General features: G+C 46.6%; 2 protein-coding genes across 24 annotated transcripts; both read left to right on the plus strand.

Moving 5' to 3' along the window:
• The first annotated feature begins 3,035 nt into the window (after positions 1 to 3,035).
• Positions 3,036 to 35,974, plus strand: PEG3 (paternally expressed 3). Of its 21 annotated transcripts, XM_034639479.1 has the most exons (15): positions 3,036 to 3,215; positions 7,485 to 7,571; positions 9,120 to 9,163; positions 9,599 to 9,633; positions 10,176 to 10,305; positions 14,133 to 14,273; positions 15,680 to 15,747; positions 18,143 to 18,219; positions 20,378 to 20,857; positions 21,475 to 21,561; positions 22,451 to 22,600; positions 22,685 to 22,794; positions 26,993 to 27,095; positions 28,130 to 28,222; positions 28,398 to 35,974. In XM_034639479.1, the coding sequence occupies exons 9-15, from the start codon at positions 20,464 to 20,466 to the stop codon at positions 32,462 to 32,464; spliced, it is 5,004 nt and encodes a 1,667-aa protein (XP_034495370.1). In that variant the 5' UTR covers positions 3,036 to 3,215; positions 7,485 to 7,571; positions 9,120 to 9,163; positions 9,599 to 9,633; positions 10,176 to 10,305; positions 14,133 to 14,273; positions 15,680 to 15,747; positions 18,143 to 18,219; positions 20,378 to 20,463; the 3' UTR covers positions 32,465 to 35,974. The 21 variants fall into 21 exon arrangements, with proteins under 21 accessions (XP_034495370.1, XP_034495367.1, XP_034495368.1 ...); XM_034639476.1 differs by having other exon boundaries at positions 7,485 to 9,163; XM_034639477.1 differs by having other exon boundaries at positions 9,599 to 10,305.
• Positions 35,975 to 49,801: 13,827 nt separating this feature from the next.
• LOC105239985 (zinc finger protein 883) lies at positions 49,802 to 65,836 on the plus strand. 3 transcript variants are annotated; one of them, XM_034639500.1, is made up of 6 exons: positions 49,802 to 49,923; positions 53,834 to 53,924; positions 56,239 to 56,330; positions 59,495 to 59,621; positions 60,927 to 61,058; positions 63,230 to 65,836. In XM_034639500.1, exons 2-6 carry the CDS (start codon positions 53,891 to 53,893, stop codon positions 64,609 to 64,611), a joined length of 1,767 nt encoding a protein of 588 aa, XP_034495391.1. In that variant the 5' UTR covers positions 49,802 to 49,923; positions 53,834 to 53,890; the 3' UTR covers positions 64,612 to 65,836. The 3 variants fall into 3 exon arrangements, with proteins under 3 accessions (XP_034495391.1, XP_011229996.1, XP_034495392.1); XM_011231694.3 differs by having other exon boundaries at positions 63,305 to 65,836; XM_034639501.1 differs by lacking the exon at positions 49,802 to 49,923 and having other exon boundaries at positions 53,897 to 53,924; positions 57,322 to 59,621.
• Positions 65,837 to 70,321: the final 4,485 nt, after the last annotated feature.

The raw sequence follows: 70,321 nt of genomic DNA on the forward strand, positions 1-70,321 counted from the left end.
GACCAGGGGAATTCATGGTGATTAGGATTGTCACAAAGAGGGAGAACATTGGACAAATTTTGGATGGCTTGGTTGTACGGTCAACAGGACTTGTTGAATTAGATGGTGACATTAAGGAAAAGAAGACTCGAACAATTGTGAGGTTTTTGGCTACCACAACTGGTGCTATTTATAGAAATATATAGAATTATGGAATGAGGAAAAGGAAAATTAAATACTTGTTTTAAATGCTTTCAGTTCCTAATAGATATCCAGGTGGAGCAGTCCACTGTTCAGCAGACAGATACAGGAGATTGAGCTTATGTGGAAAGTTCTGCGGCAGAGGATTTAAATGTGGGAGCTGTTGGCATCTAGGTGATATTTAAACCATGCCACTAGCTGAAACTGCTGCCTAGGGAGCGGATGTTGTTGGAGAAGTCTAGTGACTGAGTTCTGAACTTTTATAGGTTGAACAGAGCAGAAGCCAGCTAAGATGATGGAGAAGAGGCCATTGAAAATCAAGGGGGTGCAGTGTCACCAAAAATAAGATAGTGTGTATTTTTGTTATTGTTTCTCTTAATGAGGATGTTGAATGTTACTGAAAGATCAAGTGAGATTAAGATCAAGTTTCCTGGCTGCATAGGGAATTGCTCAGCAATTTCTTCGGTGTAGAAGGGATGGAAGCTCGTATGGCATAGTAGAGGGAGAGAATGTGTAGTAAGGCCTTTGAGTTAGTGACAGAAGACCACACTCTATCAAGAGAGGTTTTGGGGGAGCATGGGAGGAGGGAGTGCTAAGGAAAGGGGTAGTAGCTGGAGGAGCTTAGAGGGCGTGTGGTATCTGAAAGGAAGGAATGATCCAGGATGCAGAGAGACACTTGTATTGCAGATAGAAGCCTTTGAGGAGAGAGAGGATGGGGTCCATAGAATGTGTTGAAATCACCTCCAAAACCTTAACCAGACATTAGCATCACCTCAGGAGCTCCAAAACAACTACAGTGTTTAAGAGCTCCCCAGGTGATCCTAATGGGTAGCCAGATGTGAAAACCTCTGACCTAAGGGTAGCACCACATTCACTTGCAGTGGTGCCTCTAGAATTTCTGTAGAGGCTGCTGGGGAATGTGTTTCAAAGGTGCATAGCAAACACAATGTTTTCATTCAGTTTTTATGTTTATTGTGGCGTGGCTGAGAAGAGACTGTTGAAGACTTGGGGAGTTTAAAACATCCCCCATCCCAAGCCCGTAGCTTCTTAATGTAACAAGCAACCACTGATTTCTATTTATACTTACTAAGTATAAATAGAAAATTTAATTTTGGGCATCATATTCTATGTACTTGTAGGTAACTTGCTTTTTATAATTAACTATCTTATGAATTTTTCCCTTTAAAATTAAAATCCTACATTTTTATTGGCCACATAAAATTGCAATGTGGATTTACCAGAATACAATTTAATTCTTCTGCAGAGTACACTTTTCTAATAAAAAATGATGCTTCATGAATATGCTTGGATATCATCTTTCATACATCACTGCTTATCTTCTTTGCTTTTGTCTTTTGAGAGTAGAATGGTTGGCTCAAAGGGTACATTAAGGAATTTCATATAATTCATTGATTTTATTGCTAGAAAAGAAATTTGTATTTATATCAAGGATATTCAAACAGTATGGGTTGGAGAATGGAAAAAAAAAAAAAAAAACCCTTCCTTCATCCTCCTCCCCTGCCCCCTCCATTCCTTTTCCCTCCAGGTAACCAGTTAGCGATTTCTTGTATTCTTTTATGCAAGTTTTATCTGTAGATGTGTTCATCCTTAACAAACAAACAAATGAAAACACTTACCAGCTCATTCCTACAAACTTGACCAACTTATGTGTTTACCTATCTCTTAGGGTCCTTGGTCCTTCCTAGTCCCAGACAGTTGCCCCTCACTGTTGTCCCGAGCTACCGATCCCCTCCCTGGTGTCATTGGCGGGTCGGTGGTCTGCCGCGCATCGCGGTGGGGGTCTGCGGAGTGTCTTGCGGAGCGCTGCGGGGCGCTGGTGGGGTCTTCGGGCGTCTGTTCGGGGTTCGGTGCAGGTGCTGTGGGATCTGCACGAGGGTCTGTACGGGGATCTGTGCAGGTCTGCCGGGTGCTGGTGGGGTCTGCAGGGTTCTGTGCCGGGTACTGGCGGGGTCTGCGGGGGTCTCTGCAGGGATCTGTGCGGGGCACTGGCGGGGTCTGCGGGGATCTGTGCAGGTCTGTGCCGGGCGCTGGCGGGGAATCTGTGTAGGGATCCATGCAGGGCACTGGTGGTGTCTGCAGCGGTCTGTGCTGGGGGGATCTGTGCGGGGATCTGTGCTGGGTGCTGGCGAGGTCTGTGCGGGGCGCTGGCGGGGATCTGTGCAGGTCTGTGCCGGGTGCTGGCGGGGAATCTGTGCAGGGATCCGTGCGGGGATCCGCGCACCGCGCTCGTCCGCGGCGTCCACCTCCCCCGGCTTTGAGGCAACGCGGGGTTTTCTGCGGTGGGTCTGTCAGCCAGTTGTGTCTTCCCGTGAAGTACGAGCGTCCTCCCTGGCTGCCCAGGTTTCTGGCGCGGATGGTCTTTCTCGTACTGGTTTCCGAGAGCTCCTCGTTTACTGAGGGAGCTGGCCCCGCGCCTTTCCTCTGTCCCAGGCAGAAAAGTGTCGTCTCCGGCTTTCTCGTTTGTCTTTACACTTCAACATACACGGTTTTGCCCGCTGGATTTTCACTCTTTGGACAAATGTATTTTTTTTTTCTTCGTTGGTTTTGTGTTTGGGCGTCAATAGTTGGCCCTTCTCCGTGTCACCCCCTTTCTTTGTGTGGGGGTCACACACACCCGCCCACCGCCCCCTCCCCCCTTTACCAGACCCCTCTCAGGGGCCTCTAGTGTCAGCGCAGTTGACGTCAACCTGCAGCCTTCGCGCCAAGCCGTCGGCAAGGCAACCACAGCCTGATTGGCAGGGCTCAGAGGCGTGGCGAGGGGGGCCCGGGGTGGGAAACTCGGCCGCTGATTGGCCTGCGCTGGAGCCCCGCCTCTGCGGAGAGCCTGACAAGGAGTCGCGCGCGGACACTCAGTGCAGACGCCGGGAGCTGCGGGAGGACGAGGTCGGATCTGAGGAACCGGCATGTCCACGCTGGGCTGGTGGCGCCGCCGGGCGCCAGGGGCCCTGTGGGCGTGCTAGACCGTGCTCACGGGCTGCGCCTTGGTCGGGCCCGAGGCGGTGTGGTGAGGGGAGGTGAGTCGGGCTGGCGACCGCCCTGCATACGCACATCAGGACGGTGTCAGGATGCAGCGTGAGGCAGCATGGCAGTCACACGCCGCAGTCCGGGACCCTGGTCAGCTGGGGATGGGGGCAGCTGGTGGACGTCGCCTGGCAGGGTCCTCCCTCAGCGGGTCTGGGGCGCGGGTTGCCGCGCTTGCCGCAGGCGCCATCTTGTGTGGCCCGCCGGGGTCCTGGGGACGGGCCGTCCCTTTGAGGAGGCCGCGGACCTGGGGGACTGCCGCGCCATTTTGCCTGGTGGAAGTGGGGGACGGGGACGGGTTGGCTGCGGACTCCTGTCAAGCCAGGCAGCCGGGGTGGGCGCTAGGAAGTGGCGGGCCGGTGGGTTTCAGGGCGCCTCCTCCGTCCTTAGCTGGGTCTGGGGACTGCAGACCACTGTGTCCATCCCACGGTGTCCCTGACAGGCTGGGTCTCTCGGGCTCTCCCTGCATCCCTGCCAGTCCTTGGGGGTGGGGCGTGTTTTGCCGCAGTGGCGGCGGGAGGAGCTACGGGCCGCCAGGGGCGGGGCCGAGAGCTTTCTGCCTGTGGGGTAGTTTCTCTGGGCTGTGGGAGGCTGGCGCCCCACCCCCGCCAGCCCTGGCACCGCCTTCGGTGTGGGCGGTAAAGTTGGCTGCACAGGCACTGTCCTGATTGGCTGGCTGCGGGTTGGGGCGGGGCCAGGGGCTGTTGAGACTGCGGCTTGCCTGGGCTACGGCAGCCTTGTCGAGTCCCGCCTACCTTGGCGCCATCTTTGGTGGGGTGGTTGAGGTTTGCCGCGCAGGCGTGATGGTGACTGACTGGCCGCCACGGGCGGCGGGGTCAGGGGCTGTGGTGGCTGTGGTGTCCGTGTTCTGTGCAGTGATGGATGGCTGCAGGGTCTGGACTACTTGGACCCTTCTTTGCTAGTCAAGGGTCTGGCTGCAGAGGCTTGTCTTGATGGTGCCACCCGGATTAGCTTGGTGTCTGGACTCTGACTTCTGAGAATGGGCCACGGCCAGTGACTGGGGGGCCGTTTTATTGGCTCGGTCCATGTGTGTGGTCTGGAAACTCAGCGTCTGCTGAAGCCAGGCATTGTACCTCAAGTTTGCCGCGGCGGCCACCGTCGTCGTGAAATCATTAGTCCTGCGTGACAGGGCTACAGGCTGTTGGCGTGCCCGCTCTTTCTCCTGTTGTCTGGGGACAGTTTGCACCCTGGGTGTGCCTGGCCTCATCATTTGGCTGGAGGAAGTGCTGGGGGCGCGGGAGCAGCGGAGGTGTGTGACGCAGACCCTGTCGGCAAGGCTCGGGGGGGACCGGGACTGACCAGGGAGGCCCCGCCCACTCTGGCTCTATTTTTGTTGGTCGATAGGTGGCAGCCGAGACTTACTGCGCAGGCGCCGTCTCGAAGGCCAGGGGCGTGTCAGGGGGAGGACCCAAGAGGAAGGGCTGCAGAGCTCGGCCCACTTTAGCACTGTTTGGCCGACAGGCGGCAGCCGAGACTCATTGTGCAGGCGCCATCTTGAGTGACAGTGGGGCTGGCCGCAGGGGGCGGGACCAAGAGGAGGGGCTGCAGAGTTCGGCCCACTCTAGCACTGTTGGCCGACAGGTGGCAGCCGAGACTTACTGCGCAGGCGCCATCTTTAGTGACGGTGGGGCTGGCCGCAGAGGGGTGGGGCGGATCTAAGGGGAGGGGCTGCAGAACTCAGTCTCTTCTAGTACTGTTTGTTGTCTGACAGGTGGCAGCCGAGACTTACTGCACAGGTGCCACCTTGAGTGACATTGGGCCTGGCCACGGGGTGGGGGCGGACCCAAGGGGAGGGCCTGCAGAGCTCAGCCCACTCTAGCACTGTTGGCCGACAGGTGGCAGCCGAGACTTACTGTGCAGGCGCCATCTTGAGTGACAGTGGGGCTGGCCGTGGGGGGCGGGCCCAATGGGAGGGGCTGTGGAGTCCCACCCACTTGAGCACTATGTTGATAAACAGCTGACAGTTAAAGCTTATTGCGCAGAAGTCACCATCAGTGATTTTATTGCCGGGAGCACACCCAAGGGAGGGTTTTCATGTTTTGAATGACTAACAGGAGACTGTAGACTCCTACCCATTGGGTGGCTAGGTATGTTGGCCTGGAGTGGCTCCCTGAGGCTTCTTGCACAGGCACCATCTTGAATGATGCCAGAGCTACGGGGGAGGGTGGCCCTGAGGGAGGGGCTGCCTTGTCCTGAATGACAGATGGGGTCTGCAGACCCATACCCACCCTAGCGGTATGTTTGTTGGTCAGGCCGTGGCTGCCGAGGCTTACCGCGCAGGCGCCATCTTGAGTGACTGGCAGAACTACAGGGGACAGTTGTGAAGGAAGGGCTGTCTTCTGATTGCTGGGACAGCAGACTCCTGCCTTTCCTTGTGCCATGCTGGCCAGTAGGTGGCTGCCGAGGCTTACTGCGCTGGCGCCATCATGAATGACCATGGGGTTGCAGGGTCGGCCTGAGGGTGGCGTTGACATGTCGAGTGACTAAGGGTACCTGTGGAGCCCTGCCCACCTTTGCTGGCCAAGAGGAGCCTGAGGTTTGCTGTGCGGGCGCCAGTTTGGCAGGCCCAGAATGTTTGCCGCCGTGGCCACGCAGCATGGCAGCAGGCACAGAGTTTCCTTGGAAGGATACCAAAGCCAACTCAGGGGAATGTGGGGACAGGGCTCACCTGTACAGGTCTCAGGGTCAGTCTGAAAAACGGGTTCAGATTTAGATATTTTAATAAAAGCTTGGTCAAGGCAGAATTTCAAATAAGAAAACGGAGGAGGCAGGCTGTGGACATGAAGTTTGGGGTTTGAAGGCTCTGAGAGCAGCAGACTTCATGCAAAGAAAAAGGTCTAAAAGCCTTTAAACTAGATAATTCAGAGCTGCAGACTGTTAGAACGTGGTATGGGAGATTATGGAGAGGAGGCTCTCAAGGCAAGTTGGGGCGTGGTTTTGGGCGGAGGGCGTGGGAGAGCTGGAGGGGCGGGGCTTCCTGCTTGGAGCCGGGAGGTGGGGCTGCGCGTGCGCAGAGTTCCTTGTGGCACCCTCACAGCGTCCTCTGGAGGACAGCGATGCTTCCAACACTGAATTAGCTTTCGCCATGTTTCTTTTAAGTATATCCTGGACTCCAGGGAGGTACTTCTAAACCTAGCTCCAACAAAGGAGCTTGTAAGTTCCTACTTTTTTTTTTTTTTTTTAGGTAGTAGGGAAGGTAACACGTTGTATCCTTCCTTCCCAACCAGGTGGTGAGAAAATTAAGTATGTACATCCACCGGTGAACAATGTTTTAATATAGAGTAGAGCTATAATTGTGAAGGTACTTCCCCCAGGTGCTTCTAATTGCGTACCCTGAGGCACAGTGGGACTTGAAATAGGAGGTGTTATCCACTGGGAGCATATTGTTAATCTCTAAAAAGTTATATAAGGTTAAGGAATGATGTTACTACCTAATGATAGTAGTACTAAGGTCCAAGTATAAGTTAATCTTTTCATATTACTTAAATTTTTAGTACAGTTAAATTTCTGGCCCTGCATCACTGGCTATTAAATGGTAAAACTGGAGTTTTAATTCACTTTTCTAAGGGGTACGTATTGTTGCTACTCCATGTGGTCTTCATGGAAAATGTCAGCAGATGTTCTGTTTTTCAAAATGACATTACGATGGTCTATAATAGTCTGCCATGAGGTCTGAGATTGAGTACGCCGAGCATCTGCTTTTCTGTAAAGCGGGAACTAGAAAATTAAGTTTTGTGGTGAGGAGTGACAGAGACAATAAAAGTAAGATGTTAAGCAGTATATGGGGCATGTAATTAGTAAATAATAATACTACTTCAGCTATTTTTTCCTCCCAATTTTTGCCTGTAAAATGCATCCTTTGCTTTTAGAGGGACGGCCAATGTCACATAGCTAATAAGTGGGAAGTTGGATTCTTGAATTGATTTCTTAATCCAGAGCCCCGTGTCTTTATATTTTGCTCTTCTTGTTAGCGTTCTGATATACTCAGAAATTGACTTGCACACCCATTGGCATAACCTCATTGGGAAAAGGCTGTGATTACAATCCAATATATAACATGTGCCTCAGGGAGCAATGCCCATGGGCCCTTCCATCCTGGGAGGGAGAGCTCTTCTTCCTGGTCTGGTTTGACCTCTGTCACCAGAGGAGGTGGAGATGCACCTGTTATGCAGTCATTTTCAGCCTGAGGAATGTATATACAAAGTAAATTTGATGTCTCATGTTTTCTTTTCCTTCCCCAGCTTCGCCTTCTCGAGCTTCTACCTTTCTCAGAAACAGCTGGCAAGAGGAAGAGGGACTAGATCCAAACACTAGGTGGCCAGGTCCAGGTGAGCTGAATTCCCTTCTCACAGTGCCACACTTATCCTTGCAGTGAACACATTCTTCCTCATCCTGACACTTTCCTACTGTATCTGTGTTCCATATAGCCATGCAAGTGCTATTAGTGCTCTGAAAACTCAGACTCTTCTGGTGAATTGTGTGTTCGCTGAAATTCTCCTTGGCCTCATGCTTTCCCTTTCAGTTTCCTTCTTCTTTTTCCAACACTCAGCTGCACCTTCAGGCCTACTCTTTCTCTCTTGTTGGGTGATTAAAGAAGCATGAGAGAGATTCATCGGTTCATCTATCAATCATGGCCCTGAGTGGGAAAGGAAGTATTTTCCTGGAGCTCATAGTCTATTGGGTAATGAAAAACGTTGAAAAAATAATTGTATCATCCATGTTTTTGAGAGAGAACATTCACTATGAACAACAGTTAACCTGAAAAAGTCCACATAGGGCCTTCCTGAGAAGGTCATTGAGGTTAAGGCTGAGTCCTCAAGAAAGGAGGATGGTAGTGTGTTTTGGAAAGAGTAATCTTAAGCAGAGGGGACAGGGGCATTCCTGAAGGATCCAGAGATAAGAGCCAAAAGTCTTTGATACCTGGAGCAAAGGAAAGAATTGAGTTGCATTTGAGCATGGTGGGGATTTTAAAGGTCAATTGGAACTGTGTTGTGAAAGGCCTTGCAGTCAGTGGTAAGTATATGGGCTTGATATGAAGCATAGTGGGAAACCTTTGAGGTGTTTTAACCATGAAAGTAAGATGGGAATCAGATTTGTGTTTTAAACACACCATCTGGTTGTGGGGTTCAGAAGGGAAGGGTGGAAACTGGTTGCGGGGAGATGACCTCAGGTCTGGGTTGAGAGATGATGGCTTGGATTTGGGTCAGAGCAGAGGGGTATGTGAAGTGGATGGATTTGAGAGAGGTACTAAGAGACTCAGTAGGGCCTGTACTCTTCTTTCATGGCTTGCTGACTTTTTCAGATAAGGTGCAGTGGGTCACATTATGTGGGGAAGTGGGAAAAATAGCAAAAGTTGTTCATTCCATCAACACTATGTCCAGTCTGGGACAGGACCTTGTTAGACTTTGTGTCTCTGGAAGTGGGTAACATAATCATTGGCCTCAATATCTGCTGAATGAGAACTCTAGTTAAATGGAGAGTAAGAAAACATGCTTACCAAGATAGGTGGCTATGCTGATGGTGTATTATCATCCAGAGAAAGGCTCATGTGCTGTCCCAGGTGGGTCCCTGGGAATAAATTGGTTTATTCCTGGCCTCAGTGAATGCTCCAGGTATCCAGTGTCTGGTGCTGAAGCCTGTGGAGACTTAGAAACCTTATTTCAGCTAGGGACTTATGTTAGTAGGTACACATGACTGAAGCTCAGGAGACTTATAGAAACCCTACTGACGTATTAGTTTATATCGAAAGATAATGTGACTAATGTACAATGTTCCTATTTTCTCAATTTCGGTTTATCAGTTTATGGTGGGAGATAACTACAGCAGGGACCCAAATACTCAAAAGTATGTATGATCAGCAAATTCTCTCCCTGTAGGCAGACCTACATGGGAAACGAAACCATAATGAGAAGGTTGGTTGGTGAGTATGGAATCAAAATGAGAGGATGCAGACAAGGTTTAATAGCACTGGCCTGTAAGGTAGCCTGGTGCCACCATCTGGTTGCAGTGAAGCTCTTGGTAGGCTTACTACGACACCAGAAGCCCCCTGTCTACAGTCCCCTTCCTCCCCAATTTCCATTCAAATTAGGTCTGACCGGAATAGCCCTTTCCTGTACATGGTTAAATGAACCATGCTTTGTGGCTTGCCTTTCCATGCCCTTCCTTTTTTTTGGGGAAAAAATATCTGATTAGCTAATTATTGACATTAAAATATGGTTAGATAAGTCGTACTGGCTCAGAAGATATTCTCTTTAAAGTAGCTTTATTCATCTTGAACTATTTGGAATCTGATCATTAAACTAAACTCTTAGATACTATTTCCTCTCTTTTGAAATTTTTGGGGAAACCCCACAAGAATCGACAACAACAAGGAAATTGTGCTGCAGTGTGGTAAGTGCTGAGCTTGTGTGAGAGAGGTAAGCCCAGGGTGATGTGGAGATTACCTGAGAGGAGCCATGTAAAAGACGAGAGGGTGGAGATCGCGGCCAGTGTGGTAGGGAGAGTGGTCATTTACTCTTTGCTGACACTCCCATATAAAATTGGTCCCCTGACAGCCCCCTGTTGTCCGTATGCTCCTGTTCATGGTCAATTGGACAAGACCGGACACCTAAGCCTAGAGCAGTGGTTCTCAAAGAATAGCTCCTGGAGTGCTTATTCAAATGCCTCTTTCCTAGAGATTCACATACCTCCTAAGTCATCACACATGGAAAGGCAGGTACATATTCATACGTACCTCAGATGGCTTTTGGCACCCCCAAGTTTGAGAACCACCACCCTAGAAGAACTTGAGCCATGGTGTGCACTTGCAGATTCGGAGAGCTTGGGTTGCTTAGTCTGTTGGCACTGGGTACTTCACCGGGTGGTGAGGTAGGACTGGGACGGGGGCAGCATTTACCCATGTGCATGCTGAAGTAGAGAATGTCGGTCTGCAGAAAGAGGCAGGAGAATGGAGCAAACGAGAAGAGAGCGGAGACCACACACCATGCTGTCCCTGAGAAACGAAGAAAGTAACTTCCTCGCTTCCTGACTTTAAAGTTCTCAATTCCAGCCCCCTCGGATGAGGTAGGTAGAATGAGTGAGGGGGCTGAATCTAGGTGCACCGTGATGAGGGACCAAAGTAAGTAAGTAGAGTTGGGGTTGAAGAAGCTCTCATGGAGCTTCTATCTCAACTGATGGGTTATGGGGAGCCTGAGGTCAAACAGCGGGGTCACGGGATTTCTTTATCTCTCCTTACACGTCCACTCACGTTTCTAAGCCTCTGATATGTGTTCTTTAATTGAGTTTTTCCCAGTTCAAGTGAACACTTGACCTATTGATCCTTTGATTGAGGCCAAAGACACCATGCTTATAGCAGGGATGCCTGATGAATTCCATCTTTATTTCAGTTATGTTAATTGTGAGACCCATATTTTTGTTTTCTATTCATGAAATGGAGAAGTAAAGTGCTTTAAAACATTTAAAGAATAGCACTAAAACTGCAGTAAAAACCACAATGGCGACACTGTTCTAATAGCATCACTGCCCTGTGGTTTTAGGTGGTCAAGCTCATGTCTGAAATTTACTCCACGTAAAATGCTTATAACACATGTAACATTTCATGGTTAGATGTCCAGTGTGTGTAAGAACAGATATCTGGAGGTTAAAGACAGCGAGAAATCTGTCAGCCCTTCCACCCAGGGTGGAGAGTGAGACTAGTTTCCATCATTTGTCTCTTCTCTTTCCCTCCCTTGGCCCCTAGGACCAGAGTCAGGCCTGATCCCTTTGTGTCTCCACCTTTCCCTGTGTCTGCCAAATGTGGTCAGACCTTTTAAGATCCTGCCCTTGGCTACTACTTAACCCATTTACTACTCCACAGAGAGCAGAGGGAAATGCATAGGCTTCAGTAATTAGGGCCATGTGAGGGTCCACCTCCAAGTCAGAAAAGGTGATGGATGTGCCATGTGGCTAGAATTCAGTTTGCACTGTAGGACAGAGGGGAGGGCCTGCGTGTGGAGTGCTATCAAGTGGTGCATGGGCTTGAAGAGGGTGTACAGATAGTGGAGACTCCATGAGACCAATATGAGGTGGCCTGAGGGGGAGAATGAAGTGTCAGAGTAAGCAGGGGCCATGTCCTGAGGACCACCACAGCAGAGGGAGTGCCGATAAACAGTAATAAGCAGAAAGGAAAAGGCAAGACAAACAGCAATTGAATTTACTTCCAAATTTTATATTCAAATTTTTTTTTCAATTACAAACTTAGGATAACATTTGAACTAAAATACAAAATGAAATGGAAGTATCTTTTATTACATTTTTTAAAATTTTCCCCAGTTTATGAAGTCTTTATACAAGTTTTAATGTGGAAGTTTTTTTCTGATTTAGTTTATACATGCTTCCACATGTTTAAATATCTGTGTAGTTTATTTTAGTGTGTGTTTTTATTTTAACACACGTGAGATCATACCGAGTTCATTAACATTTCAAACTCAAGCTATAAGAGTGCAGTTTGTAGGATGTGAAACAATGGTTGGGGGGGGGGCATGTGATATACCATCTGGAGAGTTCATAGAATGTGTCCACCACGTTTTCAGTCTCCATTTACATGGGTGTGTTTCTTTGTGTGTGTACACGTACTGCTTTGTAGCTGTTTAATGGTGTCTAAAAGAATTTCCATATAAATACATTTCTGTCTATAGCATTGCTTTCTAAGGACTGCATTATATTCCTTTATGTGAACATTTTCATTGTTTTTTTTTTACGTACATATAAATGCCACGTGTGCTGTACAATTTTATACCTTAATTTAATGCTTCAAAAGTTTTTTTTTACATTAGTGGTTTCTCTCAAGTTTAAATAAACCAGTGTGTCTGTAGAATGTAATACTATGTGGCCTTTAGAATGATGTAGATCTGTGTGCACTAATATAGAAAGATAACCATCATGAATTACTAGGTTTTACAATGCACACAAGGGGCACCTGGCTGGCTCAGCGGGCAGGGCATGCAACTTTTGATCTTGAGGTTGTGAGTTCGAGCCCCACGTTGGGCGGAAAGTTTACTCAAAAAAATAAAAATAAAAAGCACACTCATGCAGAGCTCCTCATGTGATCTCATTTGGGTAAAGATGAGATGCTACTCCGTACCTGGATGTTAGAAGTTTTAGTATAGCAACAAATTTGATCAATGTGTATGGCTTGTAGTTTCTACATTAAATACTCTGTAATTGAACATGGTAATCAGAAAATGATAAAACTTTGAAAACATGACTTAATGGCTACGTAACATTCTACTAAAGATTTTGTCTGTTTTCATTCCTTCCTATTTGAAAATTTTGGAGGAATGCTGTGTTTTGGGTGCGCTGATTTATTTTGGTGTGAACAAAGTATGTTTGTTATTGGCCTTAGTGGCCTTAGCCTTCCAGTGATGTGTTGAAATACAGAATTTCTTGTCAGGAGGCCAGACGCCAACACTGGTTTTATTATTCTTTCCTAATGTCAAAGGCTATCTCCAACCTTCTTGGAAAGCATACTTGAATAACCGGCAGAAATTAAAGTGTTGGCCGTCTCCTCTTATCACTTTTGTTAAAATTACTTTACTACTTAGTCCCCAGAAAGTTCATAGTTTGTATTTAAAGAGTTAATGCTTTCCTGACTGAAAGACCTTTCTTTATTGTAAACTAAATCCCACATGTGTATTACTACTTCCATGCAAGTCAGTTTTTGGACTGCGTTAGCTCTGTTAGTGTTATTTGTTCTAACACTCGCATCATTGTGTTGGAAAGAATACTTCATGTTTTCATATGTTTGGGTCATTTTACAGACACCCCCCTGCTCCCACCACACACATACCTTATTCAAAATTCTCCTGTTATTTTTGTACACTTATTCACCTAGAGGAACTGGATTCTCATTTTGTCGAAGCTCCCCACCCAGTTAATGAATTTTAATTTATGTTCAGAGAAGGATTGACAACAATTTCCACATTCCCATCTGAAAACATATGTTTTCATTTATTTAGGACTCGTTTTATGTTCCCTTGTACATTTAAAAATTTTTGTTTGGAGTTGCAAATACTTAGTAGAATTTATGGGAATTTATTTTGTTATTAGTGGGATTCTTTTCTTGTATTTATTGACAAGGTTTTTCAGCTCAAAGTAATGCTTTTTCCACATGATGCCTTTTATTTTTTCTTTCTTCAGTTGTGTTTGCTAGGTTTTTTTCCAGAATAGTGTTGAATGGTAGTTGTGGTGGAGGACCTCCCTTCCTTGTCCCCACCTTTAGTTGGAATAGTTTCAGTGTTTAATGTGCTTCCTTGCATTTATTTGAGATAAATCTTTATTCTTAAATGGTCTCCTGGTTTTACTTTTGCTAAGAACATATGAGGAGAGGCTACTGAAGTTTGCAAATGCTTTTAAACGTAAGACAGTGCTCACGGGGTCCCCTCCCTTCCCCCTTTAATTGATCATATAGAACAGTCCACTGGAATTGGGTTATCTTCCTTGTATTCCTGGAGTAGGCTTTCATTGTCATGGATTATTTAGACTTTTCTAGATTGGATTTATTAAACATTTTTGCATTTAAGTGCAAACAAATATTTATTGAACACCTTCTCTGTGTCAGTCCTGTCAGGATAAAATACAATGATGGAAAAGGCAACAGAGGCCTTGCCCTCAGGGACTTTGGGTCTAAGCGCGGGCACTCTCGTTTCTACTGGGTTCATGCATCTTCAAGCACATCTCTCATAAAATGGGTAAATTGTTATTGTTGGCCTTTCTGGGCTGTCCTTGGAGGGTTCCCCCCTCAGCCTCAACATTTCATGTTATCATATCAGGCAAACCTTTAGCCAACTCCTTTTTGATGCTTTCATCTCAGCCACCTCCAAACCTGTATCTTCTGTTTTCTTCAATGGTAGGCGTGGCTGTTGCCATGGAGGCAGAAGCTGGACTGGGGAAGTGGGGGCGAAGTGGGTAGAGCAGTTATGCTTTTGATTGGCCAGAGGCGCTGTCTGTCACAGGACGAGTTCACGTGGGATCTGGGTCTTCCTGAGGGTAAGGTGAGTATGGGGCCCTGGCAGGTTCTAACTCAGCATATCTGGCCCCACTCTTAGTTGCCCTTTGGACTGCAAATGGAGGACAGAGTGAGTCACGGGTAAGGGTTGGGTCACTTGGCCAGCAGGGCACCTAACCTCATCTCGCAGGGCTCACCGGCTATCACGTACCCCTGTAGGAGGACGTTGACCAGTCTTTTCCTGAGTTTGACGCTTGATGACTCTGGTAGGACTGCAGTTATACAATAACACATTGACAGCATAATACTCTGACATGTGCTTGTCCCTTCGCATGGCTCCATGTGTAAAATGGTGTTACAAGCCGTCATTTACTGCAGCAGCTTTTTAGCTCTGCAGGTGTTAGCTTTTATAAACTGGAAGTCAGATACACATATAAGGACTTAATTGTAGTGGGCAGCCAACTTTTTAGCTCTTATTTTTTTCTTACTAGTATTTTATTTACTTGACTGTCCTTAAATGGAGACTTGGCGGTTCAAAAGGAGTGGGCATTTTTAATGTTTTTAAATCGTATGCTGAAGCGGCATCCAGAAACATGGCTGATGTCTGCACCAGCCGGCTTCTCACCAAAATCAGTTTTTCATTTTGATTTTTATTTTTGAAATATTTGCCCATTTGATAAGCCAAAAAAATATTCACTGCAGTATTTCACATCTCTTTGATTTCTGATGTGACTGTTGGATCTTACCACTGATTTTATGAACTGTGTATTTTTATTTTCATGTTGAGACACTTACCTTTCTCTTCTTTCTAAGAGCTTTTCACATTCAAATATTAACTGTCATCTATGTTGCAAAATATTTTTCCACCTCCTTTTCTAGTTTGTTTTTATTTTGGTTGCTTTTTATAGTGTTGCAGAAAATTTGTTACCTGTTTTTATTTTCACATCTGCTGAGTAGTGGTCTTTCAGTGGTCTCTGCCGTTGGAATTCTGCTTGAGCATTCTCCTCCCTGTACCTGTTCTTTGCTGTTGTAAACAGTGCCTCTGCGAACACACTTGAGAACTGTATCTTTGTGCACATGGACAGATAGGTCTGTCAGTTAGGTTTCAGAGGTGGAATCACTAGGATAGGGAATGGCATTGCGTTTATGTACTAATAATTGCTGGAGACCTGAGGAATATATTCAACTTACAGCTGCAATTTTCATGTGTCATTCTTGAGTATCAGAAGTTCCAAAGTTGATTCTTTGGGGTTTTTCTAAATTGACTGCCATCTGCTTTAGGGTATGACATTGGACTCCAGCAGGGTGGGATGGGTAGGGAAGGGAGAAGACCCCCTCAGGGTTAAGGTGTCAGTGTTGCGTGCACCCACTCAGTGGGCAGCACAGTCGCTAAGGCCTCTAGTGCTTTTGTTTATTGTTTTGTTTTAACTTTGAATTTATTTTTTTGACTAGGTAATACATGCTCATGGTAAAAAAATAAAATAAAAACAAAAAACAAAAGGAGAATATACAGTGAAAAAGTAAGTTTCCCTTCTCTCCCTGGGCCCCAGTTCCCTTCCCCAGAGGCAATCACTGTTAATCATTATTAATAGTTTCATATATATCCTTACAGAAATTGTCTAAGTAAATGCATCTCTTTTTGTAGTTTCTTAGAATGCTATACACATTGTTGTGTTCCATTTTGCACTTAACTACCTTAGAGATCATCTCATATCCATTTATTTATAATTTGCCTCATTATTTTAAAAGGTTTCGTAATCATTATATGAATATGTACCATATTTTGTGCATTGTCAGCAGTGCTTCAATGAATATATTTTGCACATATGTCATTACATCTCTGGGATAAATTCATGGAAATAGAATTTATAGGACAGGGTATGTACATTTAAAATTTTGATAAGTTATCTAAATTGCCCTTTATAGAATCTATATTGCCACAAGCACTATGTGAGTATGCCAGTTTCTTCATACTGACATATATATTGTCTGTCTGTATGATTACTCTGTTCTCAAGGCCATTTTTTTACTCTGAGATCTCAAATGAATTTCCTGTGCCATTGTGGGAAGGAGTTGTTAGGGTCTGATTCTTTTTTTAAGGTTTTCCTGTTAATTAAAAAAAAAAAAATTAATGCTCTTGCTGACCAAGGGCTGTTTTGTTGCCCTGGTTAGAAAAATCTACACATACATTTAATGAAGATCACATTGGTTTACTCTAGTCCTGAATTTCTTGAGAAAAGAAATGAGTGGATTTTTGGTGTAGAATTTGGCATCTACCTTGTGATAGGATTCTTAAGGGTAAATGGTCATATTAATGAATAGGAAGTCCTCCATCTCTTTTCTGTGTTCTGGAAAGGTTTTTATCACATGGTAAATTCATTGCTCATGGAAATTTTATGGGAGGTTGCTCCTTAAATCAGTTCATCTTTTTAAATTTCTTCCCTAGATTCTCCTCTGCTTTCTAATCAGGTTTGCCTATTTATATGTTCTTAGAAAAATTGTTGATTCCCTATCAAACTTTTTAACCCTACAGTTCTTGTAGTTTTCACTTACTGGTGCTTCATACTTCAAATATATGCTTACTGGGAAGAAAAGTTAACATAATAAAGAAGTACATTTATGAAGTCAAAGTTACCTTTATATCTCCAGATTTTATTGTCAGGTTAGAAGAGCCCTTCCCTATTCCATAATTATAAAAAGTAATCTTTTATTTATTTAATCTTGATTTTAGTTTTACAGTTTTTATATATAGTATGACCTTCTTCCCTAAGCAAATGATGGCTAGTTTTCCAATATACCATTCACCAAAGAAATTCGTACATTCCTTACTAGTTTGTAAATGCCACTTTTCATGACACTACTGGATACTCGACTATATATGGTCAACTCAGACTAAAATTCCTAAATGAATCCATTTTCTTTTTGTCATAAGTTACAAGTGCATCTTTTTTGTTGTTTTATTTCTTTGGCTTTGATGGTATACACAAAACCATCATTTGTTATTTTTATGTAGTCTTTCTGCCTTTAGGCATGTTATAAAAGAACTTTCTCACCCTGAGATTATGTTAAAGTATTTTTTAAATGTTGTGTATTATTTTTTGGCCTTTTGATATATGAATTTTTAAAATGTTGATCCAAATGGAATTCTTGCAGGTCAGCTTTAGAACCATCGCCAAGTTCCCCAATGTTAATATTCTTTGAAGTTCCATATAGTATAGATTAATTTGGGGGAGGTTTTAGAACTTTGACACACTAGATCCATACTCTCCCATAATTATATTGTGTTTCTCCAGTTATTGCCTTTTATTATAATATAATTTGTAATTTTATTCACATGGTTGCTGTTGTCTTTCATTAAATCTTTTCTATCTTTATAATGGGAGTTCTCTTCCCTTTTTTAAAATTTATAATTGATATATTTTTAGGGAGTCTGTTATAAGTGATTTCCTTATTAAATTATTGTATGGTTTGTTTGCATTGATTCACCGTATCTGAGTGGATACATGTAAGTGAATGATCGCTTTAGATCTTTCTTTCTTTATGCCTCAGATGTGTTTTTCTTGCCTTGTTGTAATTGGCTAGAACTCTATAGAATCATGTTCAACAGTGATAGTGTTAAAGACTTTTGTGACTGTTTGTATAACTGAGTTTGGTCTGTGGTTTGTTAGTGCTAGCTTTATCTTGGGTTTTTTAATTACTCTGATTTCATAAAGACAATTTGAAAGCTCTCTATTTCTCTTTGGTCGGTTTATATGACATGGGAATTGGCCTTTTCTTGAATATGATATATAAAGGCCTCACCTCTAATGCTATCTGAGTTCACAGCCATCTGGAGAATTATTTCTCTGACCCTCTTTTTACATTTCTACCGTGTTTATTTGTCCATGTATTTTTTTTTCTTTAAAATGTCTGCAGGTCCATGGCATTTTGACTCTGTTCCTGTGGATAGCTGCTTGTTCTGAAGTTCCAGAAAGGATCCTATTCCCAAACAGGTATCCTGTTGCCTCCGAGAAGTTGGACTAGTGTTTTCTAGGGGACTGGAGTTTTCTCTGGAATCTGGATGCCAAAGAGCAGACTTGGGCTTTCTGCCCTTTCATCTTTGCCATTCAGGCATGCTGCTTTTTGAGAACTCTGCTCTTGTCAGAGGCAGTCCCTCTTAGCCAAGTCCTGGATAAAATCGACTGTTCTCTCATCCAGAGTATCACACCAGTTCCCCAGAGCCTGGACACTTGCCCTTTTCCTTCCCCTCCTTTGGAAGTCTTCTGTCCAGGGGGTATTAATTACCTAGTGCCTTCCTCTCTGTTGCTACCTGTCCTCAAGGAGGGCAGGGCAGTGAGGGAGGCAGTGCTTCATTCACAAGGGTCTTCATGATGGATGTGTGTTTGTGAGGGTTGGTGTTCCCAGGGACAGTGGTGGAGAGGGTATGGGAGGGCAGTTTGTGCGTGAGCAGAGTGCAAGCCCATCACTGCCGGGGAACCCAGCGTGGCAGAGTTTGCTACATGTATTCCCAGATCATTTATTATTTTCCCAAATCACCTCATTTTCTCTTTAGATATTAAAAAAAAAACCCTTAATTTTAAACATACTGGTTTCCGTTTAAAACAAAAGCAGAGAATTTTTGCTGCATATGGTTTTGTTCTTCTCTGGAAGTAAAGCCAGAAGTACAAAACTGTTAGACGAGTTAATTGACCCACCCAAACCTAGATTTTGTTCCCATAGTGCCTACTTCCTTGTATCATTTGTGGCTGTCCACAGGGAGAAAGTGTACCCGTAATTGCCCACATTAGAAAAAAGGTGAACATCAGCGTTTACACTCAGTCTAAAGGGTAAAAGAGGGGGTAGGTAATAAAAGAAAAATAAAGATAACTAGGGAAATAAATGGTACAGAGGATTATCAAAGCTGGTTCTTTTGAGACAAACTTTGGCAGGATTGATCAAGGCAAAAGAATGTAATAGCATGAAGAAGCCTGATGGCCACTTTATCATATTCTTACTGTTGATGTGAATAATGTATGTTTATCATTTATATAGGGTTTCTGTGTCTTCACCAATACTACATTTAATTTCCCCCCAGTGTACTGCCCACCAGGGCTTCCCACCGAGTTGTTGGGTGTACCGAGAAGGGGCCGGTGGAGGGGGGTGAGGGGGGTGACACACCAGAATGCTCTTTTGGAAGCAGTGGCATAGAGGTTAACCCAGGATGTTCTCTCCCCAGAAACTTCGCTGTGCTTCTGCAGGCACACAGTAACACATGCCCGTGTCTAAAATCAATTCTAAAATGGGTTTGTGTACGTTATTTTCAATACGTTATTTCACTGTTGATACTTGACTTTGTGTCAGGCAGGCACTGGACGATACAGGGATAGAAAAATTCATCTCTAAACCATTTAATAGAGTTTACAGTTTGCTGTGGGGAGAGGAGCACATTAATTCCAGTATTTAAAAATAAATATGATGAGTACTTGCAACGCCTAAGAGATAAGTACAGCTCAGGAAACCAACCTGAGGAAGTGTGTTAGTAGAGCCTGAGGCTGGGTTTTGGGACAGGCCTTCATCAGAAGGTGTGCAGTGCAGAGGGAAGGGTTCCCGAGCATAACCTGCAAACTCGCCACTCTGGCCAGTAGAACCTTCGGCAGTGATGGAGATGTTCAGAAATCATCAGAAATGGCAGGCTTGGCCCTGATTCCCTATATCTTCTTTTCCATTTCTGCTGAGAAAAAAAATTGACCTCCATTTTCAGTAATGGCTAGCACCTTGAGCATTTCCCATGTGTGGACATTGGGTAGTTAGGCCTTTAAGAATATTAACTTATTTAATTTCACAGTGTTAAAAGGGCTGAGGGCTTTTGTTCCCCTTGTATAGATAGGGGGACAGACTCCAGGGCATTGGAGAGTTGCCCACAGTCACAAAACCAGTTAGTAGCAGAGCTAACTGTCGAACAGGTCTGAGTGGTCCCCAGAAGTCATGCTTGTAGCTCCTGTGTGAGGCCGACTTTGTGTGCTGTGCGTGTGCCTGTGGATTGTGGGTTTGTGCATCTCTGCCCCCTTGGCCTGTTCGCAAATCGTTGTTGACGCCCCATGTAGGGCAGCCCCACACTGCTGCCTGATGCTCAACTTCTGGGACATGTGTATATCTCCTTACGATCTACAGGTCCCTGGGTACTGACTGTCACAGGCTGCTGCGTCTTTCCTGTTGACTCATGTTTGGTTCCTCCAGTGAAAACTTTACTTAGAAAGATGCTGCCTCCAAAGTACTTGTCTGCCACCAAACCCAAGAAGTCTTGGGCCCCAGATCTGTATGAGCTAGACAGTGACTTGACTAAGGAGCCGGATGCCACCGTAAGAGAAGGTGCCACTGACCCTGAATTCTTTCATCAGAGGTTTCGGAATTTCCTCTACGTGGAGTTTGTTGGGCCTCGGAAGACGCTGTTCAAACTCCGAAACCTCTGCCTCGATTGGTTGCAGCCGGAGACTCGCACCAAGGAGGAGATCATCGAGCTCCTGGTCCTCGAGCAGTACCTGACCATCCTTCCAGAAAAGATAAAGCCTTGGGTGCGGGCAAAAAAGCCAGAGAACTGTGAGAAGCTAGTTACTCTGCTGGAAAATTACAAGGGCATGTATGAGCCAGGAGGTGAGACTTTGTAGAGCATGGTGAAGGCCGTCGGGGAGCTGTGAGTTCCTGGGGTTCGCAGCCTCAGCACTGTTGGTGTTCAAGGCTGGACTGTTCTCCTTGTGGGGGCGGGGCGGCTTGTTGTAGGACATACAGTGACACCTCTGGCCCCTCTCTACCCACAGGATACCAGTTGCATTCCCTCCCCAGCTGTGACAACCACAACATGATGTTGACAAATGTCCCCTGGGGAGTAAAATGCCCTGGTTAAGAACCACCACCCTAAGGTGATATGAAAAGGAAAAGTTACACTTCATTGAGGGCCTCCATGAGCAACTGGTGAGCCTCTGTGGGCCTCACAACTCTAGTCCAGGCTCCCTTTTGTGAAACAGAGGGTGTATTACCCCAGAAAGTTGTCTGTGGCTGCTGTTTAGAGGTGAGGAGGGAGAGCAGTCTCAGCCACTTGCCGGCCCAGGAGCAGAAGGAAGCTAAGAAATAAGAGAATCTGATCACTCCAGCTTCCTGTTGAGGTGGGGGTAGTGCAGTAGGGGCAAGGGCAGACTCCGCTTGGAGGAGCTATTTCGAAAACACAGGCAAGAGGTGATAGCGCATTAAGTCAGTGTCTGGTGTCCTCTCAGACGACAACAGTGACCTCCGCAGCGAAGACAGCATGAGCCGGAAGGGAGCAGAGTCCCCACCACCACGCTCCGCCTCTTCTTTCTGCAGTGAGTAACCCTGTCCGGTTATGCCCCGCGCCCCCCGTTGGGGCATGCTTCCAGACTTCAGTCTAGCTTCCCCTTTCACCAAGTCTGCCACATGATATAAAAGTGCACAGTGGGCATGAAGCCTTTGGTGAAGACAGTAGCACCTTCCCCAGGGCAACTGCTACTCAGAGATCTGAGGGGAAAGAAAATTAATTGATGACATAATGAGACATTTTTAACACCACAGCAGACACCAGTATATGGCATGAAATACAATTTTTTAAAAAAGATTATATTCATTTATCTGAGAGAGTGAGTGAGCAGAGGGAGGGGGAGAAACACTCGCCTGCTGAGCAGGGAACCTGACAAAGGACTTGATCCCAGGATCCTGGGATCATGACCCAAGCCAAAGGCAGTTGCTGAACCAACTGAGCCGCCCAGGCACCCCTACAATTTTCGTTTTAAATAATGAGATAGTATTTAAAGCTCTTGGAAATTTGCCGCAGGCTGTTTGAAGGTATGCCCACAGCCCCCCAAGAGGGGCAAAGTCATTACTATTTTGTCTCTAAAAGCTATTTTATTTGTTAAAGGTTCTTCAGTGAACTTTTTGACTTTATAGGAACTGGGAAACCAACAGAAGTGTTTGAAGGGGGACTAACCTCTAAACCAACCTTTGGAACTTGCTTTGTGGTATGCCCCATTTAAGCAAAGCCTCCAGAAATGGCGTTCCAGATCTAGGGTAATAGGAAGAGCCCAGATCATGTTTAGGAGTCTGGAGATGTCAGTGTGGGATCCATTTCCTCAAGGGAGGACAAGGATAGTGTTCCTTTCCCAAGTGGTATGTGTACACATGAAGGGAGAACACGTGTCAGAGCATTTTGTTAACTCCTTGAATGTCTGGCTTTCTCAGGTGACCGGGACCGGGAATGGGACCAGGACTGGGACCGGGACCGGAATCGGGACTGGGAGCTAGATTGGGACCGGGAACGGGAGCAGAGAGGCAGAAGCAGAGACCTGGAGTCTCGAGACCGCTGGCCATACACCAGGAATCCCAGAAACAGTAAGTCACACGCTCTGATGTCCCTGATGAGCATGCAGGGTTAGACTGGGCCTCATTCCTTCATGATGCCTTTTCTTTTCCCAGGACTTCCTCAACGGGATCTTTCCCTTCCTCTGATGGAGAAAACAACTTTTGCGATGGAAAGGGAGCGCAAACGTAGGGACTCCGTGATGGACTATGAGTCAAGATCCCAGGTATGCTTAAGTTTCCTCTCTTTCTGGAAAGGCCATCTTCTTTTCATGGCAGAGATGCCTTTCTTTCCCAAGAGGGTGTGTTCATCTGCTCCCTAGAATCCCAGCTGGGTGTAGGGAGGGGGCAGTTACTCTCTACAAGGAGCCCAGGCCCGTCCTCCCCCAGAGGTGGCAAGTGGCTGGGATGACTCCTGCCTATTTTCTCATTTATCCACATAGTCAGAGGGAACACTTCTCCACTCAGCATCTGAGTCGTGCTTTGTTCCCTACTGGGCCAGGGAAGCAGAACTATTCTGGAGATCTTTCTGGCCGGCCCACTGTGGGGAGCCAGAGAAGTTTCAAAGCCATACAGCAGACTGGCAAGTGAGAGCAGAGGCTCTGGAGCCAACGAGAGCTGGGTTTGAAGCCCAGCTCTGCCACCTGTTGGGTGTGCAGCCTTGGACCATTTACTTAAGCAAGCTGAACCTCAGTTTCCTCTTCTGCAGGATGGATGTGGCAATTGGCTCAGCAGGGCAGCTGGGAGGAGTGAGTGTGATTCATATGTATATATGAAGTGCTTAATGTGATGCCTGGCATGTGGTAGGCACAGCCTACCTGTCAGCAGTTACAGCAGTAATTTTAAGAGGCAGTGTGCTGGGGAAGTTAATGAAGGGAAAAAGGACTTGGGATTTGAGCTGACCTTTAAGGAGAAGGGTCACTTATAACATGGCATTGTAAAGGGGAGCCACAGCATGGAAAGGGCTTTGAGAGGAAGAAGGGTAGCTGAGTGCATGGAGCCTGTATCTCTTTTTACTATTAAGGACCTCTCCCAGGTCAGGGAGTACAGTAGTGACTGGGATAAAGTTTCCTGGGTGCCCTGAAAACTTTGAGCCTCACAACAGAGAAGGGCATTCAACAATCCCACAAATAAATGTCCACATAAATGCCATATATGACTGCTTATACAGAGTGCTGTTAAGGAAAAATTGGGAGTTCTAATAAGAAATTGTCATGGGGGTCTTGGTTTGGATTTGAAAGGACATATCTTGAAGGCAGTAACAGTTTGACATCTGAAGGACAGGAACAGTTGGCTAGGTGAAGTGTCGGGGTCAGGACATCCTAGGCGAAGGCCCTGAGGCAGGAACCAAACAAAGGCCAGGTTGGCCAGAACACAGAGGGCAAGAGACCCAAGACAGCCGAAGGCATGGGTAGGCCTGGTCGCTGGTTTCCTGTAGCCAACCAAAGAGCTCAGCTCTATCCCCAGTGCACTGAGATATATTAGTAATGGTGCCTGCAGTGAGATTTATGAGTTGGGATCAGCTGATGGAGGGCTTTGTATCCTACCCCGAGAGGTCTGTCATTTGTCCTCTGTTCTAAAGGCAAGCAAGGATCCACAGGTGTGTATGAGAAGGAAGGATGGGTAGTGTCCAGATATTGAAAGCAGAGCTCCTGCAGCAGCAGAAGGGATATGGAAGAAGGTGGGTGGGGTCAGAGGTGACTCAGTTCCTCCAGCCCGAATGTCTTTGTGCCAGGGAAACAATCTAAGTCTGTGACACACTTAGTTTGTCACTAATTTTGATGCCTTACTTGAAGAAACCAAAGTGACCAAAATTTTAGGAATCTAGACAAAAAGACTAAATCATAGACTCTTTCTTAAACTTGATTTTGGGGGGGAGAAAAAAGTCTCATTGATATGCATTTGCTGCCCATGAAGGTGGTCTGCGATGAATATCAGTGGCTCCCAAGCACTGCTGTGCCAGACGGTAACTAAGTTCTCATTGATATGTGGGGAAATGAGAAATACAAGTGTCCTTATTTTGGGGGTGTTACAATACTCTTATGAAATGAAGATAATAGGAGATTGGTAATTGGCTTTTGTCTTATTTTGCTTTTTAAATGCCCTTCCTAGAGGGGTGCCCGGATGACACAGTTGGTTAAGCGTCCAACTCTTGATTTCAGCTCAGGTCTTGACCTCAGGGTCTAAAGTTCAATCCCTGAGTTGGGCTCCATGCTGGGTGTGGAGCCTACTTAAAAAAAAATGCCTGTGCTTGACACTGAGAAGAGTTGGCTCCATGTCTGTGTCGTCTAAAAGTCTAGAAGCCACTGATTGCTACTAACTCAGTGTGGTAGGAATAGCAGCTGTAGCAGATGTAAATTATATCTTGAGGGTATACACAACAAAATCTTCATCATCTTTTAGCAGTGCGCATAATCTCTGAATCACTTATGTGTGTGGGTCCTGCCATGACAGTGAAGTGGTTCCACGCTGCTCTCTGGGTGGTGCCCACTCGAGTGTAGCTTCATTGCAGCTTGTGCAAATTTAGATGCCATTTTGGTTTTAGATACGAAGTGACCAACGGCTTTAGAGAAGCCCACTCACATAGATTAACTTCATTTTAAATCAGAGCATCATTTTTCTTTCATAGGAACAATGTAGTTCAAAATTTAACGTGCATTTATTTTACTCAGGCAGATGAAGAGAAGATATGAAAAACAGCCATTCCTTTTTGCCATTATCCTTGGGGGTCTGTCAACACCAGGGTTGGTGACCCTTCTGACTCCCTGTGCCCCCCCCAAGTTCTTAACCGCATCTGTTTCTCTCCTATTCCCCCAAGTTAGGAGCTGGTTTCTCTCCTCTCACCAGAAATGCATCCGTGTTCCCACCCATACTTTCCTTCATAGTATAATAAACCAGTGCTGGGACTTAGGAATCACTGTCACAAACCTGAGCATAGCTTAGCTTTTGCTCTTGAACTTGCTTTCGGATAGGAGATTGGCACCCAGCAAAAATGATGCAAGTTAGCTTTATGGGGTGGCAGTTATACTGAGTTTGCAGTGCCTCCTGAGCTATGTAGCTTATTTGTTGTTCTAGGAATTCTCAGCCTGGACCTAGAGTTTCATTTTTGAAGCTCTGCTTAGTTTTGGGTGTGGTTTTTGCTTTTTATCACTGGATGTTGGCAGTTGCGTCAATTTTTGCCTTTCCTCTTAAATCCCAGTATATGTGCCTATTTATCTTTCTCCATCAGAGATACACCTAATTGTGCACACACTTTTTTTGCTACATTTCACGTGGCTATAATGCCACTTCCCAGAAAGAAACTGTAATAAATTTAGTATCAAAATATCTTTACATAGTAATTTAGTGATTTACATTTTTTTATGTAATTTTTCTTGATGTTTAAACAGCACATCATGTTGCAGAAAATCCTCACCCACAGTATTGCAAGGCAGGTTGATGCCTAACTCTCCATTTTACAGATGAAGAACCTGAGGCTCAGAAAGGTTTCTGTTCCCAAGGTTGCATGGCTCATAAATGGTACAGTTCTCCTTTGACCCTTGAGTTTTCTCTGGCTCCAAAACCTGCGGGCTTCCCATGGTGCTGTGTCCATCCTTAAGTCTGTCTCCAGGCCTTGGTGAGGTGCTCCCTGGGACCATGCTTCCCTGAGACCAGTGACATTCTAGTGCAGCAGTAAGAAAAGGTCCTATGAGATCCTGCATAGGAGACTTTTCTGAGTAATGCAGGGAATTTTAAAATTATTTTTAAAGATGTAGCTGTGAAAGTGGAAGAGGCAGCTATAAAATGAAGGCATTCCGTACTTAAAGTTACATCTGGGTTATTTGGAACTTGTCCACACCTAGAAGAGCCCACCATGTATTCATATTGTACATTGAAGGTGAGCACAGGACAGAGTGGGACCGTGGAGGGAGGCTTAAGTCACAGATCCTGACCAGATGTCTGCTGAAACACGTTTTCCTTCTGTCCTTGTATATGCCATGCATAATTGATGTTTGGCCTGTTGAAGCTCTCCCCCCCAACCTTTTCTCTGTGTCAGAGTCTTAACACTTAAGGTCCCACCCAAGTCCTTCTATAAAACCCTGAGCTGTCCCCCTACCAAACCTATTTAGCACTGATTATGTGTACCCCACTTTATTGTTTATTGTTCTCTAATTGTTTCATGAGTCTTTTCTCTCCAACCAAATTATAAGCTGCATGAGGGCAAGGAATATGTGTCATACGTCTTTTGGATCTTCCTCAGAGTATAGCGCCAAGGTAGGTACAAAGTAGGTCCGTAGTAAAACTTGCCTTGGATCACTCAGAACCCCAAACACTGTGAGCACTTTCTACATATCTTTGTATGTGTAGCGCCCATGTTGCCAGAATTCTTCTCCCTTGGATGCCCGTGGAAGGACTCCATTGAGAGGTCTGTGTTTGGTATTTTAGGATGCAGTGTCATACCAGGATGTTGTGAACCTGACTGAGGACAGGAAGCCTCAGAACCCGATTCAGGACAACATGGAGAACTATAGGAAGCTGCTCTCTCTGGGTAAGCAGCTGCTTCTGTCAGTTACTCCAGACCTAGTCATTGAAGCTTTTTGTCACCTTATTCTTAAAGATGTGGGATATTAGAGTTGATGTTAATATATTTGAACTTTAAGGGTAGTAAGAAGCCTTTGAAATATTTCAAGGAGAGAAGTAAATGATGAGATTTATGTTTTTGAGAAATCATTCTGGCTTTGGGTGAAGAGTGTATTGTACAAGGTGGAAGAGAATGGGGAGGTACCTCTTGTCACAAGAGTTGGTACTTTTTTCTAGAGAGGTGGCAGTGAAGATTTTTTCTTTTTAAAGATTTTATTTATTTGACAGACAGCCAGCCAGCAAGAGAGGGAACACAAGCAGGGGGAGTGGGAGAGGAAGAAGCAGGCTTCCCAGCGGAGCAGGGAGCCCGATGCGGGGCTTGATCCCAGGACTCTGGGATCACGCCCTGAGCTGAAGGCAGACACTTGAGCCACTCAGCCACCCCTGCAGTGAAGATTTTTAAATACACACGTAGAATGGGATCCTGAGTTCCCTTTTGGACTGTCCTCGATGTCATCTAGCTCCAGTCATAGCAGGCAATTGGCTGTGCAGGTCTAATGCTGGGGAGAGAGAGCTGTGCAGGGGAGAGAGAGAGCCGTGCAAGGCAGTGGAGCCTTGGAGAGCTCTGGTGTTCAGAGAACAGCTGGAGAAAAGAGTCAAGGAAGAAGAGAACCATGGAAGCTAGTGAAAAAGAGGGTGTCGGGATTTAAAAGACAGTTATGGAAGGGTGAAGAATAAAAAGGATGCACTGGGTTTAAGGACACGGGTGGTCTCTGTGCAGATTTCTAGGGGGAGTTAGGAGAATTAGTTAAAATTCAGGCTAGAATGGGCTGAGAAGTGGACAGTAAGGATGTGGGACTGCACATAGAAGATGTTCGAGGAGTTGGGTATGGGCTATCTCCTGTTTAGTGATTCATAGGAAGGTAGACGCCATCTTATGGTGATGAGTCTTGTACCCAACTTGACTATATAAGCTATAAGTCATATTATTTTTGTGAACAGGGGTTCAGCTTGCTGAAGACGACGGCCACTCCCACATGACACAAGGGCATTCATCGAGGTCAAAGAGAAGTGCCTACCCGAGCACCAGTCGAGGTAAGCACTAGGCAGATCACAGCTAGTGGCCACTTTAGGTAGTGAGATGGGAGCTGTCTGTACGTATTGGTAAATCTCTTGCAGTTTATATTCATGCTGTCATCTCAGAAGTCCCACTGTTATTTCTCACACGTACAGGGACTAGGGAGTATTTATATTTGGGGTTTCTTTTCAGGTCTAAAAACCATGCCTGAAACCAAAAAGTCGACCCACCGGCGGGGAATTTGTGAAGATGAATCTTCCCATGGGGTGATAATGGAAAAATTCATCAAGGATGTTTCACGCAATTCCAAATCGGGAAGGGCCAGGGAATCTAATGATCGGTTGCAGAGGTTCCCTAGAAGGCCAGATAATGATTGGAAAGAAGTTTCATTCAACAAGAGGGAGTCGGTGATTCAGGAGAGGGGCTATGAAGGGAATGCCTTTGGGGGAAGCTATAATTTTAACTCGAGTCTTGTTTCCAAAAAGAGAGTTCTTGAAAGAAAAAGGCGCTATCAGTTTGACACTGATGGGAAGGGCTCCGTTCATGAGCAGAAAGGCTATGCAAGGAAGAGACCTTTTGAATGTAGTGAAATGAGAAAAGCCATGAGCATGAGCAGCCTTAGCACCCCCTCCTTCACCGAGTCGCACCCACTTGATTTTGGAGCAATGCCCTATGTGTGTGATGAGTGTGGGAGGTCTTTCAGTGTGATTTCAGAATTTGTTGAACATCAGATCATGCATACTAGAGAGAATCTATATGAGTATGGTGAATCATTTATTCATAGTGTGGCTGTCAGTGAGGTTCAGAAAAGTCAGGCTGGGGGGAAACGCTTTGAATGTAAGGAGTGTGGGGAAACCTTCAATAAGAGTGCCGCTCTTGCCGAACATCGGAAAATTCATGCTAGAGAGCATCTTGCAGAATGTAATGACGAGGAGTATGAGGAGCCCTTCATGCCTAGCCCAACCTTCAGTGAGCTTCAGAAAATATATGGAAAAGATAAATTCTATGAATGTAAGGTATGTAAGGAAACCTTCCTTCATAGTTCTGCCCTGATTGACCACCAGAAAACCCACGGTAGAGATGACAAAGATAATGAGCATGGGGAAACCTTTAAACCCAGCCTGCCCCTTAATGAGCTTCAGAAAATGTATGGTAAAGAGAAAATGTATGAATGTAAGGTGTGTGGGGAGACCTTCCATCATAGCTCATCCCTGAAAGAACATCAGAAGACCCATACTAGAGGAATCCTATTTGAAAATAAGGGTAGAGTGTGCGAGGAAACCTTTATTCCTGGTCAGTCCCTTAAAAGGCGTCAGAAATCTTACTCAAAAGAGAAGCTCTATGACTTTAAAGATGGTGGGGATGCCTTTAGGCAAAGCTCGGACCTCAGTGAGCATCAGAAAATTCATTCTCGAAAGAACCTCTTTGAAGGCAGGGGGTACGAGAAGTCTGTCATTCATAGCGTGCCCTTCACTGAATCTCAGAAGAGTCATACTATAACAAGACCACCTGAAAATGAGGAGGATGAGAAGGCATTCACCATCAGCTGTAACCCTGATGACAACCAGAAGATTCCTACTAAAGAAAATGCCTGTGAGAGGAAACCATATGAGAGGTCTGTTATTCATAGCTTAGCCTTTGCTAAAGCTCAGAAAAGTCATAGTGCAGTAGGGCCGAGTAAACCACAAGTGATTGCAGAGTCTACCATTCAGAGCTCAGGTGTTACTGAACATCAGAAAGTCCCTGCTGGAGAGAATTCTGAAGGAAAGAAATGTGAGAGGTCTGTTATCCATAGCTTAGCTGCTTTCAAACCTCCCAAAAATTGCAATGGAAATGAAGTCATCGAATGTGATGAAAAGGGAGAATCTTCCACTTACAGTTCAGACCTTCGTGATAAGCAACAGAAAACTCCTGCCAGAGAGAACCCTTATGAAGGGGCTAAGAGTAACAACTACAAGGACTCTGTTATACAAAGCGTATCTCGTATCGAACCTCAGAAAAGTCTTACTAGTCAGGGGTCCAGTGAGTCGTCTATTCCCAGCTCAAATGTCCGCGAACATCAGAAGGCTCGTGCTAAGAAAAAAAACATTGAGCGTAGGAACTATGAGACCTCTGTAATTCACTCCCTACATTTCGGTGAACCTCAAACATTTCGCCCTAGAGAGAAATTCTATGAATGTCCAGAGTGTGGAGAATCCTTTGTTCGTAGCTCCGACCTCACTGAGCATCAGAAGATTCATGATAGAAAGAAACCTTCTGGAAGTAAAAACTATGAACGATCTGTAATTCGCAGCTTAGCCTCTACCGACCCTCAGACAAGTTACGCTGAACAAGCACAGACAAGTTATGCGGAACACCCCGGGCAGATGAGATACTCTGAACAGCCAGCACAGACGAGTTACGCTAAACAACCAGCACAGACGAGTTACGCTAAACAGCCAGCACAGACAAGTTACATTGCACACCCAGTGCAGATAAGTTACTCTGAACACCCAATGCAGCTGAGTTACACTAAACCAGCACAGATGAGTTACACTAAACCAGCACAGATGAGTTACACCGAGGAGCAGGCACAGACGAGTTATGCTGAACAGCAAGTGCGCAACAAATGTAAGGAGTGTGGGGAATGCTTTGCCACCATTGAAGAGCTTGGTGCACATCAGAAAATCTATGCCCGAGAAGAATTGCATGGTCGGAAGCTCTTTGGAAACTCTGTTATTCAGGGCGTAGGCCTCGATGGGCCTCGGCAGGTGGAGCCTCGGCAAGAAGAGCCTCGGCAGGATGAGCCAGATGAGCGGGACGAGCAGGATGAGCCTGAGGACACCATCTATGGATGTAAGGACTGTGGGCTGGGCTTCGCAGATCGCGCAGACCTTAAGGACCATCAGAAAGTTCATGGCCGAGAGTATCTCATCGATAGTCGGGAGTACACACATTCTGTAATCCATACCCATTCTGTCAGCGAATATCAGAAAGATTATATTGGAGAGCAGCTCTATGAATGCCCTGCATGTGGGGAATCTTTTGTTCATAGCTCATTCCTTTTTGAGCATCAGAAAATCCATGAGCAAGATCAATTCTTTGGCCATAGAAGATATGATGAGCCTTTTATGCAACCCTTGGTCATTAACCCACGGAGGCCTCGTGCCCCACAGAAGAATCCTCCTGCAGGAACATCCCTTCAATGCCACGTGTGTGGACAAGACTTCATTCATGGTTCTGTCCTTAGTGAACATATGAGAATTCATACTGGAGAGGATTTACCGGAGCAGGGCCAGAGAAGTGAAGATGCAGTCAGTCCAGGCTTAGCCCTTGCTGAGTTTCAGAGAAGTCAAACCGAAGAGAAACACTATGAATGTAAAACATGTGGAGAATCCTTCCTCAATCAGTCAGACCTTAGGGAGCACATGAGAATTCATGAGAAGGATGAGCCCTATGATTATGGGGCCTCCTTCGTTCACACCTCATTTCTTACTGAGCCCCCCAAAAGAGATTCACCGTTCTATGAATGCAAGGACTGTGGGAAGTCCTTCATTCATAACACAGTTCTCACTAAACATCAGAAGCTTCATCTTGAAGAAGAAGAAGAAGAAGAAGGAGCCCAGGAGGTTGAAGCCAATGTCCTTGTTCCACGAGAAGTTCTGCGGATCCAGGGATCAAATGTAGAAGCTGCTGAGCCAGAGGTGGAGGCTGCTGAGCCAGAGGTGGAGGTTGCTGAGCCCAATGTGGAGGCTGCTGAGCCCAATGGAGAGGCTGAAGGGCCAGATGGGGAGGCTGCAGAGCCAAATGGGGAGGCCGAGCAGCCCAACGGAGAGGCTGAACAGCCCAATGGAGATGCTGATGAACCAGATGGTGCAGGGATTGAAGACCCAGAAGAAAGAGCTGAAGAGCCAGAGGGAAAGGCTGAAGAGCCAGAGGGAGATGCTGATGAGCCAGATGGGGCAGGGATTGAAGACCCAGAAGAAGAAGGTGAAGATCAAGAGATTCAAGTTGAAGAACCATACTATGACTGTAGGGAATGTGGAGAAACCTTCACTTCCAACTCAGCCTATGGTGAGCACCTGAAAACCCATGCTAGGGTGATAATATTTGAGCCTGGAAATGTCTATGGGGAAAGCTCACGCTACACTGAACATGCCAGCACCAGCACTAGTGACAACGATAGGGCCGATGACAAGTACTTCAAATGTGATGTCTGTGGGCAGCTTTTCACTGATCGCCTGTCCCTTGCTAGACACCAGAATACTCACACTGGCTGAGAACACAATTACAGAGGTTAGGAAACCTTCATTTAGAACTTGACCCCTACTAAATCAGAGACTTCAAACCAATCTATAATAATGTCAGAAGGAAACTTACCTTGGCATGTACACATCTGACTTTTAATATCAGACAACACAGACTAAAAAGAGACCAAGGTGGAAACTCCTTTGGTTTTAGCTCTCCCCCATCACACATCGGTGTATGCATGTGGGAAAGCTATAGCACATACCTTTCATCTGAGTAATCTATTGAGGGAAAATCCTAGAAGTTTTTGAGATGACAGAAATAGCCCCAGTCAAATGTAAATGACACTTCTATAGCCTATATATAATGTTCCCTGCAATGTATATAAAATAGCATATCATAGCAAAACAGTAATCACATATATTTGGATTTAATATACAATTACAGTTTACTGTGCAGAGGTACCTTACCTGGTACTGATTTTTTTTTTCTTTTTGGAGGAGGAAGAGAGCAACAAATTAGAATATATTTCTAAGTATCTTAAATTCTGAGAAAGACTTAATTGTGCATTATTTGAACCCCATCAGTATCGTTTTGAGTAATTGTGTATTGTTCCTTACCGTTAAGTATTCCTATAAAAGTGTAAGCATGAAAGGTAAAATGTCTTTTATTCTTTGCTGTTTGAAAAGAGAAGTACTTGGAACTTCCTTTTCAGCCTTTTTGTCTACACCAACACTTTGGAACCTAATGCTGTGTAAGCCTTTACAGTATGTGGATTGGCCTTTTGTGACCCAAAGTGATTGGTTGACACCTTGTACCTTGCAGTGATTCTCATGCAAAAATATTACAAGGTTTTTTTTTTTTTTTAACCAACTTGATGTGTGTTTGATAGTGAATTTATAAAAGCCGAAGCTTTTCCCTATAAAACTTATGCTTTTGCCTTTAAAGAGTGGGTTGTAACCATCACTAGATCACAGTAGTGCCTACTGATGATTGAGAAGCAGAGGGAGAGGCTTTCATGTTGTAAATAAGGATGCAGGGTTACAATTTCCATCACTTCCTTTGTGCGCTTCCTGCCTTAAGTGACAAGTAGCAGTGTGGCTTCATTAGTATTATATGGCCACAAGTCAGTTTGCACCCTGGGTGCCCAGGAGCTAGTATCCTTAGAGCTTTCTATCGCTTAATTCTTGTCTTCACCTGTCTGACCCTCCACCCCATGTCTAACTTGCATTTTCAAAATTTAAAAAAAAAAAAAAAGCTTTCATTACAGTCAACTTAAGCTTAACATGGACTCAGGTTCCCCAGCAGCCTTAATTTGTTTCCTTACCATCTGTTCCTCCCTCTTTCAGCCCTTCTAAGTATTTCCGAGCTATCCATTAGTGTCACGTATGTCTGATCACCTCAGTTTTCCACTTATTCACAAATTAACCTCATAGCTTGAGGTTTCCTGTGTCCTGTTCTGTGGACCACCTGTGCTTCTTTTGCTTCCCCTCCCCTTGCATAATGACTATTAAATTTTTTAGCTTTGAGTTGGCTGGAAAAAAAAATTTTTAAAAAATTTAAAGTGGCTCTGTAGATTAAGTGAGCAAAAAATAACAGCAGATAATTTGAGCAAGCAAAATTAATATACCTGCTGGGGGAACGTGTCTAAATCTCACTCTCCTAGATCCTCATGGTTGGGGCTCTGAGAGTGTATGTCAGAGCTGCAGGGAATGCCAAAGTCAAGGGAGGTTGTAGTGTTGAAAGCATGAAGCAGAAATGAGGAAGCCAAAGAAGGGAGTCCTGATACATCACCAGATCTAGGAGGGTAAGGAAGCAGACAGAAGGAAACATGGGAAGCAAGACTTAGAAGGCCAGGTTGGTGGGAATGAATTGAGCAGGATGTCCTGGGCAGTTAAGAAGGGGCCTTTTCGGTGTAGGTGAGGGCCAGCTGCATAGAAAGACCTGAGGTAGGAATGGACATCCAAGGAGCATTGAGGCCCTACATCACAGGAGGACCCTTTAGATGGGAACCAGCATTGATGTTATTGGGGTGAATTTGGGTTTATCGCTGTTGGCAGCATTAACTTGCCAAATGTCAGGGTGCCCATTCCAACCTTATGTTAGTGAAAAATTAGGAACAACATAAATGCCAAACAGTAGGAGAATGATTACGTGAAGGTACCCATGGACTGTCATGCAGCTGTTTAAAAATGATAATCACGAAGAGTTATGTAGCAACGTGGAAATATATTTATGGAATATTGAGTGGAAAAAGCAGGACACAGAATTATATTTATACTACAGTTATAAGTGATTAAAAATGTACGCTTATAGTCAAAAGCTGTTGTGTTGTTGTTGCTGTTGTAGGCTTATAGTTAAGCATTATTTTCTTAAATTCTTTGAATGTTCTTTATGGTAGTGTTAACTACAAAGTTTATAATCACCTTTCCATTGTGAACATAATTTGAACTCATTATCAGACACTTGGAAAATACAGAAAAGTGGAGGAAAAAAAATCCATATTCCAACCATCCAAAGACAGATATACTCTTCAACATCTCATTTATTCTTGTTTCTGTGCACAGGTTTATGATTATAACTGTGTCAAAATGTGTATTCAAAATAGCCGTTATGTTATCTTTGTGGAATTATGGTTAAATACTTTCATCTTAATGTCTTCAAATGTTCCTTATAATAGTGTTCTGATAACAAAGTTTATTATGTGTGTTTACATTACAAGCATAATACATACCCAGAGGAAAAATTGGAAAATACACTAAATTAGAAAAGAGAAAAAAGTCACCCATTTTCCCAATACACAACACCTACTGTTAACATCTTGATCTGTTTCCTCCATCTTGTTTTAGTGCACAAGCTTGTGATTGTAACAGTGTTAAATATGTATGCATAAAGTCTAAAATGAAAAAAAATATGGAAAATAATTAAAATAGTGTTGTCATTGTGGGATTATGGTTAAATATATTGTCTCAAATACCTTTGGTGTTTTGGTATTAAATCTTATGTATGTATTTCTCCACTACAAATATAATACATACTCATAGGAAACTTTGGAAAATTCAGTAAACTGGAAGAAAAGAAATTCACCCATATTCCCAACACCTAGCAACAATTGCTGTTAACATCTTGATCTGTGCACCAGTCTATGATAATTAGGGTGTTAATGATAAGTATACATAGAGTCAAAGATGGGAAGAAATATGGAAAACAGTTAAATAGTTGTGTGGTTGCTGTGGGATTATGGTTAAATATTTTGTCTTGGTTTCCTCGAATGGTCTTTATCATAGTGTTTTGGTAATCCACCTCTATCACATATATTTCCATATAAACACTGTATGTGTTCATCATAGAAACTTTGAAGTTGCAGAAATGTAGAAGAGAAACTCACCCATATTTTCACCATCCAAAGACTGTGGTTAACATTTTGATATACTTTCTTCATCTTGTTTCTGTGCACAGGTTTTTGGTTTGATAATATGGTTGTGGTTGTTCTATCTATCTGTAATAGTGTCAACAATAAAAATAAAGTTAAAAATAAGATATTTGTCAGTCTCTTCTTTTGTCCATTTTAAGTGTTTGGGGTTGGTAATACAGTTTTTCTTAAAACTATAAATCCAAAAGCTTAGTGCCTCCTTAGGCCTTTAAGTTTGGCTTACAAGTCTTACTACATTTTTAAGTATTTTTTCAACAATTACTTCTAAGAGATATTTTAAATACTACAGGATTCCACATTTTTAAATGCACTTCTATATGTTCCAATAGTGTTTTTAAATTTGATAATAAACACTAGTTGAGTCAGCATTTTTCATTTTTAATCTCAAACACAAGATTCTCTCAAGGAAAAAAAACTACAAACAAGAGTGATCCCTTAACATAAAAATGTTAATACTATGGTTTAGAATGTCTTTATTATTATTTTTTAAGTTTTTATTTATTTGACGGCACAAGCAGGGGGAGCAGCAGGCATAGGCAGAGGGAGAAAGAAGCAGGCCCACTCAGCTGCCCACTGAGCAGGAAACGCCACGTGGGTCTCAATACCAGGACTCTGAGATCATGACCTGAGCCAAAAGCAGATGCTTAACTGACTGAGCCACCCAGGTGCCCCTAGAATCTCTTTAAAGTGTCTACTCCTATCTCTTCCTTGAGGTTAATAGTTTTCAGGGGAGTCATTTCCTTTATTTTAATCTGACTTTACCACCTGAAACCTCTCATGAAATTTGATATGTTATGATCCCAGGTAAATTGAGAGGTAATTTTTAAACATCCCTGTAGTTCCATTATGATCAGAGATTTTTGGCCAGGTTGCTAACTGGATCACTGTTGGCTACAACTGTGGTTTGCATCATACCCAATTTGGAATTGCTGTGTCCTTGACTCTGTGACACAAAGGAGGTGTTTATATACTTGACCCCTTTGAATCTGCATGTCACATGATTGGATTCTACTCCTTAGGCTATAAAAATTTGGTTTTCATTTAATTCTGACTACTCTGGAATTCGACAGTGGCAGAGTCCCAGGTTCTTTCATATTATTAGAAATTATATTAAAATGAAAGCCCATCGAATTATGGTTATCTCTTGTGATGTCTGACTCCTTGGTAACAGCTTTGATGGCCCTTCTATGCTGACAGGTATCAGCGTAGTTCAGGGTAAGAGGGCCAGTTCTCGTAAGATTGATTTCCTGAAAAGTATATTACAAAAGGAAGTAGAGGAAGGGAATTAAATGAAGGTCATTTGGGGTTGCCTGACAAACACTTTCATTCTTTAGGAATGCCTCCACCATGTATCACCTGTAGAGGTAACCATGCCCCAGCCACCATGTTTATGCCAATAAATTTGACTTCCCCTTGGTCTCAGCTGATTGGCACTCTTGGGCTCCCGTTGTGCAGTCAGACTCAGACTAAGGACTACCTGAGAAGTCATAGGTTGGGGCTGGGTGTGCTGATGCACAAACAGGTCTGGAATAAGGTCATATAGTTGGGGGGAAGCTTGGCTCCTGGCCCCCTCACCCACCCTAGTACCTTGTGGATCCTGGCTGAATTGCCCACTTTTGGGTTTCCTAAGAACTCCTGTACCTTTAACCTTCCTTTCACATGAGCTGGCTTTGTTACTGAGGCAGTTTTTGCTGTTTTTACCAAGAAAAAATCCCTTCCCCTTTCTGGAGACTACTCCGTTTTGTGGGAATGCTATAGTGCCCTGCCCCTACCTCAACCAAAGGCTGATACCGGTGCCTGTTGGGCTCCCTGAGCAGAAGGACACACTCAGAGGTCATTCCAATGGTAGCACTGACTGTTATTAGTTCCTGTACAGATAGAGCTGTTTTGGTAACTGTCCTTGAGGACTGACTGTTCAGTTTTTCCTTTGATTCTCTGGGCTACCCATTATCCATCCAATCTATTCATTATTTGCTTTACTTGGCCAGCGTTAGTTACTTGCAACCCAAAAGAACCCTGATAGAGAAGTTAATACCAGAGAATGGGTTGGAGATGATAAACCTGAGGGAAATGTGAGATACTTTGAATTCGGTGTTGGGCCTTGGGTGGAAAACTACAAGACCAAGGCATGTGATAGTAAAATATCTAAATATCGGTTGTGGTTGGCCTTCTGGATTCAACTTCTTCCTGGGGTGAAGGGCTTATTAGCTGTCATCATAGACAAATTCAGAAATTATGAGTGTCAGGATCAGAGGTATAGAAGGTTTTCTATAAACACCTTGATCCTGCAGGTCACTGACTTAGCTAAATTGATAGTCTTGCTGTATTTGTAACATGAAAAGTTTGGGTGGCCCTAGGGAAACAGGATTGTGGCATTTGGAATGATGGTATGTAGGAGACTTGGAAAGATTGAGACAACTGAAGCTCCAACCCCTTTGAGACACTCCTTATGTTATCACCTCCCTCCCGCACAAGAGAAAGTTGATGGGGTGCCTGTGGGGGGGGGCAGCAGTTGAAATGCTCTATGATCTGCATGGTGATGAGAGGAACCTGAATGTTTAAAAGGGGACCACTTCTCATAGGAGACATGGCTGATGTAATGCAGTCCTACGGGGAGTGGACAAAGAAACTTGGGTGCGATACCCCCCAAATTATGTATATGACAAAATAAGCTAAAATGTAGGTTCAGAAGAGGTGGACGAGGGCCACCCTACTGGAGTCACAACCTCCTTGAGTCAGTTTATAGACGCTTAAGGCAGAGACCTTTGAGGAAGGACTCTACTATGTCTGACACTTCTGCCTTCCACCTAGCAAAGGGACCTTCAGCCTTTTACATAGATTATCCATTTGTTGACAAAGAAAACCTCCAAGGACTTGTGGATGTTGCACCTAAACAAACTAATTATTGGGGATCAGATCACTGTCAACTTGAAGAACAATTAAAAATATAACATGCTGTGGTCAAGCCAGCTACTGAGAACTGGGCTCTGCACATCTTAATTACACCGTCCAAATTCTTCACTTGGTTTAAGTCAGTCCTCCCCTGGGAAGGCATGAATGAGAAAGAAGCCAGGACTGGTTCTATATCCACCCCACACCGGCCAGAAATCTGGGGGCAGTCGTATCACACTGAGCCCCTTTTATCATTGAGAGAGCAATGTTTTACCCTCAGTGGAACAGAAACTTGTTCTGGGTTTGGACTTTTCTTTCTCTGCCCACCCACCTCTTCTCAGCGTCTGTGGGCTTGTGCATGCTTCATGCACCACTTTTGTACTATGGAGCAGTCACCAATCACAATAATGCTACATAACAACCAACCTTGAAACCTGAATAACACACAATAAATATTTGCTTCTCATACATCTAGGATCAGCTCAGGACTGGCTAGGAGGCTCTGCTTATCTTAGCTGGGCTTGTTCTCTTGCCTGGGGCTTGGCTGGCTGTCAGCTAATGTAGGCTAGTTAGAGTTGGGAGCAGGAGGCTCTCAGCTACATGTCTCTTATCCTCCTGAGACTAGTGAACTACCTCCTTATGGTGATAGCAGAAGTGTAAGTCAAAGTAATCATCTTTAAAAAGCTCAGTGAGTTAGGGGTGCTGGCTGGCTCCATTGGAGGAGTGTGCGACTCTTGATTTCTGGGTTGTGAGTTCGAGTCCTACATTGGGGGTAGAGATACATAAAAAAATAAAAATATAAAATCTTAGGGGCGCCCAGGTGGCTCAGTCAGTTAAGCTTCTGCCTTTGGCTCAGGTCATGATCCCATGGTCCTGGGATCAAGCCCCGTGTCGGTCTCTCTGCTCAGTGGGGAGCCTGCTTCTCCCTCTCCCTCTGTCTACCACTCTGCTTCTTGTGCTCTCTCTCTCTTCTCTCTGTCAAATAAATAAAATCATATATATATGAATATAACCTTCCAAAAAAAGTTCAGTGAGAAGAGAACATGGATAGACAGCCAATGAAATCAGGAAAATGATACAACAAACAGAATATCAACAAAGACATAGAAACAAACAAACAAAACCCAAACACTAGATCTGAAGAATACAATAACTGAACTGAAAAATACATGAGTGGGATTCAAAAGCAGTCTTGATCAAACAGAAAAAAAAGAAAAAGTAAACTTGAAGTTATTCAAAATGATTCAGTCAGAGAAACAAAAAGAATGAAAAAGAGTGAAGACAGCCTAAAGGACTTATAGGACTTCAAAAATGAACAAATATACACATAATGGGAATCCCGGGAGGGGAAGGGACGGGAAAGGGAAAGTGAAAGTGAAAGGGAGAGAAAGAGTGAGAAGCAGAAAACCATTTTAGGAAATAGCAGCTGAAATGTTCCCAATTCTGGGGAAGCAAATAAACATTCAGACTCATGAAGCTCAAAGAATTCCAAATAAGTTGAATTTTTTTTAAAAAAGATTTTATTTATTTATTTGACAGAGACAGAGACAGCCAGCGAGAGAGGGAACACAAGCAGGGGGAGTGGGAGAGGAAGAAGCAGGCTCATAGCGGAGGAGCCTGATGTGGGGCTTGATCCCATAACGCAGGGATCACACCCTGAGCTGAAGGCAGACGCTTAACCGCTGTGCTACCCAGGCGCCGCAAATAAATTGAATTTTAAAAGACCTAAACCAAGACACAAAAAAGTTCTCCAAAACCAAAGAAAAAGAGACTCGACACAAACTAGATAGCCCTAGGTTTCTCTGCAGAAGCCTTGCAGGCTAGAAGTAAATGAGATAGCAGAGTCAAAGTGCTGAAAGGAAAAAACTGCCAATCAAGAATACTATGCCTTGCAAAGCTGTCCTTCAGAAATGAAGGAAGATAAGGATTTCCTAATTAAGGCTTTCATCACAGCTAGACCTGCCTTACAAGAAATGCCAAAGACAGTTCTTCAAGCTGAAATGAAAAAAGACACTAATTAGCAGCATGAAAACATATGAATATAAAATTCACTGGTAAAGGTAAGTATATAGTTAAATACATAATAGTCTAATACTGTTACGGTGGTACATAAATCACTTTCAATTCTTGTAGAAAAGTTAAAAGACAAAAGCCTTAAGAAATAATTATAATGACAGTAACTTAGGGAGTCCATACAATAAGATGTAAATGATTATATCAATCACAAAATGCACGGGGAAGAGAAAGTATAGAGTTTTTCTGTGCAATCAAAGTCAAGTTCTCAGCTTAAAGTAGACTGTTAAAACTATAAGATGTTTTAGGTAAATCTCTTGATAAACATAATTTTTTTTAAAAAAATAGATACACAGGGGCACCTGGGTGGCTTAATTGGTTAAGCATCTGCCTTTGGCTCAGGTCATGATCCCAGGGTCCTAGGACTGAGCCGCATGTTGGGCTCCCTGCTCATTGGGGAGTCTGCTTCTCCCTCTCCTCCCTGCTCATGCTCTCTCTCACTGTCTCTGTTTTTCTCTGTCTCAAATAAATAATACCTTTAAAAACAAAACAGGGGCAACTGGGTGACTCAGTCAGTTAAGCACCGCCTTTGGCTCAGGTGATGATCCCAGGTTTTCTGGGATCAAGCCCTGCATTGGGCTCCCTGCTCAGTGGGGAGCCTGCTTCTCCCTCTCCCTCTGCCATTCCCCTGTGCTCTCTGGCTCTGTCTCTCTGTCAAATAAATAAATGAAATCTTAAAAAATATAAAAACAAAATAAAACCAAAACCAAACAAAAAGAAATCCCAATGCTTCTAAAAAAATAGATACACAAAATATAAAGAAAAAAGGAATCAAAGCATACCACTACATAAAATTATCAAATGACAAAGGAAGATAGCAAGAGACAAAGAAAGGAACAAAGGAACATTCTCCAGAATAGATCATATCCTGGGTCACAAATCAGGTCTCAACTGGTACCAAAAGATTAGGAAAATTCCCTGCATATTTTCAGACCACAGTTCCTTGAAACTAGAACTCAATCACAAGAGGAAAGTTGGAATGAACTCAGATGCATGGAGGCTAAAGAGCATCCTACTAAAGAATGAATGGGTCAGCCAGGAAATTAAAGAAGAATTTTAAAAATTCATGGAAACAAATGAAAATGAAAACACAACTGTTTAAAATCTTTGGGATGCAGCAAACGTGGTCCTGAGAGGGAAGTTTATAGCAACACAAGCCTTTCTCAAGAAACAAGAAAGGTCTCAAATACACAACCTAACCTTACACCTAAAGAAGTTGGAGAAAGAATGGCAAATAAAGCCTAAACCCAGCAGGAGAAGAGAAATAATAAAGATCAGAGCAGAAATCAATGAACTAGAATCCAAACAAATAGTAGAACAGATCAACGAAACAAGGAGCTGGTTCTTTGAAAGAATTAATAAGATTGATAAACCCCTAGCCAGACTTATCAAAAAGAAAAGAGAAAGGACCCAAGTAATAAAATCATGAATAAAAGAGGAGACATCACAACCAACACCAAAGAAATACAATCATAAGAACATACTATGAGCAACTACAGGCCAACAAATCAGGCAATCTAGGGGAAATGGATGCAGTCCTAGAGACGTATAAACTACCAAAACTGAAACAGGAAGAAATTGAAAACCTGAACAGACCCATCACCAGCAAGAAAATTGAAGCAGTCATCAAAAATCTCCCAACAAACAAGACTCGAGGGCCGGATGGCTTCCCAGGGGAATTCTACCAAATGCTTAAAGAAGAATTAATTCCTATTCTTCTGAAGCAGTTTCAAAAAATTGAAATGAAAGGAAAACTTCCAAACTGTTTCGATGAGGCCAGGATTACCTTGATCCCCAAACCAGACAAAGACCCCACCAAAAAGGAGAATTACAGACCAATATCCCTGATGAACATGGATGCCAACATTCTCACCAAAATACTAGCCAATAGGATCCAACAGGACATTAAAAGGATTATTCACCATGACCAAGTGGGATTTATTCCTGGGTTGTAAGGGTGGTTGAACATCCACAAAGTAATCAATGCGATAAATGAGTGAAACCATATGATAATTGTCTTTCTCTGCTTGACTTATGACTCTGGGAAACAAACTGAGGGCTTCATAGGGGAGGGACATGGGGGAATAAGCTAGGCTGGTGATGGATATTAAGAAGGGCACGTAATGGGGCGCCTGGGTGGCACAGCGGTTGGGCGTCTGCCTTCGGCTCAGGGCATGATCCCGGCATTGTGGGGTTGAGCCCCACATCGGGCTCCTCCGCTATGAGCCTGCTTCTTCCTCTCCCACTCCCCCGCTTGTGTTCCCTCTCTCGCTGGCTGTCTCTATCTCTGTCGAATAAATAAATAAAATCTTTAAAAAAAAAAAAAGAAGGGCACGTATTGCATGGTGCACTGGGTGTTATATGCAAATAATGAATCATGGAACATGACATCAAAAACTAAGGATGTACTGTATGGTGACTAACATAAAAAATTACTATAAAAACAAAACAAAAACAAAAAAATTGTTCAATCAAAATACTATAGAATAGGTAAAAAAAAAGCAAAACAAAAACATAATCCAAATATATGCTGCTTACAAAAGACATGCTTTAGCTTTAAGGACACAGATAAGCTGAAAGTGAAGGGTTGGAAAAAGAGATTTCATGTAAACAAAATGGTAACCAAAAAAGAATAGCTGTGGCTATTTGTATATCAGACAAAGTACACCTTAGGTCAAAAACTGTTACAAGAGTCCAAGATAGTCATTATATATTGGTAAAGTTATCAATTCACCAAAAGAATATAGCAATTATATATGCACCCAACATCAGAGTCCCCAAACACACAAAGCAAATATTAACAGAAATGAAAGAAGAGACAGTAATACAATAAAAGTAGGGGACTTTAGTGCCTCACTTTCAACAATGGATAGATCAGACAGAAAATAAACAGCAGATTGGATCAACACTATCCAAATGGACCTATAGATGTACAGAACATTCCATAAACAGCAGAATATACCTTTTTCTGAAATGCACACAAAACATTCCCTCAGATACGTATGTTAGACCACAAAACAAAGCTTAACTAATTTAGGAATATGGAAACCACATCAACTATATTTTTCAAACACAATAGAAAAGATCAATGAAACAAGGAACTGCTTTTAAAAATATAAACAAAATTGACAAAACTCTAGTTAGACTAAGGAGAAAAAAGGGCTCAAGTAAATAAAACTACAAATGAAAGAGGAGACATTACGACTGATAATCACAGAATTACAAAACAAAATCATGACACCACTATGAACTATTACATGCTAATAAGTAGAACACACAGCCTAGAAGAAACTGACACATTTTTAGAAATGTACAACCTACCAAGACTGTATCATGAAGAAATAGAAAATTTGAACAGGCCAATAATGAATAAGGAGATTAAATCAGTAATCAAAACTTCCTAACAATGAAAAACCCAGGACCAGACGGCTTCACTGTTGATTCTACCAAATATTGAAAGAAGGATTAACACTGATCCTTTTCAAACTATCCCCCAATTCTGGCCCCCTCACCAAAAAAACAAACAAACAAAAAAACCCAGAAGAAACCCTTCCAAACTCATTTTACAAGCTCAGCACTACCCCAATACCAAAGCCAAACAAGGACACCACAAGAAAAGAAAACTACAGGCCAGTATCCCAACAAACATAGATGCAAAAATCCTCAACAAAATACTGGCAAACTGAATTCAACAGCACATTAAAAGGATCATATGCTATGATCAAATGAGATTCATCCCTGGGGTATGGAGATAATTCAATGTCAAAATAATAAAGGCCACATGTGACAAGCCCATAGCTCACATCATACTTAATAATAAAAAAGCTGAGAGCTTATCCTCTAAGATCAGGAAAAAGGCAAGTATGACTACTCTCACCACTTCTATTCAACACAGTACCGGAAGTCCTGGCCACAGCAATCAGACAAGAAAAAGAAATAGAAGGAATCCAAATTGGAAAGGAAGAAGAAAAGTTTCTGAGTGTGTGTGTGTGTGTGTGTGTGTGTGTGTGTGTGTGTGTGTGTGTTTGCCATCACAGAAGATAATACATAGGTTCTGGTGATTAGGATGTGGACATCTTTTATCTTTGGGAAGCATTATTCTACCTAAAATTTCCTCTCTTATTTTGGAAAAGAGAGAAAGGACAGGGTGTTGCCTGCTTTGTTTTTTGTTTGTTTGTTTGTTTGTTTGTTTCGGGTTTTATTTTTTGTGGGGGGAGTGAGAAGGGGAGAAGCTTTCCTTCTACTAAGAAGGTCTACTAAGGTCTACTAAGGTCAGATGTTGCCTAGACCCGTGGTTAAGGGCACCCACCCTTGAGCCAAGCTGACTCTGGCTTCAAATCCCAGTTCCCCATTTCCTAGTTGCTTCTTTTAACAGCTCTGTGCTTTCATTTCTTATAAAACAGAAATAATATCTATCCAGGATAGAGTATGTAATTTGTGAGACCTATTGCAAAATCAAAATGTGGGAGCCCATGTTAAAAAATCATTAAGAATTTCAGAGATACACAGCAGAGCATCAAACTTACCTAGGGACACATTTCCAATCCCACCTCCGACACCCAGGAAGGGGGGAGTTCTGCGTCTTGGCCACGGTTGGGGGTGCTGGTGACACAGTGAGCCCTGGGTGTAAGCCCTCCTCTCTCCCCACTGTCTCAGCCAGGGGCAGGGAGTGCCAATGGTCTGCAACCAGCATTCAACCAACCTGTGAGAGAGGAAACAGGAGTCCTTCCCTGCCCCTACTCTGGGCAGAGTCCTGGCTGAGAGGAACAAAGTTCTCCAGGCAGCGACTGTGGACATGAAAGGGTACCCACCTCCACCCAGTCCCTCAGATCTGGGACAAGAGGTGGAGGGGCCCTCCCAAACCAAATCCCTAACAGGCCTCCTAGGGTCAGCTGTTTTCTGCCCTGGGCTCCAGCCACTGTCCTTCCCACTATTCTTTAAATACATTACACATGGGGCGCCTGGGTGGCACAGCAGTTAAGCGTCTGCCTTCGGCTCAGGGCGTGATCCCAGCATTATGGGCCCCACATCAGGCTCTTCCACTATGAGCCTGCTTCTTCCTCTCCCACTCCCCCTGCTTGTGTTCCCTCTCTCGCTGGCTGTCTCTATCCCTGTCAAATAAATAAATAAAAATTAAAAATAAATACATAAATACATTACACATGTACCCATCTCCGGGTCTTTGCACCAGCTGTTCCCTTTGCCTGGAGCATATCTCCTCCAGATATCAATATATCTTGTTTCTTGGGCTCCTTCAGAGCTTTGTTCAAATGTCATCTTTTTAGGGATATTTTCCTTGGCCACCCTGAAATTATAGCAGTTTGCAAACACATGTCCCACCCACCACATATCCCCTGTTTAATTTTTCTCTGTAATATTAGTTTCTACCATCTGATTCACTACTTACCTTAGTTTTTAATTGTCTCTCTTTTGCATTAGTAAGGAGATGTCACAAATTCAAGGATCTATTTCTACTTGGTTCCTTACTGTATTCTCAGCACCTGGATTAGTGCCTGGCTTACATAATAGATACTCAGTAAATGTTAGTTGAATGAACAGACAGGTACTTGGGCTCTGGATCCATTCTTCCTGGGGTCAGAACCCCACTTTGCTACCATGGGCATGTATTTTAAACCTTTTGACCGTAGTTTCCTCATTTGTAAAATGGAGTTATTTTCCTGGTTCAAAGAAGAAATACATATAGCCTGGTTACTCTTCCGTAAATGGCAGTTACTTTGCTATTCTTACCACCACTGCACACCACCCCCCAGACACCCACTGTGTTTTTCCTTTTTGTTTGTTTGTTTCCAGCTTTAAAAAGAAATGAATGACAAATAAAAGTTGTTTCTATTATTTGAAGATGTAAAACGTGATGTTTTGATATTCATATCCATGGCGATATGATTACCACAATCAAGATAAATAACATCCATCACCTCACATGGTTACCATTTTATTTTGCAGTGAGAACACTTGAGATCGACTCTCTTAGCGTATTTCAAGTATACAATACCATATTACTAACTGTAGTCACCATGCTATACATTAGAACTCCAGAACTTATTCATCCTGTGTAACTGAAAATATGTACCCTTTGACCAACATCTCCTCATCTCCCCTATCCCCCAGCCACTGGCAAGCCCCATTCTAATCCCTACCTCCCAGTTTGACTTAGAGTCCACAGATAAGTGAGATCATGCAATGTTGAACACCATTCTATTTTCCATAGTGGCTTAACAGTTTGTATTCCCACCAGCAGTGTAAAAGAGTTTCCTTTCTCCGCATCTTTGTTTCTTTTGTCTTTTTGATAATAACCATCCTAACAGATATGAGGTGATATCTCATTGTGGTTTTGATTTGCATTTTCCTGATATTTAATGTTGTTGAGCACCTTTCCATATACCTAGGGACCATTTGTATGCCTTCTTTTGAGAAATGTGTATTCAGATCTGCCCATTTTTAAATTGGTTATTTTTTCCCCATTGAGTTTCTTGTGTATTTTGGATATTAGCCCTTTGTCAGATGTATGGTTTACAAATATTTTCTCCCATTCCATAGGTTCTCTTCACTCTGCTGATTGTTGACTTTCTGTGCAGTTTTTTAGTTTGATGCAATCCCACTTATTTATTTTTGCTTTTGTTGCCCATGCTTTTGGTGTCACATCCAAAAAACCATTGCCAAGACCAATGTCAAGGAGATTTTCTCCTGTTTTCTTTCTTTTTATTTATTTATTTATTTATTTATTTATTTATTTATTTGAGAGTGAGAGAGCGTGCATGCATGCAGGTGGAGGAGCAGAGGGGGAGAGAGAGGGAGGGGAAAAAATCTCAAGCAGATTCCACACTGAGTATGGAGCCCCACTGAGAACCTGACAGGGGCCTCAATCTTAGAACTCAAGATTATGACCTGAGCCTAAACCAAGAGTCGGACTCTTAACCGACTGAGCCACCCACATGCCCCATCTCTTGTTTTCTTCTAATAATTTTATGGTGTCAGTTCTTATGTGTAAGCCTTTAATCCGTTTTGAATTGATTTTTGTACATGGTGTGCGATAGGGGTTCAATTTCATTATTTTTCATTAGGATATCCAGTTATCCCAGCACCATTTATTGAAGAGAGTATCCATATCCCATTGTGTATTCTTGGCACTTTTATTGAAGATCAGTTGACCAAAGATGCATGGATTTATTTCTGGCTCTCTATTCTGTTCCATTGGTCTATATGTCTGTTTTTATGGCAATATCATACTGTTTTTATTGCTGTAGATTTGTAATATATTTCTAAATCAGGAAGTGTCACGCTTTCAGCATTGTTTTTCTTGCTCAAGATTGTGTTAGTTATTTGGGTCTTTTTTGGTATCATAGGAATTTAAGGATTTTTTCCTATTTCTTTGAAAATGCCATTGGAATTTTTATATGGATTGCATTGAATCTGAGGGTTGCTTTGGCTGAATGGACATTTAACAATATTAATTCTTCCAACTTACGAACATGGGATATCTTTCCATTATATGTCTTCAGTTCCTTTCATTAGTGTTTTATAGTCTCAGCGCATAGATCTTTTGCCTCTTTTGTTAAACTTCTTTCTCAGTATTTTATTGTTTTTGATTGTATTGTTAAATGGAATTATTTCTTCATTTTTAATTGGATACTACTTTATTAGTATATGGAAATGTTTCTGATTTTTTGCATGCTGATTTTATGTTCTGCAACTTCATTAAATTTGTGTATTAGTTCTAACAGGTTTTTTGGGGGTGAAGTCCTTAGTATTTTCTATATAAGATCATATCATCTGCAAACAGAGACAATTTTACATCTTCCTTTCTGATTTGGATGCTTTTTGTTATTTTGTTCTTGCTTAATTGCTCTGGCTAGTGCTTCCAGTACTGCGTTGAATAGGAGTGGTAAGAGTGGACATCCACCTCTACAACCTGATCTTAGAGGAAAAGCTTTCAACCTCTCCTGGTTGAGTACGATGTTAGCTGTGGGCTTACTGCATACGGCCTTTATTATGTTGTGGTATGTTCCTTCTATACCCAGTTTGTTGACAGTTTTTATCATGAAAGGGTATTGAATTTTGTCAAATGCTTTTTCTGTATCTATTGAGATGATCGTGTGGTTTTTATCTTTAAGTCTATTAATGTTGTGTATCACATTTATTGATTTGCATATGTTAAACCGTCCTTGTGTCCCAGTATGTATCTGTCAAAGATAAATATTGAAAAAATATATCTTCCAAATACCATTAGACCTAAAATATTTTTTTTAATTTTAAAAAAGTATTTACTTGCTAGAGAGCCTGAGCGCGCGTGCGTGCACAAATGGGGGGAGGGGCAGAGGGAGAGAATCTTCAGGCGGACTCCTTGCTGAGCTGGGAGTCCCAGGTGGGCTCCATCTCAGGACTCTGAGATCACGACCTGAGCGGAAAACAAGGGTCTGATGCTTAACCGATTAAACCACCCAGGCACCGAAAATAATTTCTTAATATCACCAAATACTCAGTGCTCGAATTTCTCTAATAGAATCAACAAACTGGTTTGAAAAGTTTATGTTCCTCTCATATAAAAGCTGCAAAAACTTGAGCTCTTGTTAAAAGTAGGGGTTTTTGTTTGTTTGATTTCCTTTTCATTGAGTGCACGTTAATCTTGGCCTCCACGCGCTGCGGAGGGATGCTGGAAATTTTGAGGTGGGGTCGCTAGGGGCCTTTTCGCACCTCAGCCGCCAGGTAAAGGGGAGGGCTGGAGAGCGTGAAGTCCACTCGTCCTCGAAAGTTCCTTCCCTCTGCGGGAACCCAGACCTTTTCCCCTGCCGGGTGGGAGGAACGGGACGTCCTGCCACCTCCCCGCCGCCACCGCCCCTGAAGCGCGGAGCGCCCGGCACCGCCCCCATCGGTCTTGGGACTGCATTTCCCAGCGGTCCTCGCGCGCCCCCCCGGCTTGGGCTCCTTAGCGGACACGGCACCGCGGGCGCGGCGAGGCGCGGGGGCTTCCGGGGCTGGTAGTTTGGCGGGCGGCGCTCGCGCGCACTTGGGACGGGGTTTGAATTCCGCTCAGCCTCATTCAGCTCCCGGAGACCGCGGGCTGTGCGCAGAGCGGTGAGTTTGCGGCGGGAGAGGATGGGGAAGCTGGGGTAAGGGAGGGTGTGTGTGTGGTGGTGGTGGGGGGGGTCCGTATCTGCCAGAGGAAGCCGGGTGGCTGGGCTGCGCGCTAAGGAGGCGAGGCGCGGTCCGGTCCCTGCCACCCTTCCCGTCCTGCGGGACCTGGGACGGCGGCGGGTCCCGGGGTGGCGGCTCCGAGTTAGTGATTGGCTCACCAGCACGTGAGTGTGCGAGGGGGGGAGCATGGCTGTGGGGCTGCCCGGGCGCGAGGGACCGACTCGGGGCGGGTGGCCACGTGTGGAGCCGCGTCTGTCCCGGCGCGGAACTCATGTGGGATCGCACACACCGCGGCTTCCGACTTCGCGAGGCTGGGCTTGGCTCTGCGCGCGTGTGCGTCTCTGACTGCGGGCTTGTGCGGGGTGGTCACCCTGCCGAAGTGCTGCTGGGTCGGTCGACTTGGTGGGTGTCCGACTGCAGCTGCTCCTCAGGGTGGGTCTGAATTGGGGTAGCTGGTGTCTTCTCTATGTGAGGGTGTGAGTTTGTGCCACAGTGAGTCTGCCAGTGCGTGTAGCCCAATGTGTGTGGTTTCGTGTCTGTGGATCTTGTGGGTCATGACTTTTTGTCCAATTGTGTGGCCAAGGTATTACTGTGTGAGACTGTGTCTAACTTTTGGGTGTGGCTGGGTTTGGTTGTGTGCCTCACTCTGTGTATCTGACTGTATGTGTGAGGTTGTGCCTGCCAGTTTGAGTTTGTGTGTGTCTTAGGATGTGTCTGATGTGTCTGCATCTGTGTGATTGTGTGAACTCGTGGGGCTGAAGACAGTTGAAGACTGTGTCTGTGTGGTTGTGTAAGTTTGGATGCAGCTATGGGAGTTCATGTGGTTCTGAGTGGGAGTTTGTGTCTGTAGGAGTTTGTGTGTGGTGGGGTGAGTGTGTGTGTGAGTGTGTGTCTTAGTGTTTAAATATGGGCGTGTGTGAGTGTGAGTTTGTCTATATCTGTGTGACTGTGTGAGCGTGTGTGTGTGATGGTGCGAGTTTGTACTCAAAAGTGAGTGTGTGTTTCTGTTTGATCACATAAGTCTGTTCATTCCCACGCTCATTTGCCAGGGCGGTCCCTGGGCATCTCCCAAGCCTGCCCCGGGCAGGCTCCAAGGAGACACTGTGGACAAGCTACCTAGTCCATTCCCGTTGGGCTGGCTGCCGTGGAGGAAGCCCCCAGGCATAGAGGGCAGTCCCATGGCTGCTGCTTCCCCGTGGCAGCCGTGCTCAGTGCCCAGACGCTGAGGGAGACCCTGCCATCCTGGGTCTGGGAGGAGGCGCCCAGCAGGGTATGCACTGGCACTGAGCGGTCCGGTCAGAAAGACACAGGGGACTGTGATGCCCAAACCCTCAACTGGTGTGGCCGGCGTGCCTCAGAGTCAAGCTGAGGACCAGGTACTGGCCCTGAGGGCCACTGGCATTCTCCAGTCTTTCTGATCCTCTGGGTCTCAAAGATTTCTCCTGTCACTGTTGGGGAGAAAAATTAAGTGGAAGAGGATGCTGGAGCCACTCCTAGGGGGACTCTCTCCAGGACCAGCTGGGGAGCACAGGTCCCTGTGGGAGGCAGGATGGTCAGACTTGAGGCATGCTAGTTGGATGGGGGAGGCAGAGACATCCAGATTAGCTCCAGGATGCTAGAGAGGTCAGATGGGGGTCAGGAGGATATGCTAGTGACTTGACCGGCTGCAGCATGGAAAAACTGGGGGGCAGTCCTGAGGGGAGTTTGGGGGGAAGTGGAGCAGCAGGGAGCTCCTTAGGAGGCATTTGGGGACATCCAGAAGGATACTTCTGAAGATTCACGGGGAAGGGCACCAGCAAACCAGCCTTGGAGCCTCCAGTGAGTCTGCGTGAGTGCGCCCTGCCCAGCATGAGGGCTGGGAGAGACCCCAGGGTGTGCAGCCAGGAGGGTGCAGCCGGGAGTGGGTGAGGGGGGTGGACCCTGGGTGAGAGCCCTTGGGCCCTAGGTGTCAGGGAGAGACGGCAGGGTGACTGCGTGTCCTGGAGGGGGACTTGGAGTTTCGGGATGGGTGTCCAGTGATGCGCGTGTCTCCATGCGCATGTGTGCCTGTGTGTGCCAGAGGGCCGCTGAGCTTGTGCATGTGTGACTGCACACGTGTGTGTGCATTTGCCAGTGGGCGTCCATTTTCCCAGTAGGCTTCTCAGGCCTAGGGAGTGGGTCAGAGTTTTGGAAAGTAGGCCAGGGAAGTAGGACTGAGTGTGTGTGTTTTGTAGTGTATATGTGCGCACATGTGCTAGTCCGTTAGGGGTTCAGCGGGCACCTGCGGGTCACGGTGCGTCTGACGCTCTTGCCTGTGCCCGGCCCGCATAGCCCAGCCACCCCTGAGCCACGGAGCCAGGCGCCTGTGTCCTGCTGGTCCAGAGCATGAAGGCCTGTGGCCCCCCAATCTCCCCCAGCAGCTGAGCTTTGCCTTTCCCTGGAAGGCCTGGCCCGGGCCCAGGGGCTGGACTGGTCCCGGAGGGCCATGCGGTGAGACGGAACCTGAGACCCAACTGGAAAACCACAGCAGCAGGGACAGTGAGGCAGGGAAGGTGGACATGGGAGAAGTGGGGGCTGAGGCATGAGGACCCCTCACCCTGAAGAACATTGTAAGCAGCACAGAAGCTAGCTGTACTCTGGCTGAGGTGCTGCCATCGTCCCTGGACAAGTATTTAATCACACAGAGTTCTCACATATAATCATCAAATGGCCTCATTTTTATGGCGGGCAAAGCTGAAGGTGCAAAGAGGCTAAAAACCCCAAAACTGTGTGTTGCCAGTTAAAATATAGGACACCCCCAAAAATATAGGACACCCACTTAAATTTGAGTTTCACATAAAATGAATGACATTTTAGTATAAATATGTTCCAACTATTGCATGGAACTTGCCGTATTAGACTTTAAAATAATTGACTCAGGGGGGCGCTTGGGTGGCTCAGTTCCTTGAGCCTGCGACTCTTGATCTCAGAGGTCGAAGCCCCATGTTGGGCATAGAGCTTACTTTTTAAAGAAAAGAAAAAAAGAATGTATTCAAATAAGTAAAATAAATAAGTAAATAAATAAAATGATTTTTTAATATAGATGTGCCCCATGCAGTGTTTGGGACATACTTGTACTAAAAATCATTCGTTTATCTCAAATTCAGGCTTCAGGTTGTTGTGTGCTAACCTGATCCTGGAGCTCTCACAGCCTGTGCCCGGCAGGCTGGAATCCCCTCTCCACCCTCCGGACAGACTGGCCCATGGCCCTGCCTCCCTGCTGGCCCTGACCTGGCCCGGGATCCCAGGGCTGGTCCTTCCCAGCAGCCCCACGGCAGCGCAGGCCTCCCGCTCAGGCTGTGGGAGGGGTCCTGCCGACCGGTGGCCTGTCCTCACCACAGTCCCGGGAAGGAGTAGTAGAGGCCCTCGCCTGGCAAGCCGAGATCCCACTCTGACGCACTTGGTCGGGCTGCCTTATAGCTTCAGAGCAGAGCCAAAAAGACAGCAACTCGAGTGGTGGCCAAGAGCCCATGTATTGAGTGCCTGCAGTATGCCAGGCACCGGAGGCCCATTAGGTGCCTGGGGAGCCAAACTTTGCCGTCAGGGCGCCAGCACTTTGTATGACAAGCCCCAGACCCCACAAGCCCTGGCCTGGCCCTTGCCGGGCGCCATGCCAAACACTCTCCATAAACCATCGTTTGGCCTGTTGGCCTTGAAGGCAACTCTAGGAGGGAGGTGTGGCTAACACCCCTCCTCCACAGCTGAGGACACAAAACGGTGGGGAGGTGACGTCACCTGCCCAAGACCACCCAGCTTCCACGGTGCTGGGACTGGAACCCGGGCCCGCCATCGCGGCGGCCCACACACGAGCTGCTCTGGTCTCTTCCCCTAGGAGAGGCCTGTGCTGGACGGGGTATTACGTCTCAGCACCGCAGAGGACAGGCGGACCATGGAGGCGAAGACCCAGCCACCTGACAAAGGAGGTGAGAGCAACACAGGGTGGAAAACTGTGGGCAGGTGGGAGGGCGGCAGGCCTCTAGGGCCTGGTGACGCTGGGAGGGTTTACCGTGGAGACCGGCCCCCATCCCCACACACCTCCCACTGGCTTCTCCGGGGGTGGGAGGGTGCAGAGGGGCACCCAGGATGGAGTCTTCCCCATGCTGACATCGCATCAGTGGATCCTCGTGCTCCCCTGCCCAGAGCCTGCAGGGGTGTCTTCAGGGAGCCAGAAGAAATCTGGGCTCCTCATTGTGACCCTGCAATCAGTTGCCCATTTAGGGGGCCATGGAGTCATCTAGGTGGGAGATGATGGAGGTCCAACCCAAGGAGATGGTGGAGGGGATGGGCAGGATTGGGCAGTTTGGGGTCCTGCGGGCAGCTTGGCTGGATGAGGGAGGGTTGCTGGGTTTGCTGGAATGCTTCCTGTTTTAACACTTTTTGTGGAGGAGCGTTTGGGTGGCTCCGTTGGTTAGCGTCTGCCTTCAGCTCAGGTCATGATCCTGGGGTCCTGGGATCGAGTCCCGCATGGGGATCCCTGGACGGCAGGAAGCCTGCTTCTCCCTCTGCCTGCCACTCTGCCCTGCTCATGATTTCTCTCTCTCTCTTTCCCTCTCTCAAATAAATAAATAAATAAATAAGCCTTTAAAAAGACTTTTTATGTGGAAATAATTTATATTCACTGGAAGTTGCCAGTTAAGTAGGGAGGTCCATGAACCTTCATCCCATTTCCCCAAATGATCACATCTTAAGCAGTGATAGTACAATATCGAACCAGGAAATCCATCCGGACCCAACGCAGGTGCATTTTTCAGGGTCCCGTTCTCACATTTGTAGCTGAGTGTAACCATCACCCCAGTCAACATGCAGAACTCTCCGTCACCACAGAGATCTCCCTGGAGCTGCCCCTTCACTGTCCAGCCCCTGCCCCATCTGGCTATGACACATCCTCTCCATCTCAGATTCTGTCATTTTGAAAACCTTGGTATCAACAGAACCGTGCCGCTGGTGACCTTCTGAGATTTGCTTTTTCCCACTTGGCACAGTGCCCCGGGAAGCCGTCCAGGCTGTTGTGGGCACCCACACTCCGTCCCTCTTTCTGGCTCAGCGGGGTTCCGTGACAGGGCTGTACCCCTGGAAGGACACCTGGGTTGTTTCCAGTTGCTGGCTATTGCGAGTAGAGGTTTTTGTGTGAATGTGTTTTCATTTCTCCGGCAGAAGTGCTCAGGAATGCGATCATTCACAGGCAGATCAGCCAGACAAACAAGATGTGTTGTGATGCTGTTCTAAAATCTAAGAAACCACTTTCCCTCATATCCCCAGGAAATTACCCACATACTCTGATCCAGGAAGAAACACGGCCCACACTACTGTTGCTCTGTGCCAAGTGGTCTCCTGGCTTCACTCCTGCCTCCCCTAAACTGTTCCCCATTCAGCAGGCCAAGGCATCTTGTAAAAATGAGGGTCAGGTCCTGTCAGACCTCTCAAGCTGGAGAATGATATGAATCTGAACAGGGGCCCCGGTGGCCCCAAGGGACTAGGCCCTGCTGGCCTGACTTCATCACACCCATCTATCTCCCTCCAATTCAACAGGCTCCAGCCACCCTGGCCTCCTAGCTTTGCCTTTAACATCCCACCTCAGGGCCTTTGCATGTGCTGTTTCCCTGCTCCAGAATGCTCTTCTTTCATATGCTCACTTGGCCATCTCCTTCTCAAAATGAAGGTTTAAAAAAAAAAAACTCATCAGTTCCTCAGAGAAGCCAGCCTTGACTGTCCTAGCAAAAGCAGCATCCTGGGATTTGCCTTCATTCTAACCTAGTTTATTTTTGTCACGATGTCTGTCACTCTCTGGTATTTTTTAGGATATTGATTTGGTCTTGGTCTCTCTGGCTCTTTCAAATGTGAGCATTGGTGATCCTGGGAATCACCGTCCACCAGACTCCAGGGCCCCATTTTCTTACTCCAGCCCCTTCACCCACTGACATTTCCAGCCTGTTCCCTGCTGACCTTTGGGATGCAGTTTAACGCATTTCTTAGGGCACCCCTGTGCAACCTTGAGCAAGTGTCTTAACTTCTCTGTGCCCGTGTCCTCCTCTGCAAAGTGGGATGATGATAGTAGCTATCTCATAGCGTTATTATAAAAACCCAAATAAGATGTACCTGTCTAGTATTTAGAAGACAGCCCGGCACACAGCAAGTCTTGATCTGTGTTAGCTCTTGTGGGTTTCATTATTGGCATTTTATTGAGTTTCCGTATCCAAAGAGGGCAGGATGACCTCATTACTCCTCCTTCCTTCCCAGTCCTGCCTTCTCAGAGCCCTACTTCTACTTCAGAGAAGCTCTCCAAAAAGAAGGGAAGAATACCAGTCAGATTCCTGCCGGCCTGGAGCACGGTAAGCCTTCTCCCTTTGACCAGAGGACGCCTCAGCTCTGAGAGGTCGGGCACATCTACCACCCTCTCCGCCCTGCAGAGACCCTCGGGTGGTAGGGCACCCCTTGCACCCCACAAAAGGATATGGCCCCATCCCGTGGGGGATGGTTTTCCTGAGGATGCTGCCTCTTTCCTGCCTTCTTCTCTTTCCTAATTTCTACTTCTGCTGGAATGTCGCCTCCTCCAGGAAGCCTCCATGCTCACTTTCTCCTCGTCACTTCCTAACTCCTTGCCTTGCTTAATTTTCTTCAGGATAGCTATCGCTGTGTGACACAACCACAAAAAGAGAAGGCTGGGACAAGGCAGTGATTCTCAGCCCCTCCCCCCAGGGGACACTGGCAGTGGCTGAAACCGTGTTTGGGTGTCAACACTGGAGGGGTGGGTGGAGGCCGGGGACGCTACTGCTCAACATCCTGGGATCCAGAGCAGAGAATGATCTGACCCCTAAATGATCTCACTCGCACAGAACCAAGAAACCCCAGAATAAGGAAGGGTTGCTTTTGCAAAGAAAGGGGCATCGAGTGGAGGTGCCACCCTCGTGGCCCTTCTGTGCCTCACAGCTGAGAATGCCAGCCTGGTGCAGCTGAGGGCAAAAACTCTGGAGTCTGACTGCGGGTTCAAATTCTCCCCCAGCCACTCACAGTTGTGGGACCTGGGACTATTTCCTGAACAACTCTGGGCCCACTGCAGTTTCCTCATCTGTAAAATGGGGCTACAAGGTTCACCATGGTGCAGGGGTTATTCTGAAGAGTGAATGAACTCGCATCTGTGCTGTTTTTAGAAAGCACCTGGCCTGTAAGTGTTTGTAACATGAATGATGGCAGATTCCTGTCCCCCGAGAAGGGTATGTTGGCATCTGTACTTGATGCCCCTATATCTCCCCACCTCTGTGTCTGATCACAGCGAGTGGGGCAAGTTACTGGTGCTTTCTTGTCCGGTTTCCTCGTCTGTAGAGTGCAGAAATCACAGACGCTACCTCGTCAGGATGAAATGGGACCATGACGTGTGTCAGTCCTGCAGAGGACGAAGTGCTAGAGGTCTCAGCCCTGCCAGAAACGGCTCAGATGCGCATTGCGCACCGCGGGGATGCTTCCAGCTGGAAAAGCAGCGTTTACATTTGTGTGAAAGCAGATAGTTTTAAGAAACCAGCTGAGGCAAGAGTTATAGCAGCTGTGGTTCCAGTCGTGACTGAAGTGCCCTGCGCTGCTACGGATTCTGTTCTTGGACTATCCTGTTGAGTGCTCACACCCCCGCCACACGCAGGAGGCAGCACTACTCTCTGTATGTCCCATTTTACAGATGTGGAGACTGAGGCACAGGAAGGCAAGTCCCAGCCGGCCTGCAGCGAGGCGGGCAGCCGAGTCTCCTGCCCTGCCCCCACACTGAGGCGCGCGGACCCCACTCTGGGAGCGAACACTGTCCCCTGTCTGCTCTGCGCTCTCAGCCCTTCCAGCTGCTCCCTTTGCTTCGGCTCCTCCTTGCACACTGTGGCTCCAGCTCTGCAGGGCCTCCCTTTCCAGCCTTTCCTAGCGTTTCGGGAAATGCGCACGGGGGCGCGTCCTCCGTGCCTTCAGGGCGCTCTTTGTGGGCACTGCCCCTGCGCCCTCTGCACCTGCGCCCCTCCGCACCTGTGCTCCTGTGCCCCTCTGCACCTGCGCCCCTCCGCACCTGTCACCCTCCGCACCCCCCACCCGGGGCCGGAGCCCCCTAACCACATAGGTCTGATTGCTGTAACATGACAGCCCAAAACGCAGCTGCTTCACTCAGATGACGTCACTTATTCCTCACGGCGACACTGTGTGTGGACAGCCCGGGAGTGTGCCTCGGCCCCGCGTGGCTGGTCCACATTCAGGGTCACCCCAAGGGGAACACTTGCTTAGTCTCTCAAAGGCCAAAGCGCAGAAGACGCACAAGTCTCTTCTGCTCGCACCTCATTGGCCGGAGTTTAGTCACATGACTGCACCCTGCTGCAAGGGATGCTGGGGAGTGTAGTGTTTGCCTATGCACTCGTGGGCACACCTGGAGCTTTCATTATTATGGCAAAGGAAAATGGATATTGTGTCCAGCACTGTTATGTTAATCTATCCCAGCGCCAGGCTGTGGTGAGTACATGAGTGAATAAAGCTACTCTCCAAGCCTGGCTTCTCTCCCATTGACTAGAATTCCCTCCCTTTTTAAACAGATATTGAGAATAACTGACATCTTGAGCCCTGAGCGTGGACTAGGCACGGAGCTAATTTCTTTACCTGTTTCCATCCACCTAACCCTCACGACTCCGGACACAGTGCTGTATTACCCCCATTCTGACGATAAGAGAATGGGGGCACAGAGCTCACATCACTTGCCTAAGGTCACACAGGTCGTAAGAAGCCAAACCAAGATTCGAACCCAGGTGGTCTGGCCCTGGAGCCTGTGCTCTTAACCATCATGGTATCAATGTACCTCAGTGGAAACAGAGATACCCCAGGTGGCCATACCACTGGTGAGTGAAAGGGCCACTTCCAGCATACATAGCGTCCCTTCATTCATTCCCTCACATAGCACACAAGCACTCAAGAGTGTGGCTGTGGCCGCAGTGATGCTGTGTAAACACCACCACCACCCACGGAAGCTCAGGAGCACACAGCGATAAGGGTTTGTCCGTGTGGCTCTGCTGGTGTGGCTGGGCTCCTTCGTGTGTCCAGTGGACTCTGGCTTGTCAGCTCGCCCGAGGCGGCTTTTCTGGGAGGACTGGGGTGACTCAGCACTGCCCTCCGATCTTTCATCCTTCAGAGGCTAGCCTGGGCATAGCCTCACTCATGGAGGCGGCAGAGGCACAAGAGAGAAGGCAGTGCTGGTGGCACAAGCATTTCTGAACCTTTTCTGCTTCTATCACACTTTGCCGACACCCCACTGGCCACAGCCAGTTCCATGCCAAGTGAAGATTCCGGACAGGAGCACACTGCATAGCCACGTAGCGAAGGGTGTGGATATGGGTCAGGGTGAAGGAGCCCAGGCCTTATTTGCAAGCTGACACAACACAGAACTTTGAACACATCTCAAACTTCTGTTGGCTTTCCACCTCCTGTCCTGGGCCAAGCGAAGGACCAGGCCCTGGGTGAATACGAATGGGGGTTTGGGTTACAGGAGCCTGTGATCTTCAGGGATGTGGCCATGTACTTCACACAGAAGGAATGGCAGCTGCTGGAGCCCACTCAGAAGGACCTGTACAGAGAGGTGATGCTGGAGAACTATGGGAACCTGGCGTCCTTGGGTAAGGACAATGTCCCCACAGTTCCGAAGGCTTGGATGAGCTCCGCCCCAGGACTGGTCTCACGCACTCATGTTGGGTGGTACTGGCTTCCTTGTAAGGCTGGCTCTGCTTTTGCCGTGCAGGACAGCTGCCAGCAGCCCCGGAGTCACCAGCGTCGTAATTCACTCTCAACCGAGATGGTAGAATTGTGGGTACTGGGCGTCCCCTCCCAAAGTCTGACTTTCGCTTTGCCTGGAGCTGCCTTCCGTCATGTGACCACAGCTAAGCCAATCACAGTGGCCAGTGCAACTGGAGGAGGCTGATTGGCTGTCGTGCTGTTTGGGGGCGGGCTCTGCTCTCTGGGAACCACAGGGCTACCCCCTCCGTAGAAATTTGTGCTGGTGTGATGGGCCGGGGGGTGGGGTGGGGAGCCTAGCGAGGCATTTGCCCTGTGCTTCCTCCGGAGGTCCTTGTATCATTGTGATATTGTCATTAGTAATGAGAAATATATATTTGGTCTCCCCCCTGTTTTTAGCACAGAACTCTTAAAACCTTTTGAATTTCTTAGTGAGAGGAATAAAGATGTCTTTTGCTATGTTAATGAGGTGACTTTGGGAAAAACACCTCAGGATGAGGGTTGGTTGCCAGTCTCACCCCCTGACCTGCAGAGAGGGGAGAGGGACTAGAGGTTGAATCAGTCACCAGTGGCCAATGATTTAATCAATTATGTCCACGTCATTAAGCCTCCACAAAAACCTCAAAGGACAGTATTTGCAGAGTTTCGAGGTTGGTGAGCACGTGGAGATCCTGGGGGAGGGGTGGTGTCAGAGGGTATGGACACCCCACACCCTTTCTTCACACCTGGCCCTATATCTCTCTTCCACCTACTGTTCCTGAGTTATATTCTTTTATAATAAACCGGTGATCTAGTGAGTAAAATGTTCCTCTGAGTTCTGTGAGCTGCTCTAGCAAATTCAAGACCCCCAAGAAGGAGGTCGTTGCAACCTCCAATCCATAGCCTGTCAGTCAGAGGCACAGGTGACAATGTGGATTTGTGATTGATGTCTGAATTGGGGGGGGGGTTGTTCTGGTGGGACTGAACCCTCCACCTGTGGGATGCAACCCTACCTCCAGGTAGATAGTGTCAGAATTGAGTTGAATTGTGGGACCCCAGCAGTGTTGGAGAGAACTGCTTGGTGTGTGTGGGGGGGAAACCCGCACTTTGGAATTGGGAGCACGTCATAAACACACTTCTTTCTGTGCAAACTCTTGGTCTGGAATGGGGGTCTGGGAGGCATTCAGCACTTCTTTCCCTCTCTGGAGCAGGGTATCGGCTCTTCAAACCCAAGCTGATCACCAGGTTAGAGCAAGGAGACGAACCCTGTGTCAAGGAGAGAGACATCCCTCGAGCCCCCCAGCAAGGTGATGCTGGAATCAGTGAGAGCCCCGACTCCACAGGTGAGTAGGAGGAGATGTCATGGTAGTCTCCAGGAGAAATTCTCCCCAAAGACCCAGCATGCTGAGGGGTGTAAGGAGAAGGGAGAAGCCTGCAGGGCATGTTTCCTTCCAGGAATGCTTCTCCATTCCTCTGGCCTCTTGGAATCTCTTTCCTGAACTCCTTCCTTCGCCACATCCTCTGTATCAGACTCGACATGCTAACTCAGGGCCTTTCCACTGGCTGTATGCTCTACCAGCAGTCCCCTCCCCAGTGTTTTTCCCTGCCTGCTTCAGCCAGCACCTGGTCACTGTCCTCCTTGGATGCATGTATCTATGTCTTCATGGTTAAAAAGACGTTTACAGCACTTCTTTGGTGCGGGCTGGTCTGGCACTCGACTTAAATCCTTAAGATTATCACCCCCGGGTAGCCCTCTGTTGACTTAGAAAAACGACAGCCTGTTTCTGGGGCACCAAAACTATCCCCCATCAGCATCTGAACCTCAAGACTATAGGAGAATAGAGAGAGAGTTTTTCCTTTAAGATAATACATGGATTTAAGGGGCGCCTGGGTGGCTCAGTCAGTTAAGCAACTGACTCTTGGTTTCGCTCAGGTCATGATCACTGGTCCTGGGATCAAGCCCCATGCTGAGCTCGGAGTCTGCTTAGAGTTTCTCTCTCCTTCCCCCTCCGCGCCTCCCCCCCATGTGCTCTCGAGCACTCTCTCTCTAAAATAAATAAATAAATCTTTAAATAATGATGATAATACATGGATTTAATAAGAATCCCAAATAGAGGGGTGCCTCGGTGGCTCAGTTGGTTAAGCGTCTGCCTTTGGCTGGGGTCATGATCCCAGAGTCCTGGGATTGAGGTCCGTATCAGCTCCCTGCTCAGAGGGGAATCTGCTTCTCCTCTCCCTCTGACACTCCCCCTGCTTGTGCTCTCTGTCTCTCTCTGTGTCAAATAAATAAATAAAATCTTTAAAAAAAAAAAAAGAATCCGAAATAGTAACCAGATGTTTTCATTGAAAAAATAAGAATAGTAAGCCTCTTTCTCATTCCAGCTTCTACTTCCCCAGTTTCAATTTTTTTTAAAGGTTTTATTTATTCATTTGACAGAGAGAGAGCACGAGCACAAGCAGGGGGAGCGGCAGGCGGAGGGAGAGGGAGAAGCAGACTCCTCGATGAGCAGGGGACGTTCATAGCAGCTCAATTCTTAATAGTCCCAAAGTGGGAACTCCCTAAATGCCTATCAACAACAAAACAGTTAAACACATTGTGGTAGAGTCACACTACGGAACCCTATAAGCAATGGGAATGAATGTGTTGGGACTGCACAAACAATCCAGATGAATCTCATAGACAGAACAGTGGAGTGGAAAAAGCCAAACGCAAAAGGGTGCATGCTGTAAGGTTGCATTTATATAATGTCCAAAAAGAGCCAAAGCCAATCTATGCTATTGGAAGTCAGGGTCTCGATTTTCCGAGAGGGAGAGGATCACTGGAGGGAATGGACTGAGGTCTGGTGTCGGGGAGGGTGCTTCTAGCGTTCTGCGTCTTGATCTTAATCTTTGTGCTGTATGCGTGAATGTGTTCAGGTTGTGAATTCTCAACAAAAAATGTCATTCCACTTATTTACAGAGAGAAATCGCATTGTTTTAGTGATAAGGGAACATTACGAACTGACCATGTCTCTGGGGTAATGCATGGCCCGGCTCGCCCAGGGTTCACGGACTATACATGATAGCTTATAAAACAGTTACATCACTGTATCGCTTTTCCCTTCAATCCATAGATCAAGTCTTGGTTTATATCTGGAACTTTTTTTGAATTGTATCTCTACGTAATTATTCTGATATAGGATTTGCTTTTTTCTATTTTCTGTGCCGACTCATTTTCTCATTGATTCTTTTTCCCTCTTTATTTCCATTTCATTTCAACTGGCTGTCTTTTTTCCCCCAGCCTTATTAGGATAGAGTTGCATGAGCTTGTTGTGATATAATGTGTAATCTTTAAGTGTGTAACGTGATAACTCGGTACGTGTATATGTTATGAAATGATTATGGCAATAAGGTTAGAGAACACCTTCATCCCCTCATATAATTACCATTTTTTTTTTTTGGTGGCACAATGTGAATTCTAATCACACCATGCACTTATGATTTGTGTGCTTTTTTGTATGTATTTTATACTCAGACAAAACACTTTCAACCAAAGATAAAGACAATGGCACTAAAAAAGAGAGAGATTTACATTCTGAATCCCTTTCAGACAAGAAGACAAGGCTTGTGCTGAAAATGACATTTCCAAAGCCAGGCATCTCTACGAGGCCATCCCTGGGGAATGCAAAGGAAACGGCCCAAAGGGGTGCTAGGACAGAAAGGACTTTGGAAACTGAGGACAGGCCACTGAGGAGCAGGCTAAAATCTGGCCCTAGGCTGGCCACGGACTCATGCAAAAAAATTCTCCCTAGAAAGAAAAGGCATGAGTCCACGGCCATGAGGAGATGCCCAAGTCGTCCACCACCACCAACGACATCACAGAGCACCCCTCGAGGAAAGAAGACCCTGAAAAGAGATATTCACGGGAAAACACAGGTGCCAGGCTTCCCAAGGCACAATCGTCCAAGGATCCAAAGGGGGAAGACACACTTTAAATGTAAAGAATGTGGGAAAACCTTCAACCAGACCCTCCACCTCATCGAGCACGAGCGGATCCACACGGGAGAGAAACCCCACAAATGTGATGAGTGTGGGAAGTCCTTCCGGCACAGCTCCTACTTCTTCACGCACTATAGGATTCACACCGGAGAGAGGCCCTACAAGTGTAAGGAGTGTGGGAAAGCCTTCAACAGCAGCTCCACGCTCAGCAGCCACCACAGGACCCACACGGGGGAGAAGCCCTTCAGATGTGAGGAGTGTGGGAAAACCTTCAAGCAGAGCACGAAACTCACGCGGCACCGGAGGGTGCACACGGGGGAGAAGCCCTACCAGTGCAGCGAGTGTGAGAAGTCCTTTGGCCGCAGCTCCTCCTTGACGGAGCACAAGAGGATCCACACGGGAGAGAAGCCGTACCACTGCAAAGTGTGTGGGAAAGCCTTCAGGTGCAACTCGCATCTTTTCGAGCACCATCGGATTCATCAGGAGGAGAAGTCCTACCAGTGTGAGCAGTGCGGGAAGCACTTCCGAAACAGCTCCCACCTGTCGGAACACAGGAGGGTTCACCAGCGGGGGCCCCCGGAGCAATGCCGGGAGTGTGGGAGAACCTTCCGGCGCAAGGCGGCCCTTCTCAAGCATCAGAAGAGCCACAGAGAGAACCATACTTATAAGTGTGAGGGATGCGGGAAGGTCTTCCGGTGCAAGTCAAGCATTCAGAGACATCAGAGGATGCATGCCGGACAGAAGCCTTACGTGTGCCCCGAGTGTGGGAAAGCTTTCACCGACGGGTCCACCCTGACCAATCACCGGAAAATCCACACCACGGGGAAGCTGCACCCGTGCCCCAAATGTACAAGGGCCTTCAGGCAGCTGTCGTCCCTGGTGCTCCACCAGAAAGTGCATGCTAGAAAGGGACAGTGAACTCTGTGTGTGAGGGAGCCTTCAGCCGGGACCCACACCATCGTAATCCCCAGAGAAGTCCCAAGGACGCAAACTGTGGGAGTGGAGGTGTGCTGTACTTCTCACCAGAGGTTCCCTAGCTGACCAGGGGTCCTCATTCAGGGCACAGCTCTACATGGCCCTCACCTGGGACGTCTGGGGAATGCTTGGGGATAGTTGTGGTCGTCCCAGCCCGTTGTTGCCACTGGCAGGGATGGATAGAGGCCAAGGATCGTCCGAGCCCTATGATGCACTGGTCACCTCCATCTACAAGGAATGTTCCCACCCCAAATATCAGTAGTGGCATTGTGAGTAGTTGAACTTCAGAAGGAATTCAGGAATAGTTTTCTGTGTCGTCCGCTGCAGTAACCACTAGCCGGTGTGTGGCTATTTACATTTAAATGAATCACACATAAATGGAACGTAAAATGTTTTCTCAGCTGCACCCAGCCAGGATTCAGTGGCCAAACTCACTGGCAGGTGCCGAATCGGACAGCACAGATAGAGAACGTATCCATTGTTGCAGAAGGTTCTGTTTGGGCCGTGTTTGGATCTTTTATCAAAATTATCATGCAGCGTAGCCCTGAGACCATGAGTGTGGGGTTCAACCGCCAGTGACAGAAGGTAGCACGGCCCAGTGTAGCGCTCCCTGGATGGCTTTTGATGCTGTGTTGGCCCCCAAGATGCTTCTGATGTCTCAGGGCTGGCCAGCATCCTGCCTGCAGGACACCCCCTTCTGTCTGGGGCAGAACACCCAGTTGGTCGCTGATAATGCTACTGACAAATGCTGACATCTGAGCACCTCACCTGCCACATGTGGTGAGCACTTTACATTACATTGCCTCCTGGAATCCTCTCCAGAGTCCTATAAAATAGGAACTGATATCATCCCATGTTATAGCTGAGAAAATGAGGCTCCGGAGAGCTTTTTTTTTTTTTTAGATTATTTCACATTTTGCACATGAATCAAGATAGTACTGCTATTTTTATATTACATGCTTTCAAATTCATGTCATTTAAATTTTCACAAAATGTATCTTTATAAAAAAGTGTATAGCTGTTTACATTCCTGTTCAGTCTGCCCTTTTGGGCAGAGAGCAGCTTGGCTTTACCTATGGCAAGAACAGGCACAGAGGAGACTCTAGATCAGGGGTGGGCAAACCAGGGCCAGCCCAGCCTGTAGCCTGTTTTTGTAAATAAAGTCTTATTGGCACACAACCACGTTTGTCTATGACTGCTTCCGTGCAAAGCCGAGTACTTACAACAGAGGCCAGATGGACCATAAAGCCTAAAATGTTTGCTCTGAGACCCTTGACAAAAAAGTTGACTGATCCCTGCTCTGAAGAGCTGACAAATTGAAATGAATGAGGGCCGAAGTGTGGGAGTGTTTAGCAAAGGAAGAGATAAACTCTCAAACTTTCGTGACTATGACTCAGAGTGTAAAAGATATTCTGTATTGCACTACAGTGCAAATGTGTGTATTTTCTGTGTGTGCATGAACGTATGTTTGTGCACATGTGAAGGACAAGTTTAATGCAATACCGCTTACCCTTACTGTGCCTACACACCGATTCTCTTTCACTTAAAAAGTGCTGGTCACAACCTTCTAAATCAATTTCACTAACCAACACGGGGCGCAACCCCCAGCCTGAAAAGCCTTGCCTTCGTGGTGGGCCGATGTAAGATATTACCTCATTTTGAGAGGTCTGGAGTCTAAGACCTCCAGGTGAGGCTGTGGTTCGCATCTTGGCTGGAGAATTTGTCAGAAGGCAGAAGATGGAGAGCGCCACTGTGTTCAGGGTGACTTTGTGCTTGCTCCCAGAGCAGCTTGGAGGATAGACAGACCCAGGTTCTCTGGATTGCTTTCACGGCCTCCAGAACATTTCCTTCCCAGCACTAGGAGGAATGGGGGTTCTGGAGATAGACTAAGGGTGAGGTTGGAGAGCCTGGATGAGGATCTCCAAGAACTCTGCTGGGGCTTTAAGAGGGAGCCATCTGGGGCGCCTGGGTGGCTTGTCGGTTAAGGGTCTACCTTCAGCTCAGGTCCTGATCCCGGATCCAAGCATCCTGGAATTGAGCACCACGTTGGTCTCCCTACTCAGCTGCTCAGCAGGGAGACTGCTTCTCCCACTTCCTCTGCCCCTCCCCTGCTTGTGCTCTCACTTTCTCTCTCTCTGTTTAGCTCTCTCTCAGATAAATAAATAAAATCTTTGGGGGGAAAAAAAGAGGGAGCCATCTTTGGCAATGTGGCTGCATCCTCCTGGAAATTATCTCAGGAGTAGGGCCGTGTAGCTTGTGGAGGAATACCTAGGACAGATGCTCATTCTTATGGTTGCTTTTGTCTGTGAGACATTTGTGGAGGTGGAAGGAGTAGAGGGGATTCCTCCAGTATAAGGGAAGAATGTGTCTGAATATATTCACTATATTCCTGGTTGCAAATAACAGGAACCCAACTCACACTAGCTTAAGTGAAACCAACATCGACAAAAGGAATGTATTGGCTCACACAACAGGGAAGCTTCCTTGCTCGAAGTTATCTTTAATTTTAGAGATTGGAATGGAGAACCTGATGCAGACAGGACCCCATGGCGCATCTGTCATCTCTGGTGCTCTCTGCAAATCTTTGCCTTGTCCTTCTTTCAGCAAACAAGAGCATTCTCTACCAACCCGGAAGCATAGCCACTAGAGGCCAAACTGAGGGGTGAGAGAGAGTATCTCCCCCCAACACGCTCTGAATCAATACCAGTGAGGCTGCTGTAATCTGGTGGAGCGATTAGGAGAACTGTTTGTCTTTTCAATTTTTTTGTGGGGTGATTGTAGTAAGATGTGTCACTTTTGTCACTTTGGAAGAGGATTTTACCAAGGAAGCATAAAAAATCACTCTGGCTGGAGGGGGAGAATCAGTACAGCCATGGAGACACCTGACAGGGCTGATGTTGTCACCAAAGCTACAGGTAATGGTGGCCTGGTGGGGGTGGTGATGTGTGTGCACGTGTGCATGTGTGTGTGTGTGTGGCCTGCGTGTGGCTGAGCAGGTGGGTGTGTTCCTGCTCATGCCCGGATGTCTGTGGTTCTTCATTCTTAAAAGTAGGCCTGTGAGCCCGAGGGGGTGATTCTGAACTTTTGATAGTGTGCTGTTGAGTGTGCAAGTGCCTGAGAGAGTCGCCCCGTGCTGGGGTCACCGTGTGTACGATGATGGTGCAGGGCCAGCCCTGGACGCAAGCAGCACCGGTCCGGTAGCGGCCGGGCCCTTGCCAGAACGCAGCTAGCAGGCATGAGGGCTGCGACCTTGGCGTCTCCTCTCTGGGCAGGGATTGGCCTGTGTCTGGATGGCCCGTGCCAGGCCTAGGGGCTGGAGTCTTGGGGAAGGGTGGGAGGAGAGCCCCTCCACTTTGGCGCCCTAATAACACCCCAGCCACGCAGACAGCGCTGCAAGTGGGGGCCAGAGAGGACGTGGTGGAAGAGTCCTCCTGCCCCTCCACCCGTGAACACAATCACATTGTCGGGGGCACCGGGTTGGCCTATGTCCTTCTCTGGCCCTGTTCGAACCACTTGCCCTGGGAGCCCAAATGGGGGCAGAGGGGGTGGGGAGCGTCCCTAGCTTTGTGAGAGTACGTTGTTTTCACACACTCTTTGTCTGGGGCAGTCTCTGGGCCTGTGGTGCGGGGCCTCTAGGCAGGCAACCAGAGAGGCTCTGAGCAAGCCCGCCCCGCCCCTGCCCAGCGGGAGAGCAGGAGCCAAGTCAGACCAGGCACTGAGACCTGGAAGGACAGTCTGTGGCTGCTGTCCTGCTCCGAAGGGACCCCCGCTCTCTGCTCAGGCCTGGGGTCCTGATATGGGGCTGGTCCAGTGGCAGCGGGATCCACATCTGGATTGGGATCGGGATCCGGATCGGGATGGGGGTGGGGGTGGGGGTGAGGATAAGGATCCAGATAGGAATCCCACCGATTGCGCTGCCAGGCCGCTTTGGGAAGGGCTGAAGGGCTGCTGTAGCAGCTGCGGACGGATCCGACCAGCAGAGCACAGCCAGTGCTCCCCGGAGGGGTCTCTGGGGGCTCCAGCAAGCTGCCTGGGAGCACCTGCCATTGGGCGTGGGAGGTGTGGGAGCTCCGCAGAGGACCAGAGACTCATCTCTAGACTGGGGGCACTTTCCAGGCCACTTCCCTGCTCTGGGCCACCCTGAATTGTGTGGATTCCTCCTGCCACCTGCAGGAGAGAAGACCAGAGGGGACACACAACACTGGGACCAGACCAGAGGAGATGGCTGGGGGCACCCCCCCACGCTAGTGTGCCTGAGGAGGAAGGGCACACCTGGAGGGGTTCAAGACACTGGACAGGTCACTTAGGAGTCAGGGCAAAAAGTTATGGACTTGGCCTCTGGGGCACAGGAGAAAGAATTTAGGGGAGAGTCCTGAGGGAAGTTGGTAGGGCTGGGGGTGGGTATTGGTGACTGGAGCGGCTGCCTGGCCGGGAGCGGAGGTGGAATGCTGCTTTTGGGGGCGTCCACAGAGGACACTTCTGAAGATTCGAGGAGGAGAAAGTCACCTGCAAACCAGCCTTGGAGCCTCCAGTGAGTCTGCGCGCGTGCGCCCTGCCGGGCGTGGGGGCTGGGAGAAAGCTCAGGGTGCACAGCCAGGAGGGCGCAGCCGGGAGTGGGAGAGGTGGGGCGTCGGGGGTATGGGCCCTGGGTGAAAGCCCGTGGGCCCTGGGTGTCAGGGAGAGAGGGCAGGGCTACTGCGTGTCCTGGAGGGGGACTTGGAGTTTCGGGATGGGTGTCCTGTGACTCGCGTGTCTCCATGTGCGTGTGCGCCTGTGTGTGCCAGAGGGCCGCTGAGCGTGTGCATGAGTGACTGCACACCTGTGTGTGCATTTGTCAGCAGGTGTCCGTTTTCCCCTTATGCTTCCCAGGCAGGAGGAGAAGGTCGGAGTTCTGTAAAGTAAGACGATAGACGAGGAGTGCGTGCGTCTGTGCGTGCGTGCGCATGTGTCTGCGCATGCGCCAGTCCCTTTGGGGCTCAGCTGGCACCTGCGGGTCACGGTGCGTCTGATGCTCCTGCCTGTGCCCGGCCCCCATAGCCCAGCCACCCCTGAGCCACGGAGCCAGGCGCCTGTGTCCTGCTGGTTCAGAGCATGAAGTCCTGTGGCCCCCAGACCTCCCCTAGCAACTGAGCTTTGCCTTTACCTGGAAGGCCTGGCCCAGGCCCAGGGGCTGGGCTTGCGGTGGAGGTTACTGGGATGTTTGGGAGTGTGTGGCGGGGATGGGTTGGGGGTGTGTGGGCGGGTGGGGAGGGAGGGCGGAGGGGAAGACTTGTCTGTGACCCCAACAGTAGGGCCAGTGAGGCAGGGCAGCTGGGGGCCAGAGAGAAGGTGGAGGGAGAGGCCCCCGGACCCTCAGTCCGTAATAACAATAAGCTTGTGGACCAGTGTGCACATGGGCCTCAGAGTCCAGCCCAGGAGCCAGGTGTCGTCTCTGCGGGTGGGCAGCCCTTCTCTGGACATCTGTGCACAGCTTAGCGACTCCAGCTCCCATGATTTCTCTGGGCCAAGGGCAGCAGAGCTGACTGCAGGGGACAGAGGAGGATGGGGCCGGCCCACAAGAGGGGACAGCCTAGGCTTCCTCCAGGACAGGCCTGGGGACCTGGGGACAGGTGCAGAGGGCTTGAAGAGGCGGGAGGGTCAGGCCACGGTGCGT

The sequence above is a fragment of the Ailuropoda melanoleuca genome, chromosome 12, assembly GCF_002007445.2.
Source record: "Ailuropoda melanoleuca isolate Jingjing chromosome 12, ASM200744v2, whole genome shotgun sequence".
Taxonomy (NCBI): domain Eukaryota; kingdom Metazoa; phylum Chordata; class Mammalia; order Carnivora; family Ursidae; genus Ailuropoda; species Ailuropoda melanoleuca.

Coding starts and splice junctions, on each gene's coding strand:
- LOC105239985 (XM_034639500.1), top strand. CDS start 53,891: ATGGAGGCGAAGACCCAGCCACCTGACAAAGGAG. Junction 53,925..56,238: donor CCAGCCACCTGACAAAGGAG/GTGAGAGCAACA, acceptor CTTCCTTCCCAG/TCCTGCCTTCTCAGAGCCCT. Junction 59,622..60,926: donor TGGGAACCTGGCGTCCTTGG/GTAAGGACAATG, acceptor TCTCTGGAGCAG/GGTATCGGCTCTTCAAACCC.
- PEG3 (XM_034639471.1), top strand. CDS start 20,464: ATGCTGCCTCCAAAGTACTTGTCTGCCACCAAACCCAAGAAGTCTTGG. Junction 22,795..26,992: donor ACTATGAGTCAAGATCCCAG/GTATGCTTAAGT, acceptor TTGGTATTTTAG/GATGCAGTGTCATACCAGGA. Junction 28,223..28,397: donor CTACCCGAGCACCAGTCGAG/GTAAGCACTAGG, acceptor GTTTCTTTTCAG/GTCTAAAAACCATGCCTGAA.